Source organism: Triturus cristatus, chromosome 1_1 (assembly GCF_964204655.1).
Source record: "Triturus cristatus chromosome 1_1, aTriCri1.1, whole genome shotgun sequence".
Lineage (NCBI taxonomy): Eukaryota > Metazoa > Chordata > Amphibia > Caudata > Salamandridae > Triturus > Triturus cristatus.
The window spans coordinates 1133790110-1133862198 of record NC_140579.1 but is presented as its reverse complement, the minus strand read 5'-3'; positions in this window follow the sequence as shown (position 1 = coordinate 1133862198).

The window sequence follows — 72089 nt, the reverse complement described above, 5'->3', positions numbered from 1 at the left end:
GCTGAAGAGGGGTGAAACCCCGAAACCGGTCCTAGAATGCTTGTTTCCAGTCCAGGGAGGACCTGGCCTGTTAGTTCAGGCTGGATTGTTCCCATTGGGCACAGGGTCAAGACTGATTTGCATATGGCTGTGTCCACACTGGAATGGCATGGTGAGCAAACAAACGATGGATTTAGGCCCAGATCTCTGTACTGGGGTGAATGTATGACATTGTTCTGCATTCTTTCCATCAATAGTTCTTTTTGCATTTGTCACCCCGAGTGGGACGGGTATGCTCAGACGTGAGGCCCGTGCTCTCCATGCCACTGGAATCAAGCTATTCTGGCTGAAGAGGGGTGAAACAGCGAAACCGGTCCTTGGATGCTTGTTTCCAGTCCAGGGAGGACCTGGCCTAGAAATACGGGCTGGACTGTTTCCATTGGGCACAGGGTCCAGACTGATTTGCATATGGCTGGATCCAAACTGGAATGGCATGGTGAGCAAACAAATTATGGATTTTGGTCCAGATCTCTGTACTGGGGTGAATGTATGACAATGTTCAGCATTCTGTCCATCAATAGTTATTTTTCCATTTGTCACCCCGAGTGGGACGGGCATGCTCAGACGTGAGTCCCGTGCTCTCCTTGTCACTGGAATCAAGCTATCCTGGCTGAAGAGGGGTGAAACCCCAAGTCCGGTCCTAGGATGCTTGTTTGCAGTCCATGGAGGACCTGGCCTGGCAGTTCGGGCTGGACTGTTCCCATTGGGCTCAGGGTGAAGACTGATTTGCATATGGCTGGGTCCAAACTGGAATGGCATGGTGAGCAAACGAACAAAGGATTTAGGCCCAGATCTCTCTACTGTGGTGAATGTATGATATTGTTCTGCATTCTGACCATCAATAGTTCTTTTTCCATTTGTCACCCCGAGTTGGACGGGTGTGCTCAGACGTGAGTCCCGTGCTCTCCATGCCACTTGAATTAAGCTATCCTGGCTGAAGAGGGGTGAAACCCCGAAACCGGTCCTATAATGCTTGTTTCCAGTCCAGGGAGGACCTGGCCTGGCAGTTCGGGGTGGAGTGTTCCCATTGGGCACAGGGTCAAGACTGATTTGCATATGGCTGGGTCTAAACTGGAATGGCATGGTGAGGAAACAAACGATGGATTTAGGCCCAGATCTCTGTACTGGGGTGAATGTATAACATTGTTCTGCATTCTGTCCATCAATAGTTCTTTTTGCATTTGTCACCCAGAGTGGGACAGGTATGCTCAGACGTGAGTCCCATGCTCTCCATGCCACTGGAATCAAGCTATCCTGGTTGAAGAGGGGTGAAACCCCGAAACCGGTCCTAGGATGTTTGTTTCCAGTCCAGGGAGCACCTGGCCTGGGAGTTCGGGCTGGACTGTTCTCATTGGGCACAGGGTCAAGACTCATTTGCATATGGCTGGGTCCAAACTGGAATGGCATGGTGAGCAAACAAATGATGAATTTAGGCCCAGATCTCTGTACTGGGGTGAATGTATGACATTGTTCTGCCTTCTGTCCATCAACAGTTCTTTTTCCATTTGTCACACCGAGTGGGATGGGTATGCTCCGACGTGAGTCTCGTGCTTTCCATGCCACTGGAATCAAGCTATCATGGCTGAAGAGAGGTGAAACCCTGAAACCGGTCCTAGAATGCTTGTTTCCAGTGCAGGGAGGACCTGGCCTGGAAGTTCGGGCTGGACTGTTCCCATTGGGCACAGGGTCAAGACTGATTTGCATATGTCTGGGTCCAAACTGGAATGGCATGGTGATTAAACAAACGATGGATTTAGGCCCAGATCTCTGTACTGGGGTGAATGTATGACATTGTTCTGCATTCTGTCCATCAATAGTTCTTTTTCCATTTGTCGCCCCGAGTTGGACGGGTGTGCTCAGACGTGAGTCCCGTGCTGTCCATGCCACTGGAATCAAGCTATCCTTGCTGAAGAGGGGTGAAACCCCGAAACCGGTCCTATAATGCTTGTTTCCAGTCCAGGGAGGACCTGGCCTGGAAGTTCGGGCTGGATTGTTCCCATTGGGCACAGGGTCAAGACTGATGTGCATATGGCTGGGTCCAAACTGGAATGGCATGGTGAGCAAACAAACAATGGATTTAGGCCCAGATCTCTGTACTGGGGTGAATGTATCACATTGTTCTGCATTCTGTCCATCAATAGTTCTTTTTGCATTTGTCACCCCGAGTAGGACGTGTATACTCCGACTTGAGTCCTGTGCTCTCCATGCCACTGGAATCAAGCTATCCTGTTTGAAGAGGGGTGAAACCCTGAAACCGGACCTAGGATGCTTGTTTCTAGTCCAGGGAGGACCTGGCCTGGCAGTACGGGCTGAACTGTTCCCATTGGGCACAGGGTCAAGACTGATTTGCATATGGCTGGGTCCAAACTGGAATGGCATGGTGAGGAAAAAAACGATGGATTTAGGCCCAGATCTCTGTACTGGGGTGAATGTATGACATTGTTCTGCATTCTGTCCATCAATAGTTCTTTTTGCATTTGTCATCCCGAGTGGGACAGGTATGCTCAGACGTTAGTCCCGTGCTCTCCATGCCACTGGAATCAAGCTATCCTGGCTGAAGAGGGGTGAAACCCTGAAACCGGTCCTTGGATGATTGTTTCCTTTCCAGGGAAGACCTGGCCTGGAAGTTCAGGCTGGATTGTTCCCATTGGGCACAAGGTCAAGACTGATGTGCATATGGCTGGGTCCAAACTGGAATGGCATGGTGAGCAAACAAATCATGGATTTAGGCCCAGATCTCTGTACTGGGGTGCATGTATGACATTGTTCAGCATTCTGTCCATCAATAGTTATTTTTCCATTTGTCACCCCGAGTGGGACGGGTATGCTCAGACGTGAGTCCCATGCTCTCCTTGCCACTGGAATCAAGCTATCCTGGCTGAAGAGGGGTGAAACCCCAAGTCCGGTCCTAGGATGCTTGTTTGCAGTCCATGGAGGACCTGGCCTGGCAGTTCGGGCTGGACTGTACCCATTGGGCACAGGGTGAAGACTGATTTGCATATGGCCGGGTCCAAACTGGAATGGCATGGTGAGCAAACAAACAATGGATTTAGGCCCAGATCTCTGTACTGGGGTGAATGTATCACATTGTTCTGCATTCTGTCCATCAATAGTTCTATTTGCATTTATCACCCCGAGTGGGACGGGTATGGTCAGACGTGAATCCCGTGCTTTCCATGCCACTGGAATCAAGCTATCATGGCTGAAGAGAGGTGAAACCCTGAAACCGGTCCTAGAATGCTTGTTTCCAGTGCAGGGAGGACCTGGCCTGGATGTTCGGGCTGGACTGTTCCCATTGGGCACAGGGTCAAGACTGATTTGCATATGGCTGGGTCCAAACTGGAATGGCATGGTGAGGAAACAAACGATGGATTTAGGCCCAGATCCCTGTACTGGGGTGAATGTATGACATTGTTCTGCATTCTGTCCATCAATAGTTCTTTTTGCATTTGTCACACAGAGTGGGACAGCTATGCTCAGACGTGAGTCCCATGCTCTCCATGCCACTGGAATCAAGCTATCCTGGCTGAAGAGGGTTGAAAACCCGAAACCGGTCCTTGGATGCTTGTTTCCTGTCCAGGGAGGACCTGGCCTGGAAGTTCGGGCTGGATTGTTCCCATTGGGCACAGGGTCAATACTGATGTGCATATGGCTGGGTCCAAACTGGAATGGCATGGTGAGGGAAAAAACGATGGATTTCGGCCCAGATCTCTGTACTGGGGTGAATGTATGACATTCTTCTGCATTCTGTCCATCAATAGTTCTTTTTGCATTTGTCATCCCGAGTGGGACAGGTATGCTCAGACGTTAGTCCCGTGCTCTCCATGCCACTGGAATCAAGCTATCCTGGCTGAAGAGGGGTGAAACCCTGAAACCGGTCCTTGGATGCTTCTTTCCAGTCCAGGGAGGACCTGGCTTGGCAGTTAGGGCAGGACTGTTACTATTGGACACAGGGTCAAGACTGAATTGCATATGGCTGGGTCCAAACTGGAATGGCATGGTGAGCAAACAAACGATGGATTTAGGCCCAGATCTCTGTACTGGGGTGAATGTATGACATTGTTCTGCATTCTTTCCATCAATAGTTCTTTTTGCATTTGTCACCCGAGTGGGACGGGTATGCTCAGACGTGAGTCCAGTGCTCTCCATGCCACTGGAATCAAGCTATCCTGGCTGAAGAGGGGTGAAAACCCGAAACCGGTCCTTGGATGCTTGTTTCCTTTCCAGGGAGGACCTGGCCTGGAAGTTCAGGCTGGAGGTTTCCCATTGGGCACAAGGTCAAGACTGATGTGCATATGGCTGGGTCCAAACTGGAATGGCATGGTGAGCAAACAAATCATGGATTTAGGCCCAGATCTCTGTACTGGGGTGCATGTATGACATTGTTCAGCATTCTGTCCATCAATAGTTATTTTTCCATTTGTCACCCCGAGTGGGACGGGTATGCTCAGACGTGAGTCCCGTGCTCTCCTTGCCACTGGAATCAAGCTATCCTGGCTGAAGAGGGGTGAAACCCCAAGTCCGGTCCTAGGATGCTTGTTTGCAGTCCATGGAGGACCTGGCCTGGCAGTTCGGGCTGGACTGTACCCATTGGGCACAGGGTGAAGACTGATTTGCATATGGCTGGGTCCAAACTGGAATGGCATGGTGAGCAAACAAACAATGGATTTAGGCCCAGATCTCTGTACTGGGGTGAATGTATCACATTGTTCTGCATTCTGTCCATCAATAGTTCTATTTGCATTTATCACCCCGAGTGGGACGGGTATGGTCAGACGTGAATCCCGTGCTTTCCATGCCACTGGAATCAAGCTATCCTGGCTGAAGAGGGGTGAAACCCCGAAACCGGTCCTATAATGCTTGTTTTCAGTCCAGGGAGGACCTGGCCTGGCAGTTCGTGGTGGACTGTTCCCATTGTGCACAGGGTCAAGACTGATTTGCATATGGCTGGGTCTAAACTGGAATGGCATGGTGAGCAAACAAAAGATGGATTTAGGTCCAGATTTCTGTACTGGGGTGAATGTATGACATTGTTCTGCATTCTGTCCATCAATAGTTCTTTTTGCATTTGTCACCCAGAGTGGGACAGGTATGCTCAGACGTGAGTCGAATGCTGTCCATGCCACTGGAATCAAGCTATCCTGGCTGAAGAGGGGTGAAACCCCGAAACCGGTCCTTGGATGCTTCTTTCCAGTCCAGGGAGGACCTGGCCTGGCAGTTAGGGCAGGACTGTTACTATTGGACACGGGGTCAAGACTGAATTGCATATGGCTGGGTCCAAACTGGAATGGCATGGTGAGCAAAAAAACTATGGATTTAGGCCCAGATCTCTGTACTGGGGTGAATGTATGACATTGTTCTGCATTCTGTCCATCAATAGTTCTTTTTGCATTTGTCACCCCGAGTGGGACGGGTATGCTCAGACGTGAGTCCCGTGCTCTCCATGCCACTGGAAACAAGGTATCCTGGCTGAAGAGGGGTGAAACCCCGAAACCGGTCCTAGAATGCTTGTTTCCAGTCCAGGGAGGACCTGGCCTGTTAGTTCAGGCTGGATTGTTCCCATTGGGCACAGGGTCAAGACTGATTTGCATATGGCTGTGTCCACACTGGAATGGCATGGTGAGCAAACAAACGATGGATTTAGGCCCAGATCTCTGTACTGGGGTGAATGTATGACATTGTTCTGCATTCTTTCCATCAATAGTTCTTTTTGCATTTGTCACCCCGAGTGGGACGGGTATGCTCAGACGTGAGGCCCGTGCTCTCCATGCCACTGGAATCAAGCTATTCTGGCTGAAGAGGGGTGAAACAGCGAAACCGGTCCTTGGATGCTTGTTTCCAGTCCAGGGAGGACCTGGCCTAGAAATACGGGCTGGACTGTTTCCATTGGGCACAGGGTCCAGACTGATTTGCATATGGCTGGATCCAAACTGGAATGGCATGGTGAGCAAACAAATTATGGATTTTGGTCCAGATCTCTGTACTGGGGTGAATGTATGACAATGTTCAGCATTCTGTCCATCAATAGTTATTTTTCCATTTGTCACCCCGAGTGGGACGGGCATGCTCAGACGTGAGTCCCGTGCTCTCCTTGTCACTGGAATCAAGCTATCCTGGCTGAAGAGGGGTGAAACCCCAAGTCCGGTCCTAGGATGCTTGTTTGCAGTCCATGGAGGACCTGGCCTGGCAGTTCGGGCTGGACTGTTCCCATTGGGCTCAGGGTGAAGACTGATTTGCATATGGCTGGGTCCAAACTGGAATGGCATGGTGAGCAAACGAACAAAGGATTTAGGCCCAGATCTCTCTACTGTGGTGAATGTATGATATTGTTCTGCATTCTGACCATCAATAGTTCTTTTTCCATTTGTCACCCCGAGTTGGACGGGTGTGCTCAGACGTGAGTCCCGTGCTCTCCATGCCACTTGAATTAAGCTATCCTGGCTGAAGAGGGCGGAAACCCCGAAACCGGTCCTATAATGCTTGTTTCCAGTCCAGGGAGGACCTGGCCTGGCAGTTCGGGGTGGAGTGTTCCCATTGGGCACAGGGTCAAGACTGATTTGCATATGGCTGGGTCTAAACTGGAATGGCATGGTGAGGAAACAAACGATGGATTTAGGCCCAGATCTCTGTACTGGGGTGAATGTATAACATTGTTCTGCATTCTGTCCATCAATAGTTCTTTTTGCATTTGTCACCCAGAGTGGGACAGGTATGCTCAGACGTGAGTCCCATGCTCTCCATGCCACTGGAATCAAGCTATCCTGGTTGAAGAGGGGTGAAACCCCGAAACCGGTCCTAGGATGTTTGTTTCCAGTCCAGGGAGCACCTGGCCTGGGAGTTCGGGCTGGACTGTTCTCATTGGGCACAGGGTCAAGACTCATTTGCATATGGCTGGGTCCAAACTGGAATGGCATGGTGAGCAAACAAATGATGAATTTAGGCCCAGATCTCTGTACTGGGGTGAATGTATGACATTGTTCTGCCTTCTGTCCATCAACAGTTCTTTTTCCATTTGTCACACCGAGTGGGATGGGTATGCTCCGACGTGAGTCTCGTGCTTTCCATGCCACTGGAATCAAGCTATCATGGCTGAAGAGAGGTGAAACCCTGAAACCGGTCCTAGAATGCTTGTTTCCAGTGCAGGGAGGACCTGGCCTGGAAGTTCGGGCTGGACTGTTCCCATTGGGCACAGGGTCAAGACTGATTTGCATATGTCTGGGTCCAAACTGGAATGGCATGGTGATTAAACAAACGATGGATTTAGGCCCAGATCTCTGTACTGGGGTGAATGTATGACATTGTTCTGCATTCTGTCCATCAATAGTTCTTTTTCCATTTGTCGCCCCGAGTTGGACGGGTGTGCTCAGACGTGAGTCCCGTGCTGTCCATGCCACTGGAATCAAGCTATCCTTGCTGAAGAGGGGTGAAACCCCGAAACCGGTCCTATAATGCTTGTTTCCAGTCCAGGGAGGACCTGGCCTGGAAGTTCGGGCTGGATTGTTCCCATTGGGCACAGGGTCAAGACTGATGTGCATATGGCTGGGTCCAAACTGGAATGGCATGGTGAGCAAACAAACAATGGATTTAGGCCCAGATCTCTGTACTGGGGTGAATGTATCACATTGTTCTGCATTCTGTCCATCAATAGTTCTTTTTGCATTTGTCACCCCGAGTAGGACGTGTATACTCCGACTTGAGTCCTGTGCTCTCCATGCCACTGGAATCAAGCTATCCTGTTTGAAGAGGGGTGAAACCCTGAAACCGGACCTAGGATGCTTGTTTCTAGTCCAGGGAGGACCTGGCCTGGCAGTACGGGCTGAACTGTTCCCATTGGGCACAGGGTCAAGACTGATTTGCATATGGCTGGGTCCAAACTGGAATGGCATGGTGAGGAAAAAAACGATGGATTTAGGCCCAGATCTCTGTACTGGGGTGAATTCTTGACATTGTTCTGTATTCTGTCCATCAATAGTTATTTTTGCATTTGTCACCCGAGTGGGACGGGTATGCTCAGACGTGAGTCCAGTGCTCTCCATGCCACTGGAATCAAGCTATTTTGGCTGAAGAGGGGTGAAAACCCGAAACCGGTCCTTGGATGCTTGTTTCCACTCCAGGGAGGACCTGGCCTGGCAGTTCAGGCTGGACTGTTCCCATTGGGCACAGCGTCAAGACTGATTTGCATATGGCTGTGTCCAAACTGGAATGGCATGGTGAGCAAACAAACAATGGATTTAGGCCCAGATCTCCGTACTGGGGTGAATGTATGACATTGTTCTGCATTCTTTCCATCAACAGTTCTTTTTGCATTTGTCACCCCAAGTGGGACGGGTATGCTCAGACGTGAGGCCCGTGTTCTCCTTGCCTCTGGAATCAAGCTATCCTGGCTGAAGAGGGTTGAATCCCCAAATCCGGTACTAGGATGCTTCTTTCCAGTCCAGGGAGGACCGGGTCTGGCAGTTCGGGCTGGACTGTTCCCATTGGACACAGGGTCAAGACTGATTTGCCTATGGCTGTGTTCAAACTGGAATGGCATGGTTACAAAACAAACAATGGATTTAGGCCTAGATCTCTGTACTGGGGTGAATGTATGACATTGTTCTGCATTCTGTCCATCAATAGTTCTTTTTGCATTTGTCACCCCGAGTGGGACGTGTATGCTCCGACTTGAGTCTTGTGCTCTCCATGCCACTGCAATCAAGCTATCCTGTTTGAAGAGGGGTGAAACCCTGAAACCGGTCCTAGGATGCTTGTTTCTAGTCCAGGGAGGACCTGGCCTGGCAGTACGGGCTGAACTGTTCCCATTGGGCACAGGGTCAAGACTGATTTGCATATGTCTGGGTCCAAACTGGAATGGCATGGTGAGGAAACAAACGAGGAATTTAGGCCCAGATCTCTGTACTGGGGTGAATATATGACATTGTTCTGCCTTCTGTCCATCAACAGTTCTTTTTCCATTTGTCACACCGAGTGGGTTGGGTATGCTCAGACGTGAGTCTCGTGCTCTCCATGCCACTGGAATCAAGCTATCCTGGCTGAAGAGGGTTGAAACCCCGAAACCGGTCCTAGAATGCTTGTTTCCAGTCCAGGAAGGACCTGGCCTGGCAGTTCAGGCTGGACTGTTCCCATTGAGCACAGCGTCAAGACTGATTTGCATATGGCTGTGTCCAAACTGGAATGGCATGGTGAGCAAACAAACGATGGATTTTGGTCCAGATCTCTGTACTGGGGTGAATGTATGACATTGTTCTGCATTCTGTCCATCAATACTTATTTTTGCTTTTGTCACCCCGAGTGGGATGGGTATGCTCAGACGTGAGTCCCGTGTTCTCCTTGCCTCTGGAATCAAGCTCTCCTGGCTGAAGAGGGTTGAAACCCCAAATCCGGTCCTTGGATGCTTGTTTCCAGTCCAGGGAGGACCGGGTCTGGCAGTTCGGGCTGGACTGTTCCCATTGGGCACAGGGTCAAGACTGATTTGCCTATGGCTGTGTTCAAACTGGAATGGCATGGTAAGAAAACAAACAATGGATTTAGGCCTAAATCTCTGTACTGGGGTGAATGTATGACATTGTTCTGCATTCTGTCCATCAATAGTTCTTTTTCCATTTGTCTCCCCGAGTTGGACGGGTGTGCTCAGACGTGAGTCCCGTGCTCTCCATGCCACTGGAATCAAGCTATCCTGGCTGAAGAGGGGTGAAACCCCGAAACCGGTCCTATAATGCTTGTTTTCAGTCCAGGGAGGACCTAGCCTGGCAGTTCGGGGTGGACTGTTCCCATTGGGCACAGGGTCAAGACTGATTTGCATGTGGCTGGGTCTAAACTGGAATGGCATGGTGAGCAAACAAAAGATGGATTTAGGTCCAGATCTCTGTACTGGGGTGAATGTATGACATTGTTCTGCATTCTGTCCATCAATAGTTCTTTTTGCATTTGTCACCCAGAGTGGGACAGGTATGCTCAGACGTGAGTCCCATGCTCTCCATGCCACTGGAATCAAGCTATCCTGGCTGAAGAGGGGTGAAACCCCGAAACCGGTCCTTGGATGCTTCTTTCCAGTCCAGGGAGGACCTGGCCTGGCAGTTAGGGCAGGACTAATACTATTGGACACAGGGTCAAGGCTGAATTGCATATGGCTGGGTCCAAACTGGAATGGCATGGTGAGCAAAAAAACTATGGATTTAGGCCCAGATCTCTGTACTGGGGTGAATGTATGACATTGTTCTGCATTCTGTCCATCAATAGTTCTTTTTGCATTTGTCATCCCGAGTGGGACAGGTATGCTCAGACGTTAGTCCCGTGCTCTCCATGCCACTGGAATCAAGCTATCCTGGCTGAAGAGGGGTGAAACCCTGAAACCGGTCCTTGGATGATTGTTTCCTTTCCAGGGAAGACCTGGCCTGGAAGTTCAGGCTGGATTGTTCCCATTGGGCACAAGGTCAAGACTGATGTGCATATGGCTGGGTCCAAACTGGAATGGCATGGTGAGCAAACAAATCATGGATTTAGGCCCAGATCTCTGTACTGGGGTGCATGTATGACATTGTTCAGCATTCTGTCCATCAATAGTTATTTTTCCATTTGTCACCCCGAGTGGGACGGGTATGCTCAGACGTGAGTCCCATGCTCTCCTTGCCACTGGAATCAAGCTATCCTGGCTGAAGAGGGGTGAAACCCCAAGTCCGGTCCTAGGATGCTTGTTTGCAGTCCATGGAGGACCTGGCCTGGCAGTTCGGGCTGGACTGTACCCATTGGGCACAGGGTGAAGACTGATTTGCATATGGCCGGGTCCAAACTGGAATGGCATGGTGAGCAAACAAACAATGGATTTAGGCCCAGATCTCTGTACTGGGGTGAATGTATCACATTGTTCTGCATTCTGTCCATCAATAGTTCTATTTGCATTTATCACCCCGAGTGGGACGGGTATGGTCAGACGTGAATCCCGTGCTTTCCATGCCACTGGAATCAAGCTATCATGGCTGAAGAGAGGTGAAACCCTGAAACCGGTCCTAGAATGCTTGTTTCCAGTGCAGGGAGGACCTGGCCTGGATGTTCGGGCTGGACTGTTCCCATTGGGCACAGGGTCAAGACTGATTTGCATATGGCTGGGTCCAAACTGGAATGGCATGGTGAGGAAACAAACGATGGATTTAGGCCCAGATCCCTGTACTGGGGTGAATGTATGACATTGTTCTGCATTCTGTCCATCAATAGTTCTTTTTGCATTTGTCACACAGAGTGGGACAGCTATGCTCAGACGTGAGTCCCATGCTCTCCATGCCACTGGAATCAAGCTATCCTGGCTGAAGAGGGGTGAAAACCCGAAACCGGTCCTTGGATGCTTGTTTCCTGTCCAGGGAGGACCTGGCCTGGAAGTTCGGGCTGGATTGTTCCCATTGGGCACAGGGTCAATACTGATGTGCATATGGCTGGGTCCAAACTGGAATGGCATGGTGAGGGAAAAAACGATGGATTTCGGCCCAGATCTCTGTACTGGGGTGAATGTATGACATTCTTCTGCATTCTGTCCATCAATAGTTCTTTTTGCATTTGTCATCCCGAGTGGGACAGGTATGCTCAGACGTTAGTCCCGTGCTCTCCATGCCACTGGAATCAAGCTATCCTGGCTGAAGAGGGGTGAAACCCCGAAACCGGTCCTAGAATGCTTGTTTCCAGTCCAGGGAGGACCTGGCCTGTTAGTTCAGGCTGGATTGTTCCCATTGGGCACAGGGTCAAGACTGATTTGCATATGGCTGTGTCCACACTGGAATGGCATGGTGAGCAAACAAACGATGGATTTAGGCCCAGATCTCTGTACTGGGGTGAATGTATGACATTGTTCTGCATTCTTTCCATCAATAGTTCTTTTTGCATTTGTCACCCCGAGTGGGACGGGTATGCTCAGACGTGAGGCCCGTGCTCTCCATGCCACTGGAATCAAGCTATTCTGGCTGAAGAGGGGTGAAACAGCGAAACCGGTCCTTGGATGCTTGTTTCCAGTCCAGGGAGGACCTGGCCTAGAAATACGGGCTGGACTGTTTCCATTGGGCACAGGGTCCAGACTGATTTGCATATGGCTGGATCCAAACTGGAATGGCATGGTGAGCAAACAAATTATGGATTTTGGTCCAGATCTCTGTACTGGGGTGAATGTATGACAATGTTCAGCATTCTGTCCATCAATAGTTATTTTTCCATTTGTCACCCCGAGTGGGACGGGCATACTCAGACATGAGTCCCGTGCTCTCCTTGTCACTGGAATCAAGCTATCCTGGCTGAAGAGGGGTGAAACCCCAAGTCCGGTCCTAGGATGCTTGTTTGCAGTCCATGGAGGACCTGGCCTGGCAGTTCGGGCTGGACTGTTCCCATTGGGCTCAGGGTGAAGACTGATTTGCATATGGCTGGGTCCAAACTGGAATGGCATGGTGAGCAAACGAACAAAGGATTTAGGCCCAGATCTCTCTACTGTGGTGAATGTATGATATTGTTCTGCATTCTGACCATCAATAGTTCTTTTTCCATTTGTCACCCCGAGTTGGACGGGTGTGCTCAGACGTGAGTCCCGTGCTCTCCATGCCACTTGAATTAAGCTATCCTGGCTGAAGAGGGGTGAAACCCCGAAACCGGTCCTATAATGCTTGTTTCCAGTCCAGGGAGGACCTGGCCTGGCAGTTCGGGGTGGAGTGTTCCCATTGGGCACAGGGTCAAGACTGATTTGCATATGGCTGGGTCTAAACTGGAATGGCATGGTGAGGAAACAAACGATGGATTTAGGCCCAGATCTCTGTACTGGGGTGAATGTATAACATTGTTCTGCATTCTGTCCATCAATAGTTCTTTTTGCATTTGTCACCCAGAGTGGGACAGGTATGCTCAGACGTGAGTCCCATGCTCTCCATGCCACTGGAATCAAGCTATCCTGGTTGAAGAGGGGTGAAACCCCGAAACCGGTCCTAGGATGTTTGTTTCCAGTCCAGGGAGCACCTGGCCTGGGAGTTCGGGCTGGACTGTTCTCATTGGGCACAGGGTCAAGACTCATTTGCATATGGCTGGGTCCAAACTGGAATGGCATGGTGAGCAAACAAATGATGAATTTAGGCCCAGATCTCTGTACTGGGGTGAATGTATGACATTGTTCTGCCTTCTGTCCATCAACAGTTCTTTTTCCATTTGTCACACCGAGTGGGATGGGTATGCTCCGACGTGAGTCTCGTGCTTTCCATGCCACTGGAATCAAGCTATCATGGCTGAAGAGAGGTGAAACCCTGAAACCGGTCCTAGAATGCTTGTTTCCAGTGCAGGGAGGACCTGGCCTGGAAGTTCGGGCTGGACTGTTCCCATTGGGCACAGGGTCAAGACTGATTTGCATATGTCTGGGTCCAAACTGGAATGGCATGGTGATTAAACAAACGATGGATTTAGGCCCAGATCTCTGTACTGGGGTGAATGTATGACATTGTTCTGCATTCTGTCCATCAATAGTTCTTTTTCCATTTGTCGCCCCGAGTTGGACGGGTGTGCTCAGACGTGAGTCCCGTGCTGTCCATGCCACTGGAATCAAGCTATCCTTGCTGAAGAGGGGTGAAACCCCGAAACCGGTCCTATAATGCTTGTTTCCAGTCCAGGGAGGACCTGGCCTGGCAGTTCGGGGTGGACTGTTCCCATTGGGCACAGGGTCAAGACTGATTTGCATATGGCTGGGTCTAAACTGGAATGGCATGGTGAGCAAACAAACAATGGATTTAGGTCCAGATCTCTGTACTGGGGTGAATGTATGCAATTGTTCTGCATTCTGACCATCAATAGTTCTTTTTCCATTTGTCACCCCGAGTTGGACAGGTATGCTCAGACGTGAGTCCCGTGCTCTCCATGCCACTTGAATTAAGCTATCCTGGCTGAAGAGGGGTGAAACCCCGAAACCGGTCCTATAATGCTTGTTTCCAGTCCAGGGAGCACCTGGCCTGGGAGTTCGGGCTGGACTGTTCTCATTGGGCACAGGGTCAAGACTCATTTGCATATGGCTGGGTCCAAACTGGAATGGCATGGTGAGCAAACAAATGATGAATTTAGGCCCAGATCTCTGTACTGGGGTGAATGTATGACATTGTTCTGCCTTCTGTCCATCAACAGTTCTTTTTCCATTTGTCACACCGAGTGGGATGGGTATGCTCCGACGTGAGTCTCGTGCTTTCCATGCCACTGGAATCAAGCTATCATGGCTGAAGAGAGGTGAAACCCTGAAACCGGTCCTAGAATGCTTGTTTCCAGTGCAGGGAGGACCTGGCCTGGAAGTTCGGGCTGGACTGTTCCCATTGGGCACAGGGTCAAGACTGATTTGCATATGTCTGGGTCCAAACTGGAATGGCATGGTGATTAAACAAACGATGGATTTAGGCCCAGATCTCTGTACTGGGGTGAATGTATGACATTGTTCTGCATTCTGTCCATCAATAGTTCTTTTTCCATTTGTCGCCCCGAGTTGGACGGGTGTGCTCAGACGTGAGTCCCGTGCTGTCCATGCCACTGGAATCAAGCTATCCTTGCTGAAGAGGGGTGAAACCCCGAAACCGGTCCTATAATGCTTGTTTCCAGTCCAGGGAGGACCTGGCCTGGCAGTTCGGGGTGGACTGTTCCCATTGGGCACAGGGTCAAGACTGATTTGCATATGGCTGGGTCTAAACTGGAATGGCATGGTGAGCAAACAAACAATGGATTTAGGTCCAGATCTCTGTACTGGGGTGAATGTATGACATTGTTCTGCATTCTGTCCATCAATAGTTCTTTTTGCATTTGTCACCCAGAGTGGGACAGGTATGCTCAGACGTTAGTCCCGTGCTCTCCATGCCACAGGAATCAAGATATCCTGGCTGAAGAGGGGTGAAAACCCGAAACCGGTCCTTGGATGCTTGTTTCTTGTCCAGGGAGGACCTGGCCTGGAAGTTCGGGCTGGATTGTTCCCATTGGGCACAGGGTCAAGACTGATGTGCATATGGCTGGGTCCAAACTGGAATGGCATGGTGAGCAAACAAACAATGGATTTAGGCCCAGATCTCTGTACTGGGGTGAATGTATCACATTGTTCTGCATTCTGTCCATCAATAGTTCTTTTTGCATTTGTCACCCCGAGTAGGACGTGTATACTCTGACTTGAGTCCTGTGCTCTCCATGCCACTGGAATCAAGCTATCCTGTATGAAGAGGGGTGAAACCCTGAAACCGGACCTAGGATGCTTGTTTCTAGTCCAGGGAGGACCTGGCCTGGCAGTACGGGCTGAACTGTTCCCATTGGGCACAGGGTCAAGACTGATTTGCATATGGCTGGGTCCAAACTGGAATGGCATGGTGAGGAAAAAAACGATGGATTTAGGCCCAGATCTCTGTACTGGGGTGAATTCTTGACATTGTTCTGTATTCTGTCCATCAATAGTTATTTTTGCATTTGTCACCCGAGTGGGACGGGTATGCTCAGACGTGAGGCCCGTGTTCTCCTTGCCTCTGGAATCAAGCTATCCTGGCTGAAGAGGGTTGAATCCCCAAATCCGGTACTAGGATGCTTCTTTCCAGTCCAGGGAGGACCGGGTCTGGCAGTTCGGGCTGGACTGTTCCCATTGGACACAGGGTCAAGACTGATTTGCCTATGGCTGTGTTCAAACTGGAATGGCATGGTAAGAAAACAAACAATGGATTTAGGCCTAGATCTCTGTACTGGGGTGAATGTATGACATTGTTCTGCATTCTGTCCATCAATAGTTCTTTTTGCATTTGTCACCCCGAGTGGGACGTGTATGCTCCGACTTGAGTCTTGTGCTCTCCATGCCACTGCAATCAAGCTATCCTGTTTGAAGAGGGGTGAAACCCTGAAACCGGTCCTAGGATGCTTGTTTCTAGTCCAGGGAGGACCTGGCCTGGCAGTACGGGCTGAACTGTTCCCATTGGGCACAGGGTCAAGACTGATTTGCATATGTCTGGGTCCAAACTGGAATGGCATGGTGAGGAAACAAACGAGGAATTTAGGCCCAGATCTCTGTACTGGGGTGAATATATGACATTGTTCTGCCTTCTGTCCATCAACAGTTCTTTTTCCATTTGTCACACCGAGTGGGTTGGGTATGCTCAGACGTGAGTCTCGTGCTCTCCATGCCACTGGAATCAAGCTATCCTGGCTGAAGAGGGTTGAAACCCCGAAACCGGTCCTAGAATGCTGGTTTCCAGTCCAGGAAGGACCTGGCCTGGCAGTTCAGGCTGGACTGTTCCCATTGAGCACAGCGTCAAGACTGATTTGCATATGGCTGTGTCCAAACTGGAATGGCATGGTGAGCAAACAAACGATGGATTTTGGTCCAGATCTCTGTACTGGGGTGAATGTATGACATTGTTCTGCATTCTGTCCATCAATACTTATTTTTGCTTTTGTCACCCCGAGTGGGATGGGTATGCTCAGACGTGAGTCCCGTGTTCTCCTTGCCTCTGGAATCAAGCTCTCCTGGCTGAAGAGGGTTGAAACCCCAAATCCGGTCCTTGGATGCTTGTTTCCAGTCCAGGGAGGACCGGGTCTGGCAGTTCGGGCTGGACTGTTCCCATTGGGCACAGGGTCAAGACTGATTTGCCTATGGCTGTGTCCAAACTTGAATGGCATGGTGAGCAAACAAAAGATGGATTTAGGCCCAGATCTCTGTACTGGGGTGAATGTATGATGTTGTTCTGCATTCTCTCCATCAATAGTTCTATTTGCATTTGTCACCCAGAGTGGGACAGGTATGGTCAGACGTGAATCCCGTGCTTTCCATGCCACTGGAATCAAGCTATCATGGCTGAAGAGAGGTGAAATCCTGAAACCGGTCATAGAATGCTTGTTTCCAGTGCAGGGAGGACCTGGCCTGGAAGTTCTGGCTGGACTGTTCCCGTTGGGCACAGGGTCAAGACTGATTTGCATATGGCTGGGTCCAAACTGGAATGGCATGTGAGCCAACAAACAATGGATTTAGGCCCAGATCTCTGTACTGGGGTGAATGTATGACATTGTTCTGCATTCTGTCCACCAATAGTTCTTTTTCCATTTGTCGCCCCGAGTTGGACGGGTGTGCTCAGACGTGAGTCCCGTGCTCTCCATGCCACTGGAATCAAGCTATCCTGGCTGAAGAGGGGTGAAACCCCGAAACCGGTCCTATAATGCTTGTTTTCAGTCCAGGGAGGACCTAGCCTGGCAGTTCGGGGTGGACTGTTCCCATTGGGCACAGGGTCAAGACTGATTTGCATGTGGCTGGGTCTAAACTGGAATGGCATGGTGAGCAAACAAAAGATGGATTTAGGTCCAGATCTCTGTACTGGGGTGAATGTATGACATTGTTCTGCATTCTGTCCATCAATAGTTCTTTTTGCATTTGTCACCCAGAGTGGGACAGGTATGCTCAGACGTGAGTCCCATGCTCTCCATGCCACTGGAATCAAGCTATCCTGGCTGAAGAGGGGTGAAACCCCGAAACCGGTCCTTGGATGCTTCTTTCCAGTCCAGGGAGGACCTGGCCTGGCAGTTAGGGCACGACTAATACTATTGGACACAGGGTCAAGGCTGAATTGCATATGGCTGGGTCCAAACTGGAATGGCATGGTGAGCAAAAAAACTATGGATTTAGGCCCAGATCTCTGTACTGGGGTGAATGTATGACATTGTTCTGCATTCTGTCCATCAATAGTTCTTTTTGCATTTGTCGCCCCGAGTGGGACGGGTATGCTCAGACGTGAGTCCCGTGCTCTCCATGCCACTGGAATCAAGATATCCTGGCTGAAGAGGGGTGAAAACCCTAAACCGGTCCTTGGATGCTTGTTTCTAGTCCAGGGAGGACCTGGCCTGGCAGTACGGGCTGAACTGTTCCCATTGGGCACAGGGTCAAGACTGATTTGCATATGGCTGGGTCCAAACTGGAATGGCATGGTGAGGAAAAAAACGATGGATTTTGGCCCAGATCTCTGTACTGGGGTGAATGTATGACATTGTTCTGCATTCTGTCCATCAATAGTTCTTTTTGCATTTGTCACCCAGAGTGGGACAGGTATGCTCAGACGTTAGTCCCGTGCTCTCCATGCCACTGGAATCAAGCTATCCTGGCTGAAGAGGGGTACAACCCTGAAACCGGTCCTTGGATGCTTCTTTCCAGTCCAGGGAGGACCTGGCTTGGCAGTTAGGGCAGGACTGTTACTATTGGACACAGGGTCAAGACTGAATTGCATATGGCTGGGTCCAAACTGGAATGGCATGGTGAGCAAACAAACGATGGATTTAGGCCCAGATCTCTGTACTGGGGTGAATGTATGACATTGTTCTGCATTCTTTCCATCAATAGTTCTTTTTGCATTTGTCACCCGAGTGGGACGGGTATGCTCTGACGTGAGTCCAGTGCTCTCCATGCCACTGGAATCAAGCTATCCTGGCTGAAGAGGGGTGAAAACCCGAAACCGGTCCTTGGATGCTTGTTTCCTTTCCAGGGAGGACCTGGCCTGGAAGTTCAGGCTGGAGGTTTCCCATTGGGCACAAGGTCAAGACTGATGTGCATATGGCTGGGTCCAAACTGGAATGGCATGGTGAGCAAACAAATCATGGATTTAGGCCCAGATCTCTGTACTGGGGTGCATGTATGACATTGTTCAGCATTCTGTCCATCAATAGTTATTTTTCCATTTGTCACCCCGAGTGGGACGGGTATGCTCAGACGTGAGTCCCGTGCTCTCCTTGCCACTGGAATCAAGCTATCCTGGCTGAAGAGGGGTGAAACCCCAAGTCCGGTCCTAGGATGCTTGTTTGCAGTCCATGGAGGACCTGGCCTGGCAGTTCGGGCTGGACTGTACCCATTGGGCACAGGGTGAAGACTGATTTGCAGATGGCTGGGTCCAAACTGGAATGGCATGGTGAGCAAACAAACAATGGATTTAGGCCCAGATCTCTGTACTGGGGTGAATGTATCACATTGTTCTGCATTCTGTCCATCAATAGTTCTATTTGCATTTATCACCCCGAGTGGGACGGGTATGGTCAGACGTGAATCCCGTGCTTTCCATGCCACTGGAATCAAGCTATCATGGCTGAAGAGAGGTGAAACCCTGAAACCGGTCCTAGAATGCTTGTTTCCAGTGCAGGGAGGACCTGGCCTGGATGTTCGGGCTGGACTGTTCCCATTGGGCACAGGGTGAAGACTGATTTGCATATGGCTGGGTCCAAACTGGAATGGCATGGTGAGCAAACAAACAATGGATTTAGGCCCAGATCTCTGTACTGGGGTGAATGTATCACATTGTTCTGCATTCTGTCCATCAATAGTTCTATTTGCATTTATCAACCCGAGTGGGACGGGTATGGTCAGACGTGAATCCCGTGCTTTCCATGCCACTGGAATCAAGCTATCATGGCTGAAGAGAGGTGAAACCCTGAAACCGGTCCTAGAATGCTTGTTTCCAGTGCAGGGAGGACCTGGCCTGGATGTTTGGGCTGGACTGTTCCCATTGGGCACAGGGTCAAGACTGATTTGCTTATGGCTGGGTCCAAACTGGAATGGCATGGTGAGGAAACAAACGATGGATTTAGGCCCAGATCCCTGTACTGGGGTGAATGTATGACATTGTTCTGCATTCTGTCCATCAATAGTTCTTTTTGCATTTGTCACACAGAGTGGGACAGCTATGCTCAGACGTGAGTCCCATGCTCTCCATGCCACTGGAATCAAGCTATCCTGGCTGAAGAGGGTTGAAAACCCGAAACCGGTCCTTGGATGCTTGTTTCCTGTCCAGGGAGGACATGGCCTGGAAGTTCGGGCTGGATTGTTCCCATTGGGCACAGGGTCAATACTGATGTGCATATGGCTGGGTCCAAACTAGAATGGCATGGTGAGGGAAAAAACGATGGATTTAGGCCCAGATCTCTGTACTGGGGTGAATGTATGACATTCTTCTGCATTCTGTCTATCAATAGTTCTTTTTGCATTTGTCATCCCGAGTGGGACAGGTATGCTCAGACGTTAGTCCCGTGCTCTCCATGCCACTGGAATCAAGCTATCCTGGCTGAAGAGGGGTGAAACCCTGAAACCGGTCCTTGGATGATTGTTTCCTTTCCAGGGAAGACCTGGCCTGGAAGTTCAGGCTGGATTGTTCCCATTGGGCACAAGGTCAAGACTGATGTGCATATGGCTGGGTCCAAACTGGAATGGCATGGTGAGCAAACAAATCATGGATTTAGGCCCAGATCTCTGTACTGGGGTGCATGTATGACATTGTTCAGCATTCTGTCCATCAATAGTTATTTTTCCATTTGTCACCCCGAGTGGGACGGGTATGCTCAGACGTGAGTCCCATGCTCTCCTTGCCACTGGAATCAAGCTATCCTGGCTGAAGAGGGGTGAAACCCCAAGTCCGGTCCTAGGATGCTTGTTTGCAGTCCATGGAGGACCTGGCCTGGCAGTTCGGGCTGGACTGTACCCATTGGGCACAGGGTGAAGACTGATTTGCATATGGCTGGGTCCAAACTGGAATGGCATGGTGAGCAAACAAACAATGGATTTAGGCCCAGATCTCTGTACTGGGGTGAATGTATCACATTGTTCTGCATTCTGTCCATCAATAGTTCTATTTGCATTTATCACCCCGAGTGGGACGGGTATGGTCAGACGTGAATCCCGTGCTTTCCATGCCACTGGAATCAAGCTATCATGGCTGAAGAGAGGTGAAACCCTGAAACCGGTCCTAGAATGCTTGTTTCCAGTGCAGGGAGGACCTGGCCTGGATGTTCGGGCTGGACTGTTCCCATTGGGCACAGGGTCAAGACTGATTTGCATATGGCTGGGTCCAAACTGGAATGGCATGGTGAGGAAACAAACGATGGATTTAGGCCCAGATCCCTGTACTGGGGTGAATGTATGACATTGTTCTGCATTCTGTCCATCAATAGTTCTTTTTGCATTTGTCACACAGAGTGGGACAGCTATGCTCAGACGTGAGTCCCATGCTCTCCATGCCACTGGAATCAAGCTATCCTGGCTGAAGAGGGGTGAAAACCCGAAACCGGTCCTTGGATGCTTGTTTCCTGTCCAGGGAGGACCTGGCCTGGAAGTTCGGGCTGGATTGTTCCCATTGGGCACAGGGTCAATACTGATGTGCATATGGCTGGGTCCAAACTGGAATGGCAGGGTGAGGGAAAAAACGATGGATTTCGGCCCAGATCTCTGTACTGGGGTGAATGTATGACATTCTTCTGCATTCTGTCCATCAATAGTTCTTTTTGCATTTGTCATCCCGAGTGGGACAGGTATGCTCAGACGTTAGTCCCGTGCTCTCCATGCCACTGGAATCAAGCTATCCTGGCTGAAGAGGGGTGAAACCCTGAAACCGGTCCTTGGATGCTTCTTTCCAGTCCAGGGAGGACCTGGCTTGGCAGTTAGGGCAGGACTGTTACTATTGGACACAGGGTCAAGACTGAATTGCATATGGCTGGGTCCAAACTGGAATGGCATGGTGAGCAAACAAACGATGGATTTAGGCCCAGATCTCTGTACTGGGGTGAATGTATGACATTGTTCTGCATTCTTTCCATCAATAGTTCTTTTTGCATTTGTCACCCGAGTGGGACGGGTATGCTCAGACGTGAGTCCAGTGCTCTCCATGCCACTGGAATCAAGCTATCCTGGCTGAAGAGGGGTGAAAACCCGAAACCGGTCCTTGGATGCTTGTTTGCTTTCCAGGGAGGACCTGGCCTGGAAGTTCAGGCTGGAGGTTTCCCATTGGGCACAAGGTCAAGACTGATGTGCATATGGCTGGGTCCAAACTGGAATGGCATGGTGAGCAAACAAATCATGGATTTAGGCCCAGATCTCTGTACTGGGGTGCATGTATGACATTGTTCAGCATTCTGTCCATCAATAGTTATTTTTCCATTTGTCACCCCGAGTGGGACGGGTATGCTCAGACGTGAGTCCCGTGCTCTCCTTGCCACTGGAATCAAGCTATCCTGGCTGAAGAGGGGTGAAACCCCAAGTCCGGTCCTAGGATGCTTGTTTGCAGTCCATGGAGGACCTGGCCTGGCAGTTCGGGCTGGACTGTACCCATTGGGCACAGGGTGAAGACTGATTTGCATATGGCTGGGTCCAAACTGGAATGGCATGGTGAGCAAACAAACAATGGATTTAGGCCCAGATCTCTGTACTGGGGTGAATGTATCACATTGTTCTGTATTCTGTCCATCAATAGTTCTATTTGCATTTATCACCCCGAGTGGGACGGGTATGGTCAGACGTGAATCCCGTGCTTTCCATGCCACTGGAATCAAGCTATCATGGCTGAAGAGAGGTGAAACCCTGAAACCGGTCCTAGAATGCTTGTTTCCAGTGCAGGGAGGACCTGGCCTGGATGTTCGGGCTGGACTGTTCCCATTGGGCACAGGGTCAAGACTGATTTGCATATGGCTGGGTCCAAACTGGAATGGCATGGTGAGGAAACAAACAATGGATTTAGGCCCAGATCCCTATACTGGGGTGAATGTATGACATAGTTCTGCATTCTGTCCATCAATAGTTCTTTTTGCATTTGTCACACAGAGTGGGACAGCTATGCTCAGACGTGAGTCCCATGCTCTCCATGCCACTGGAATCAAGCTATCCTGGCTGAAGAGGGTTGAAAACCCGAAACCGGTCCTTGGATGCTTGTTTCCTGTCCAGGGAGGGCCTGGCCTGGAAGTTCGGGCTGGATTGTTCCCATTGGGCACAGGGTCAATACTGATGTGCATATGGCTGGGTCCAAACTGGAATGGCATGGTGAGGGAAAAAACGATGGATTTAGGCCCAGATCTCTGTACTGGGGTGAATGTATGACATTCTTCTGCATTCTGTCTATCAATAGTTCTTTTTGCATTTGTCATCCCGAGTGGGACAGGTATGCTCAGACGTTAGTCCCGTGCTCTCCATGCCACTGGAATCAAGCTATCCTGGCTGAAGAGGGGTGAAACCCTGAAACCGGTCCTTGGATGCTTCTTTCCAGTCCAGGGAGGACCTGGCTTGGCAGTTAGGGCAGGACTGTTACTATTGGACACAGGGTCAAGACTGAATTGCATATGGCTGGGTCCAAACTGGAATGGCATGGTGAGCAAACAAACGATGGATTTAGGCCCAGATCTCTGTACTGGGGTGAATGTATGACATTGTTCTGCATTCTTTCCATCAATAGTTATTTTTGCATTTGTCACCCGAGTGGGACGGGTATGCTCAGACGTGAGTCCAGTGCTCTCCATGCCACTGGAATCAAGGTATCCTGGCTGAAGAGGGGTGAAACCCCGAAACCGGTCCTAGAATGCTTGTTGCCAGTCCAGGGAGGACCTGGCCTGTTAGTTCAGGCTGGACTGTTCCCATTGGGCACAGCGTCAAGACTGATTTGCATATGGCTGTGTCCAAACTGGAATGGCATGGTGAGCAAACAAACGATGGATTTTGGTCCAGATCTCTGTACTGGGGTGAATGTATGACATTGTTCTGCATTCTGTCCATCAATACTTTTTTTTGCATTTGTCACCCCGAGTGGGACGGGTATGCTCAGACGTGAGTCCCGTGTTCTACTTGCCTCTGGAATCAAGCTATCCTGGCTGAAGAGGGTTGAAACCCCAAATCCGGTCCTAGGATGCTTGTTTCCAGTCCAGGGAGGACCGGGTCTGGCAGTTCGGGCTGGACTGTTCCCATAGGGCACAGGGTCAAGACTGATTTGCATATGGCTGTGTCCAAACTTGAATGGCATGGTGAGCAAACAAAAGATGGATTTAGGCCCAGATCTCTGTACTGGGGTGAATGTATGACATTGTTCTGCATTCTCTCCATCAATAGTTCTATTTGCATTTATCACCCCGAGTGGGACGGGTATGGTCAGACGTGAATCCCGTGCTTTCCATGCCACTGGAATCAAGCTATCATGGCTGAAGAGAGGTGAAACCCTGAAACCGGTCCTAGAATGCTTGTTTCCAGTGCAGGGAGGACCTGGCCTGGAAGTTCGGGCTGGACTGTTCCCATTGGGCACAGGGTCAAGACTGATTTGCATATGGCTGGATCCAAACTGGAATGGCATGTGAGCAAACAAACGATGGATTTAGGCCCAGATCTCTGTACTGGGGTGAATGTATGACATTGTTCTGCATTCTGTCCACCAATAGTTCTCTTTCCATTTGTCGCCCCGAGTTGGACGGGTGTGCTCAGACGTGAGTCACGTGCTCTCCATGCCACTGGAATCAAGCTATCCTGGCTGAAGAGGGGTGAAACCCCGAAACCGGTCCTATAATGCTTGTTTTCAGTCCAGGGAGGACCTGGCCTGGCAGTTCGTGGTGGACTGTTCCCATTGTGCACAGGGTCAAGACTGATTTGCATATGGCTGGGTCTAAACTGGAATGGCATGGTGAGCAAACAAAAGATGGATTTAGGTCCAGATTTCTGTACTGGGGTGAATGTATGACATTGTTCTGCATTCTGTCCATCAATAGTTCTTTTTGCATTTGTCACCCAGAGTGGGACAGGTATGCTCAGACGTGATTCCCATGCTCTCCATGCCACTGGAATCAAGCTATCCTGGCTGAAGAGGGGTGAAACCCCGAAACCGGTCCTTGGATGCTTCTTTCCAGTCCAGGGAGGACCTGGCCTGGCAGTTAGGGCAGGACTGTTACTATGCAGGCATCCCCTCTCAGCGGAGTTCAGCGCTGGAGAGGGTGAACCCTTGGAGTCTCGTCGGCCGCCATTCCCCGCGACGAGCAGAGGGACACGCCCCCTTTTAGGCCACACCCCTTTTTACTCGTACAAAGCGCGCTGATCTGACAAGCGCCCCAGTTAAACTTGGACCCTCCTGAGGCTCAGCCGGGAGTAGGATAACTGTTTCTTTGCTCTGATTTTAACCTGCTGTGTATTACTTTTTAAAAAGCACCTACCCTGCTCTCTGAAGCTGTTCATCGCATGCAGGCATCCCCTCTCAGCGGAGTTCAGCGCTGGAGAGGGTGAACCCTTGGAGTCTCGTCGGCCGCCATTCCCCGCGACGAGCAGAGGGACACGCCCCCTTTTAGGCCACGCCCCTTTGCCCTTTAAACATGTGTATGTGCCGGAAGCGCAGCGGACGAGCGCAGCGGGCGCGCCGATTGCGCGCCGAAGGCGCGCTTAAGGCAAGCTCGTCTGCGCTCGTCCGCGATCACGACGCGGCCGGGGCCGGTCCCCCTGCCCGATCCACCAGTGATATCACCATAACATACACTCGGACTGAGTTGATGTCCCTGAGACCTCCCCCTTGTCTGACCTGCCGCTGGTCCATCCCTGACGCTCGGTGCCCTGCCTTTGTTTGTAAAGTCTGCCACTTTTCCCTTCCTCCCCTCGATGAGACACACAGTACAGCTCGCGCTCTGATTTCCACCCCTACTCGTGGAGCCTGCCCTTCTTTCACTCTCAGAGCTGCGCTGATTAACTGCAGATCATTGAGTAAACATGCCATCGACATCTGGCAGTCCCTTCGAGACAACAATTGGGATCTGCTTTTTTTAACAGAAACTTGGCTGAATGACACTACGAATCCCACCATCACCCTCGCCCTTCCGGAGGGTTACTGCATTGTCTGTGCCAATAGACCTAATGGTAAACAGGGAGGTGGCGTCGCATTAATCCATAAATCCAAATGGACGGCTACCTTCCCTCTATATGACCCTCTCGATTGTATAGAAGGCCTTCCTTTTAGTGTCCAAATCTCTCCGTCCACTTCCAGCTCGGGAATACTTGTCTACCGCCCTCCCCATTCTAATACCTCCCATCTGCCGGCCTTGGCAGACTATATCATTCAGCTTAGCACTCGCTATGCCAATTTCACTGCTCTAGGGGACTTCAATCTCCACGCAAATGAGGATTCCTGCTTGCACAGCCAAAATTTTATCTCTACGCTGGCGGCCTGTAATCTAGTGCAAATAATAGCCTTACCCACGCACAAAGCGGGACATACACTAGATATGATCTGTTCCAACCTTCCAAGTATTCGGGCAGCCTCCCCCATCCCGGTCGTTTGGTCGGATCATTTCCTCATCCCTTTTGAGATAGATATTTTTTGGTTCACTAGACCCACTATCCCCCCTAAAGCATCAGGTAGAAACTGGAGTCGTATCACCTCTGAAACGCTCCAGGAATACTTAAAAAATTCCCAACCTATCCCGTCGTCTGATCCAGACTCTGGTATTGACCATCTAGATGCCTGGATTAGTCAAGCCCTAGAGGCTCTGGTTCCACTTAAATCTATTAAAACCTACAGGGCTACACCTTCTGCACCATGGTACTCCAACGAGCTTCGTCAGAAAAAGGCCGCGTGCAAATCTTTCGAACGCTTATGGAGGCAGAACTATTCCCTGGATAGTAAAACCATCTATAAGACAGCCCTCAAAGAATACCGCAGAATGATCGTGGAGCACAAAAGGGACTACCTGGCTTCCAGAATTAAACACGCTAATAACGGTGCCAGGGAGATCTTCAGCATAGTTAGGTCCTTTACGGACCCCAACGCGCTGACTCGGATTCAGCCTGCCTCCCAGTCTTTGTGCGATAAACTTTCACAATTCTTTGAGGAAAAAATAGAGACCATCTATTCCACTTTCCCAATTTCCACCAGTGAAGACCCGAAAGAGGAATCCACTTCTCACATGCCCCAGTCCCCCTCGCTGATTGACTTTTCAGTCATCTCCGAAGCCGACTCTATGGCAGAACTACTCAAATGTAAGTCTGGCTCGCCCAATGACCCTTGGCCAGCCAAACAATACAAGAAATTGGCTCCCCTGCTTAATTCCTACTTGAACCATATCTGGAATGAATCCCTAAGAATGGGCTGCATTCCCGCCAAATGGAAACATGCCTCCCTGATTCCCATTTTGAAAAAACCAAATTTGGACCCTGACAACCCCAGTAACTACAGGCCGATCTCTCTTCTGCCTGCCCCAGCTAAGATCCTAGAAAAACTGGTACATTCCCAGCTGGCGAATTACATCGAAACCAATGGGCTCCTACATGACTCTCAGCACGGCTTTCGGTCGGGCCACAGCACGGAGTCAGCCCTTGTTGAAATGGCTGACTCGGTGAGATGGTCGCTGGACCGGGGGTCGAGGGCGGTGTTAGTGCTGCTAGATCTTTCAGCGGCATTTGACACCGTCTCTCATAAGATCCTGCTGAGAAGACTGGGAGACCTAGGCATTGGCGGAACGGTTCTTAAGTGGCTCGCTTCTTACCTATGTGACCGCACACAGCAGGTATATACCTCTCCTTACACCTCCTCAGCTAGACCACTCAAATGGGGAGTCCCCCAGGGCTCATCCCTGAGCCCGCTTTTGTTTAATGTCTATTTTACCCCCCTAGCTAAATTGATTGCGCGAACTGGGATTAAATCCACCTTCTATGCTGATGATATTCAGTTACTTTTTACCTTTGAGACTCCCTCCGCTTTTGCCTTTGATCCGCTGAAATCCTGTCTCAGAGACATCTCTAGTTGGATGGACTCTAATTCCCTCCGACTCAATGCTGGAAAGACAGAGATCCTGTTTTTTAACTCACCATCCCCTTTGGATTCCAATCTGTGGTGGCCAGCTGACCTGAGCCAAGCCCCCACGCCCAAAGACTCGGTGAGAAACTTGGGAGTGCGCTGGGACAATCAGCTTAGTTTTAACGCTCAGGTCCAAACAGTAGCAGCATCCTGTTTCGCAAAGATCAAGACGATTAACCGGCTTATCAACTATCTGCCGGCAGGCTGCCGTAAGACTGTGGTACATGCACTTATAACATCTCACCTTGATTACGCCAACGCACTATATCTTGGTATCACAGCAGGCCTTTGCCACAAATTACAGACTGTCCAAAATGCTGCCGCCCGGCTGGTCGAGAGAATCCCAGCCAGACAACACATCTCTCCCCTCCTCCGAAAACTACATTGGCTACCGATAGCCAAGAGATGTGTATTCAAGGCCATGACGCTGGCCTTTCGTGCTTCCAAGGGCAATGGCTCAGCCCACTTGAAAAGCACTCTGAAGCCGTACGTCAAGGCCAGGACATTACGTTCTAACTCCCTTCTTCTCCTGGAAACCCCAAGATTCAAACGTTCTCGTACTGGAGGGAAAACCTTCGAGGTCTGTGCTACTCAGTGCTGGAACAAGCTTCCGATTACTCTACGCGCATGTCAAACTGAAGTGGCATTCCGAAGGTCACTAAAGACCCACCTTTTTTCCTCATAAGGTTATCCTCTTTTTCCTACCCTCACTGTCTCCAAGTTTTACCAGCGCCGGGACGCCCCGTTGGGGCAGCTGTGCGCTTTACAAAACACACAAATAAATAAATAAATAATTGGACACAGGGTCAAGACTGAATTGCATATGGCTGGGTCCAAACTGGAATGGCATGGTGAGCAAAAAAACTATGGATTTAGGCCCAGATCTCTGTACTGGGGTGAATGTATGACATTGTTCTGCATTCTGTCCATCAATAGTTCTTTTTGCATTTGTCACCCCGAGTGGGACGGGTATGCTCAGACGTGAGTCCCGTGCTCTCCATGCCACTGGAAACAAGGTATCCTGGCTGAAGAGGGGTGAAACCCCGAAACCGGTCCTAGAATGCTTGTTTCCAGTCCAGGGAGGACCTGGCCTGTTAGTTCAGGCTGGATTGTTCCCATTGGGCACAGGGTCAAGACTGATTTGCATATGGCTGTGTCCACACTGGAATGGCATGGTGAGCAAACAAACGATGGATTTAGGCCCAGATCTCTGTACTGGGGTGAATGTATGACATTGTTCTGCATTCTTTCCATCAATAGTTCTTTTTGCATTTGTCACCCCGAGTGGGACGGGTATGCTCAGACGTGAGGCCCGTGCTCTCCATGCCACTGGAATCAAGCTATTCTGGCTGAAGAGGGGTGAAACCGCGAAACCGGTCCTTGAATGCTTGTTTCCAGTCCAGGGAGGACCTGGCCTAGAAATACGGGCTGGACTGTTTCCATTGGGCACAGGGTCCAGACTGATTTGCATATGGCTGGATCCAAACTGGAATGGCATGGTGAGCAAACAAATTATGGATTTTGGTCCAGATCTCTGTACTGGGGTGAATGTATGACATTGTTCTGCATTCTGTCCATCAATAGTTATTTTTGCATTTGTCACCCCGAGTGGGACGGGTATGCTCAGACGTGAGTCCCGTGTTCTTCTTGCCTCTGGAATCAAGCTATCCTGGCTGAAGAGGGTTGAAACCCCAAATCCGGTCCTAGGATGCTTGTTTCCAGTCCAGGGAGGACCGGGTCTGGCAGTTCATGCTGGACTGTTCCTATTGGGCACAAGGTCCAGACTGATTTACATATGGCTGGGTCAAAACTGGAATGGCATGGTGAGCAAACAAACGATGGATTTAGGCTCAGATCTCTGCACTGGGGTGATTGTATGACATTGTTCTGCCTTCTGTCCATCAACAGTTCTTTTTGCATTTGTCACACCGCGTGCGACGGGTATGCTCAGATGTGAGTCCCGTGCTCTCCATGCCACTGGAATCAAGCTATCCTGGCTGAAGAGGGGTGAAACCCAGAAACCGGTCCTATAATGCTTATTTCCAGTCCAGGGAGGACCTAGCCTGGCAGTTCGGGCTGGACTGTTCCTATTGGGCACAGGGTCAAGACTGATTTGCATATGGCGGGGTCCAAACTGGAATGGCATGGTGAGCAAACAAACGATGGATTTAGGCCCAGATCTCTGTACTGGGGTGAATGTATGACATTGTTCTGCATTCTGTCCATCAATAGTTCTTTTTGCATTTGTCACACCGCGTGCGACGGGTATGCTCAGATGTGAGTCCCGTGCTCTCCATGCCACTGGAATCAAGCTATCCTGGCTGAAGAGGGGTGAAACCCAGAAACCAGTCCTATAATGCTTGTTTCCAGTCCAGGGAGGACCTAGCCTGGCAGTTCGGGCTGGACTGTTCCTATTGGGCACAGGGTCAAGACTGATTTGCATATGGCGGGGTCCAAACTAGAATGGCATGGTGAGCAAACAAACGATGGATTTAGGCCCAGATCTCTATACTGGGGTGAATGTTTGACATTGTTCTGCCTTCTGTCCATCAACAGTTCTTTTTGCATTTGTCACACTGAGTGGGTTGGGTATGCTCAGACGTGAGTCTCGTGCTCTCCATGCCACTGGAATCAAGCTATCCTGGCTGAAGAGGGGTGAAACCCCGAAACCGGTCCTAGAATGCTTGTTTCCAGTCCAGGGAGGACCTGGCCTAGAAATTCGGGCTGGACTGTTCCCATTGGGCACAGGGTCCCGACTGATTTGCATATGGCTGGATCCAAACTTTTAATGGCATGGTGAGCAAACAAATGATGGATTTTGGTCCAGATCTCTGTACTGGGGTGAATGTATGACATTGTTCTGCATTCTGTCCATCAATACTTATTTTTGCATTTGTCACCCCGAGTGGGACGGGTATGCTCAGACGTGAGTCCCGTGTTCTCCTTGCCTCTGGAATCAAGCTATCCTGGCTGAAGAGGGTTGAAACCCCGAAACCGGTCCTAGGATGCTTGTTTCCAGTCCAGGGAGTACCTGGCCTGGCAGTTCGGGCTGGACGGTTCCCATTGGGCACAGGGTCAAGACTGATTTGCATATGGCTGGGTCCAAACTGGAATGGCATGGTGAGCAAACAAACGATGGATTTAGGCCCAGATCTCTGTACTGGGGTGAATGTATGACATTGTTCTCCATTCTCTCCATCAATAGTTCTATTTGCATTTATCACCCCGAGTGGGACGGGTATGGTCAGACGTGAATCCCGTGCTTTCCATGCCACTGGAATCAAGCTATCATGTCTGAAGAGAGGTGAAACCCTGAAACCAGTCCTAGAATGCTTGTTCCCAGTGCAGGGAGGACCTGGCCTGGAAGTTCGGGCTGGACTGTTCCCATTGGGCACAGGGTCAAGACTGATTTGCATATGGCTGGGTCCAAACTGAAATGGCATGGTAAGCAAACAAACTATGGATTTTGGCCCAGATCTCTGTACTGGGGTGAATGTATGACATTGTTCTGCATTCTGTCCATCAATAGTTCTTTTTCCATTTGTCACCCCGAGTTGGACGGGTGTGCTCAGACGTGAGTCCCGTGCTCTCCATGCCACTGGAATCAAGCTATCCTGGCTATAGAGGGGTGAAACCCCGAAACCGGTCCTATAATGCTTGTTTCCAGTCCAGGGAGGACCTGGCCTGGCATTTCGGGGTGGACTGTTCCCATTGGGCACAGGGTCAAGACTGATTTGCATATGGCTGGGTCCAAACTGGAATGGCATGGTGAGCAAACAAACGATGGATTTAGGCCCAGATCTCTGTACTGGGGTGAATGTATGACATTGTTCTGCATTCTTTCCATCAATAGTTCTTTTTGCATTTGTCACCCCGAGTGGGACGGGTATGCTCAGACGTGAGGCCCGTGCTCTCCATGCCACTGGAATCAAGCTATTCTGGCTGAAGAGGGGTGAAACCGCGAAACCGGTCCTTGGATGCTTGTTTCCAGTCCAGGGAGGACCTGGCCTAGAAATACGGGCTGGACTGTTTCCATTGGGCACAGGGTCCCGACTGATTTGCATATGGCTGGATCCAAACTGGAATGGCATGGTGAGCAAACAAATGATGGATTTTGGTCCAGATCTCTGTACTGGGGTGAATGTATGACATTGTTCTGCATTCTGTCCATCAATAGTTATTTTTGCATTTGTCACCCCGAGTGGCACGGGTATGCTCAGACGTGAGTCCCGTGTTCTCCTTGCCTCTGGAATCAAGCTATCCTGGCTGAAGAGGGTTGAAACCTCAAATCCGGTCCTAGGATGCTTGTTTCCAGTCCAGGGAGGACCGGGTCTGGCAGTTCAGGCTGGACTGTTCCCATTGGGCACAGGGTCAAGACTGATTTGCATATGGCTGGGTCCAAACTGGAATGGCATGGTGAGCAAACAAATGATGGATTTTGGTCCAGATCTCTGTACTGGGGTGAATGTATGACATTGTTCTGCATTCTGTCCATCAATAGTTATTTTTGCATTTGTCACCCCGAGTGGGACGGGTATGCTCAGACGTGAGTCCAGTGCTCTCCATGTCACTGGAATCAAGTTATCTGGCAGAAGAGGGGTGAAACCCCAAAACCGGTCCTAGAATGTTTGTTTCCAGTCCAGGGAGCACCTGGCCTGGGAGTTCGGGCTGGACTGTTCCCATTGGGTACAGGGTCAAGACTGATTTGCATATGGCTGGGTCCAAACTGCAATGGCATGGTGAGCAAACAAACGATGGATTTAGGCCCAGATCTCTGTACTGGGGTGAATGTATGACATTGTTCTGCATTCTGTCCATCAATAGTTCTTTTTGCATTTGTCACCCAGAGTGGCACATGTATGCTCAGACTTGAGTCCCGTGCTCTCCATGCCACTGGAATCAAGCTATTCTGGCTGAAGAGGGGTTAAACCCCGAAACCGGTCCTTGGATGCTTGTTTCCAGTCCAGGGAGGACCTGGCCTAGAAATTCGGGCTGGACTGTTCCCATTGGGCACAGGGTCCAGACTGATTTGCATATGGCTGGATCCAAACTTTTAATGGCATGGTGAGTAAACAAATGATGGATTTTGGTCCAGATCTCTGTACTGGGGTGAATGTATGACATTGTTCTGCATTCTGTCCATCAATAGTTATTTTTGCATTTGTCACCCGAGTGGGACGGGTATGCTCAGACGTGAGTCCAGTGCTCTCCGTGCCACTGGAATCAAGCTATCCTGGCTGAAGAGGGGTGAAAACCCGAAACCGGTCCTTGGATGCTTGTTTCCAGTCCAGGGAGGACCTGGCCTGGAAGTTCGGGCTGGATTGTTCCCATTGGGCACAGGGTCAAGACTGATGTGCATATGGCTGGGTCCAAACTGGAATGGCATGGTGAGCAAACAAATGATGGATTTAGGCCCAGATCTCTGTACTGGGGTGAATGTATGACATTGTTCTCCATTCTCTCCATCAATAGTTCTATTTGCATTTGTCACCCCGAGTGGGACGGGTATGCTCAGACGTGAGTCTCGTGCTCTCCATGCCACTGGAATCAAGCTATTCTGGCTGAAGAGGGGTTAAACCCCGAAACCGGTCCTTGGATGCTTGTTTCCAGTCCAGGGAGGACCTGGCCTAGAAATTCGGGCTGGACTGTTCCCATTGGGCACAGGGTCCAGACTGATTTGCATATGGCTGGATCCAAACTTTTAATGGCATGGTGAGTAAACAAATGATGGATTTTGGTCCAGATCTCTGTACTGGGGTGAATGTATGACATTGTTCTGCATTCTGTCCATCAATAGTTCTTTTTCCATTTGTCACCCCGAGTTGGACGGGTGTGCTCAGACGTGAGTCCCGTGCTCTCCATGCCAGTGGAATCAAGCTGTCCTGGCTGAAGAGGGGTGAAACCCCGAAACCGGTCCTATAATGCTTGTTTCCAGTCCAGGGAGGACCTGGCCTGGCAGTTCGGGGTGGACTGTTCCCATTGGGCACAGGGTCAAGACTGATTTGCATATGGCTGGGTCCAAACTGGAATGGCATGGTGAGCAAACAAACGATGGATTTAGGCCCAGATCTCTGTACTGGGGTGAATGTATGACATTGTTCTCCATTCTCTCCATCAATAGTTCTATTTGCATTTATCACCCCGAGTGGGACGGGTATGGTCAGACGTGAATCCCGTGCTTTCCATGCCACTGGAATCAAGCTATCATGGCCGAAGAGAGGTGAAACCCTGAAACCGGTCCTAGAATGCTTGTTCCCAGTGCAGGGAGGACCTGGCCTGGAAGTTCGGGCTGGACTGTTCCCATTGGGCACAGGGTCAAGACTGATTTGCATATGGCTGGGTCCAAACTGAAATGGCATGGTGAGCAAACAAACAATGGATTTTGGCCCAGATCTCTGTACTGGGGTGAATGTATGACATTGTTCTTCATTCTGTCCATCAATAGTTCTTTTTCCATTTGTCACCCCGAGTTGGACGGGTGTGCTCAGACGTGAGTCCCGTGCTCTCCATGCCACTGGAATCAAGCTATCCTGGCTATAGAGGGGTGAAACCCCGAAACCGGTCCTATAATGCTTGTTTCCAGTCCAGGGAGGACCTGGCCTGGCAGTTCGGGGTAGACTGTTCCCATTGGGCACAGGGTCAAGACTGATTTGCATATGGCTGGGTCTAAACTGGAATGGCATGGTGAGCAAACAACCGATGGATTTAGGCCTAGATCTCTGTACTGGGGTGAATGTATGACATTGTTCTGCATTCTGTCCATCAATAGTTCTTTTTGCATTTGTCATCCCGAGTGGGACAGGTATGCTCAGACGTTAGTCCCGTGCTCTCCATGCCACTGGAATCAAGCTATCCTGGCTGAAGAGGGGTGAAACCCTGAAGCCGGTCCTTGGATGCTTCTTTCCAGTCCAGGGAGGACCTGGCTTGGCAGTTAGGGCAGGACTGTTAGTATTGGACACAGGGTCAAGACTGATTTGCATATGGCTGGGTCCAAACTGGAATGGCATGGTGAGCAAACAAACTATGGATTTAGGCCCAGATCTCTGTACTGGGGTGAATTCTTGACATTGTTTTGCATTCTGTCCATCAATAGTTATTTTTGCATTTGTCACCCGAGTGGAACGGGTATGCTCAGACGTGAGTCCAGTGCTCTCCGTGCCACTGGAATCAAGCTATCCTGGCTGAACAGGGGTGAAAACCCAAAACCGGTCCTTGGGTGCTTGTTTCCTTTCCAGGGAGGACCAGGCCTGGAAGTTCGGGGTGGTTTGTTCCCATTGGGCACAGGGTCAAGACTGATGTGCATATGGCTGGGTCCAAACTGGAATGGCAAGGTGAGCAAACAAATGATGGATTTAGGCCCAGATCTCTGTACTGGGGTGAATGTATGACATTGTTCAGCATTCTGTCCATCAATAGTTATTTTTGCATTTGTCACCCCGAGTGGGACGGGTATGCTCAGACGTGAGTCCCGTGCTCTCCTTGCCACTGGAATCAAGCTATCCAGGCTGAAGAGGGGTGAAACCCCAAGTCCGGTCCTAGGATGCTTGTTTGCAGTCCATGGAGGACCTGGCCTGGAAGTTCGGGCTGGACTGTTCCCATTGGGCACAGGGTCAAGACTGATTTGCATATGGCTGGGTCCAAACTGGAATGGCATGGTGAGGAAAAAAACGATGGATTTAGGCCCAGATCTCTGTACTGGGGTGAATGTATGACATTGTTCTGCATTCTGTCCATCAATAGTTCTTTTTGCATTTGTCATCCCGAGTGGGACAGGTATGCTCAGACGTTAGTCCCGTGCTCTCCATGCCACTGGAATCAAGCTCTCCTGGCTGAAGAGGGGTGAAACCCTGAAACCGGTCCTTGGATGCTTCTTTCTAGTCCAGGGAGGACCTGGCTTGGCAGTTAGGGCAGGACTGTTACTATTGGACACAGGGTCAAGACTGAATTGCATATGTGTCAGGATTGCCGAAGCGCCAATCCAAAGATGGCGCCTTGACAACACGCATGCGCGGAGAAGTCAGGCAGTAACAAAAGCCTGGCTTCCCCCGGAAGTAGCGCTTTGCGTTCGTTTGTTTCTCAAGCCCCAAGTTCCGAAGCTTTCCTGCATCCCGTTTGGAATCTCCGTGTTCTAAGTTCTTTCATCTCCCGTGACAGCCGTCCCGGTCGTCCAGTATCCTGAATATTCTGGAATGGTTAGTTCCGTGGCAATTCTCGTTCACGAGGTAAGGATTCCGTTGTAGTGTTCAGTACCGTGGGAGAGGGTCTTTATCTGCCGCCTGGATCTGCGTTCCCCTGGGTGTGAACTCAGCGTCCCGAGTGGTAGGTCAGGCTGGGGTTCTCCACGTAGTACGGCACGAATGGTTTCCTTGCCTCCCAATGCCTCGTAGTCATCCGGTATTCTGCATAGTAACTCCTCGCCACGACCCCACTGTATATACACCGGAATGAACTCATTCTTCTGATCTCCGGTAACAAGTTAAGGTCACTTTGCCTCGTTCCTTCTGCTGCATCCTGGATTCCCATCAGCCTCCAAATACAGCGTCTTCTCACAGCGACTCCCATCAGCCGCCAAATACAGCGTCTTCTCACAGCGACTCCCATCAGCCGCCAAATACAGCATCTTCTCACAGCGACTCAACTGTGATTACACCGGAATGAACTCACTCTCCTGATCTCCGGTAACAAGTTAAGGTCGCTTTTTTCTTTAATTACTTCCTGCACTGTATAACCCCACTCACCTGTCAGAAGGTTTTGTCTGTGACCCGACACATCCCTGAGTGAACAGTTCCACGCAATAGAGGAGGAAATCTAGGTGAGCTTACACTTACATTAAGTTAGTGGGTAGTAGATTGCTCTTTGCTGGGTTGATATATATATATGTCCTTAGGTCACTCTCCTTGCTTTTACAGCTCCTGGAACATCTCTGTCTCGTTTCACTGCAGTTCAAGACTAGAGGGAGGGAATATAAGGTATAGTACAGGTCTGGGAGAGGGGGATAGGAAGTCTCTTCCTTCTGTGTCAGCTAACCACTCCTTCTTTATTTTAGCCACTCCAACGTGCACAGATCGAAGATAGAGACTGCGTCTGGAGCTCGTCCCCTTGTTTCTTCCCTTGTTTTGTTTCCCCTCTTTCCCCGGTCATCCCCGTAGTATAGAGTCTGATATGCTTGGGTGGTGATTGGGGGAAGTCGAGGAATTATCATCAGTTCCTGGGCGTCTCTGCAGAAACTCCCGGTAAGACTTTCCGAAGTCCTTGAATCCGGACAATATGGCTGGGTCCAAACTGGAATGGCATGGTGAGCAAACAAACAATGGATTTAGGCCCAGATCTCTGTACTGGGGTGAATTTATGACATTGTTCTGCATTCTGTCCATCAATAGTTATTTTTGCATTTGTCACCCGAGTGGGACGGGTATGCTCAGACGTGAGTCCAGTGCTCTCCATGCCACTGGAATCAAGGTATCCTGGCTGAAGAGGGGTGAAACCCCGAAACCGGTCCTAGAATGCTTGTTGCCAGTCCAGGGAGGACCTGGCCTGTTAGTTCAGGCTGGACTGTTCCCATTGGGCACAGCGTCAAGACTGATTTGCATATGGCTGTGTCCAAACTGGAATGGCATGGTGAGCAAACAAACAATGGATTTAGGCCCAGATCTCTGTACTGGGGTGAATGTATGACATTGTTCTGCATTCCTTCCATCAATAGTTCTTTTTGCATTTGTCACCCTGAGTGGGACGGGTATGCTCAGACGTGAGGCCCGTGCTCTCCATGCCACTGGAATCAAGCTATTCTGGCTGAAGAGGGGCGAAACCGCGAAACCGGTCCTTGGATGCTTGTTTCCAGTCCAGGGAGGACCTGGCCTAGAAATTCGGGCTGGACTGTTCCCATAGGGCACAGGGTCAAGACTGATTTGCATATGGCTGTGTCCAAACTTGAATGGCATGGTGAGCAAACAAAAGATGGATTTAGGCCCAGATCTCTGTACTGGGGTGAATGTATGACATTGTTCTGCATTCTCTCCATCAATAGTTCTATTTGCATTTATCACCCCCGAGTGGGACGGGTATGGTCAGACGTGAATCCCGTGCTTTCCATGCCACTGGAATCAAGCTATCATGGCTGAAGAGAGGTGAAACCCTGAAACCGGTCCTAGAATGCTTGTTTCCAGTGCAGGGAGGACCTGGCCTGGAAGTTCGGGCTGGACTGTTCCCATTGGGCACAGGGTCAAGACTGATTTGCATATGGCTGGGTCCAAACTGGAATGGCATGTGAGCAAACAAACGATGGATTTAGGCCCAGATCTCTGTACTGGGGTGAATGTATGACATTGTTCTGCATTCTGTCCACCAATAGTTCTTTTTCCATTTGTCGCCCCGAGTTGGACGGGTGTGCTCAGACGTGAGTCACGTGCTCTCCATGCCACTGGAATCAAGCTATCCTGGCTGAAGAGGGGTGAAACCCCGAAACCGGTCCTATAATGCTTGTTTTCAGTCCAGGGAGGACCTGGCCTGGCAGTTCGTGGTGGACTGTTCCCATTGTGCACAGGGTCAAGACTGATTTGCATATGGCTGGGTCTAAACTGGAATGGCATGGTGAGCAAACAAAAGATGGATTTAGGTCCAGATTTCTGTACTGGGGTGAATGTATGACATTGTTCTGCATTCTGTCCATCAATAGTTCTTTTTGCATTTGTCACCCAGAGTGGGACAGGTATGCTTAGACGTGAGTCGAATGCTGTCCATGCCACTGGAATCAAGCTATCCTGGCTGAAGAGGGGTGAAACCCCGAAACCGGTCCTTGGATGCTTCTTTCCAGTCCAGGGAGGACCTGGCCTGGCAGTTAGGGCAGGACTGTTACTATTGGACACAGGGTCAAGACTGAATTGCATATGGCTGGGTCCAAACTGGAATGGCATGGTGAGCAAAAAAACTATGGATTTAGGCCCAGATCTCTGTACTGGGGTGAATGTATGACATTGTTCTGCATTCTGTCCATCAATAGTTCTTTTTGCATTTGTCACCCCGAGTGGGACGGGTATGCTCAGACGTGAGTCCCGTGCTCTCCATGCCACTGGAAACAAGGTATCCTGGCTGAAGAGGGGTGAAACCCCGAAACCGGTCCTAGAATGCTTGTTTCCAGTCCAGGGAGGACCTGGCCTGTTAGTTCAGGCTGGATTGTTCCCATTGGGCACAGGGTCAAGACTGATTTGCATATGGCTGTGTCCACACTGGAATGGCATGGTGAGCAAACAAACGATGGATTTAGGCCCAGATCTCTGTACTGGGGTGAATGTATGACATTGTTCTGCATTCTTTCCATCAATAGTTCTTTTTGCATTTGTCACCCCGAGTGGGACGGGTATGCTCAGACGTGAGGCCCGTGCTCTCCATGCCACTGGAATCAAGCTATTCTGGCTGAAGAGGGGTGAAACCGCGAAACCGGTCCTTGGATGCTTGTTTCCAGTCCAGGGAGGACCTGGCCTAGAAATACGGGCTGGACTGTTTCCATTGTGCACAGGGTCCAGACTGATTTGCATATGGCTGGATCCAAACTGGAATGGCATGGTGAGCAAACAAATTATGGATTTTGGTCCAGATCTCTGTACTGGGGTGAATGTATGACATTGTTCTGCATTCTGTCCATCAATAGTTATTTTTGCATTTGTCACCCCGAGTGGGACGGGTATGCTCAGACGTGAGTCCCGTGTTCTTCTTGCCTCTGGAATCAAGCTATCCTGGCTGAAGAGGGTTGAAACCCCAAATCCGGTCCTAGGATGCTTGTTTCCAGTCCAGGGAGGACCGGGTCTGGCAGTTCAGGCTGGACTGTTCCCATTGGGCACAGGGTCAAGACTGATTTGCATATGGCTGGGTCCAAACTGGAATGGCATGGTGAGCAAACAAACAATGAATTTAGGCCCAGATCTCTGAATTTGGGTGAATGTATGACATTTTTCTGCCTTCTGTCCATCAACAGTTCTTTTTCCATTTGTCACACCGAGTGGGACGGGAATGCTCAGACGTGAGTCCAGTGCTCTCCATGTCACTGGAATCAAGTTATCTGGCAGAAGATGGGTGAAACCCCAAAACCGGTCCTAGAATGTTTGTTTCCAGTCCAGGGAGCACCTGGCCTGGGAGTTCGTGCTGGACTGTTCCCATTGGGTACAGGGTCAAGACTGATTTGCATATGGCTGGGTCCAAACTGGAATGGCATGGTGAGCAAACAAACCATGAATTTAGGCCCAGATCTGTGTACTGGGGTGAATGTATGACATTGTTCTGCATTCTGTCCATCAATAGTTCTTTTTGCATTTGTTACCCCAAGTGGGATGGGTATACTCAGACGTGAGCCCCGTGCTCTCCATGCCACTGGATTCAAGCTGTCCTGGCTGAAGAGGGGTGAAACCCTGAAACCAGTCCTTGGATGCTTGTTTTCAGTCCAGGAAGGACATGGCCTGGCAGTTCGGGCTGGACTGTTCCCATTGGGCACAGGGTCCAGACTGATTTGCATATGGCTGGGTCAAAACTGGAATGGCATGGTGAGCAAACAAACGATGGATTTAGGCTCAGATCTCTGCACTGGGGTGATTGTATGACATTGTTCTGCCTTCTGTCCATCAACAGTTCTTTTTGCATTTGTCACACCGCGTGCGACGGGTATGCTCAAATGTGAGTCCCGTGCTCTCCATGCCACTGGAATCAAGCTATCCTGGCTGAAGAGGGGTGAAACCCAGAAACCGGTCCTATAATGCTTGTTTCCAGTCCAGGGAGGACCTAGCATGGCAGTTCGGGCTGGACTGTTCCTATTGGGCACAGGGTCAAGACTGATTTGCATATGGCGGGGTCCAAACTGGAATGGCATGGTGAGCAAACAAACGATGGATTTAGGCCCAGATCTCTGTACTGGGGTGAATGTATGACATTGTTCTGCATTCTGTCCATCAATAGTTCTTTTTGCATTTGTCACACCGCGTGCGACGGGTATGCTCAGATGTGAGTCCAGTGCTCTCCATGCCACTGGAATCAAGCTATCCTGGCTGAAGAGGGGTGAAACCCAGAAACCGGTCCTATAATGCTTATTTCCAGTCCAGGGAGGACCTAGCCTGGCAGTTCGGGCTGGACTGTTCCTATTGGGCACAGGGTCAAGACTGATTTGCATATGGCGGGGTCCAAACTGGAATGGCATGGTGAGCAAACAAACGATGGATTTAGGCCCAGATCTCTGTACTGGGGTGAATGTATGACATTGTTCTGCATTCTGTCCATCAATAGTTCTTTTTGCATTTGTCACCCAGAGTGGCACATGTATGCTCAGACTTGAGTCCCGTGCTCTCCATGCCACTGGAATCAAGCTAGCCTGGTTGAAGAGGGGTGAAACCCCAAACCGGTCCTAGGATGTTTGTTTCCGGTCCAGGGAGCACCTGGCCTGGGAGTTCGGGCTGGACTGTTCCCATTGGGCACAGGGTCAAGACTGATTTGCATATGGATGGGTCCAAACTGGAATGGCATGGTGAGCAAACAAACGATGAATTTAGGCCCAGATCTCTGTACTGGGGTGAATATATGACATTGTTCTGCCTTCTGTCCATCAACAGTTCTTTTTCCATTTGTCACACTGAGTGGGTTGGGTATGCTCAGACGTGAGGCCCGTGCTCTCCATGCTACTGGAATCAAGCTATCCTGGCTGAAGAGGGGTGAAACCCCGAAACCGGTCCTAGAATGCTTGTTTCCAGTCCAGGGAGGACCTGGCCTAGAAATTCGGGCTGGACTGTTCCCATTGGGCACAGGGTCCCGACTGATTTGCATATGGCTGGATCCAAACTTTTAATGGCATGGTGAGCAAACAAATGATGGATTTTGGTCCAGATCTCTGTACTGGGGTGAATGTATGACATTGTTCTGCATTCTGTCCATCAATACTTATTTTTGCATTTGTCACCCCGAGTGGGACGGGTATGCTCAGACGTGAGTCCCGTGTCCTCCTTGCCTCTGGAATCAAGCTATCCTGGCTGAAGAGGGTTGAAACCCCAAAACCGGTCCTAGGATGCTTGTTTCCAGTCCAGGGAGTACCTGGCCTGGCAGTTCGGGCTGGACGGTTCCCTTTGGGCACAGGGTCAAGACTGATTTGCATATGGCTGGGTCCAAACTGGAATGGCATGGTGAGCAAACAAACGATGGATTTAGGCCCAGATCTCTGTACTGGGGTGAATGTATGACATTGTTCTCCATTCTCTCCATCAATAGTTCTATTTGCATTTATCACCCCGAGTGGGACGGGTATGGTCAGACGTGAATCCCGTGCTTTCCATGCCACTGGAATCAAGCTATCATGTCTGAAGAGAGGTGAAACCCTGAAACCAGTCTTAGAATGCTTGTTCCCAGTGCAGGGAGGACCTGGCCTGGAAGTTCGGGCTGGACTGTTCCCATTGGGCACAGGGTCAAGACTGATTTGCATATGGCTGGGTCCAAACTGAAATGGCATGGTAAGCAAACAAACTATGGATTTTGGCCCAGATCTCTGTACTGGGGTGAATGTATGACATTGTTCTGCATTCTGTCCATCAATAGTTCTTTTTGCATTTGTCACCCAGAGTGGCACATGTATGCTCAGACTTGAGTCCCGTGATCTCCATGCCACTGGAATCAAGCTATCCTGGTTGAAGAGGGGTGAAACCCCGAAACCGGTCCTAGGATGTTTGTTTCCAGTCCAGGGAGCACCTGGCCTGGGAGTTCGGGCTGGACTGTTCCCATTGGGCTCAGGATCAAGACTGATTTGCATATGGCTGGGTCCAAACTGGAATGGCATGGTGAGCAAACAACCGATGGATTTAGGCCCAGATCTCTGTACTGGGGTGAATGTATGACATTGTTCTGCATTCTTTCCATCAATAGTTCTTTTTGCATTTGTCACCCCGAGTGGGACGGGTATGCTCAGACGTGAGTCTCGTGCTCTCCATGCCACTGGAATCAAGCTATTCTGGCTGAAGAGGGGTGAAACCCCGAAACCGGTCCTTGGATGCTTGTTTCCAGTCCAGGGAGGACCTGGCCTAGAAATTCGGGCTGGACTGTTCCCATTGGGCACAGGGTCCAGACTGATTTGCATATGGCTGGATCCAAACTTTTAATGGCATGGTGAGTAAACAAATGATGGATTTTGGTCCAGATCTCTGTACTGGGGTGAATGTATGACATTGTTCTGCATTCTGTCCATCAATAGTTATTTTTGCATTTGTCACCCGAGTGGGACGGGTATGCTCAGACGTGAGTCCAGTGCTCTCCGTGCCACTGGAATCAAGCTATCCTGGCTGAAGAGGGGTGAAAACCCGAAACCGGTCCTTGGATGCTTGTTTCCAGTCCAGGGAGGACCTGGCCTGGAAGTTCGGGCTGGATTGTTCCCATTGGGCACAGGGTCAAGACTGATGTGCATATGGCTGGGTCCAAACTGGAATGGCATGGTGAGCAAACAAATGATGGATTTAGGCCCAGATCTCTGTACTGGGGTGAATGTATGACATTGTTCTGCATTCTGTCCATCAATAGTTCTTTTTCCATTTGTCACCCCGAGTTGGACGGGTGTGCTCAGACGTGAGTCCCGTGCTCTCCATGCCAGTGGAATCAAGCTGTCCTGGCTGAAGAGGGGTGAAACCCCGAAACCGGTCCTATAATGCTTGTTTCCAGTCCAGGGAGGACCTGGCCTGGCAGTTCGGGGTGGACTGTTCCCATTGGGCACAGGGTCAAGACTGATTTGCATATGGCTGGGTCCAAACTGGAATGGCATGGTGAGCAAACAAACGATGGATTTAGGCCCAGATCTCTGTACTGGGGTGAATGTATGACATTGTTCTCCATTCTCTCCATCAATAGTTCTATTTGCATTTATCACCCCGAGTGGGACGGGTATGGTCAGAGGTGAATCCCGTGCTTTCCATGCCACTGGAATCAAGCTATCATGGCCGAAGAGAGGTGAAACCCTGAAACCGGTCCTAGAATGCTTGTTCCCAGTGCAGGGAGGACCTGGCCTGGAAGTTCGGGCTGGACTGTTCCCATTGGGCACAGGGTCAAGACTGATTTGCATATGGATGGGTCCAAACTGAAATGGCATGGTGAGCAAACAAACAATGGATTTTGGCCCAGATCTCTGTACTGGGGTGAATGTATGACATTGTTCTTCATTCTGTCCATCAATAGTTCTTTTTCCATTTGTCACCCCGAGTTGGACGGGTGTGCTCAGACGTGAGTCCCGTGCTCTCCATGCCACTGGAATCAAGCTATCCTGGCTATAGAGGGGTGAAACCCCGAAACCGGTCCTATAATGCTTGTTTCCAGTCCAGGGAGGACCTGGCCTGGCAGTTCGGGGTGGACTGTTCCCATTGGGCACAGGGTCAAGACTGATTTGCATATGGCTGGGTCTAAACTGGAATGGCATGGTGAGCAAACAACCGATGGATTTAGGCCTAGATCTCTGTACTGGGGTGAATGTATGACATTGTTCTGCATTCTGTCCATCAATAGTTCTTTTTACATTTGTCATCCCGAGTGGGACAGGTATGCTCAGACGTTAGTCCCGTGCTCTCCATGCCACTGGAATCAAGCTATCCTGGCTGAAGAGGGGTGAAACCCTGAAGCCGGTCCTTGGATGCTTCTTTCCAGTCCAGGGAGGACCAGGCTTGGCAGTTAGGGCAGGACTGTTACTATTGGACACAGGGTCAAGACTGAATTGCATATGGCTGGGTCCAAACTGGAATGGCATGGTGAGCAAACAAACTATGGATTTAGGCCCAGATCTCTGTACTGGGGTGAATTCTTGACATTGTTTTGCATTCTGTCCATCAATAGTTATTTTTGCATTTGTCACCCGAGTGGAACGGGTATGCTCAGACGTGAGTCCAGTGCTCTCCGAGCCACTGGAATCAAGCTCTCCTGGCTGAACAGGGGTGAAAACCCGAAACCGGTCCTTGGGTGCTTGTTTCCTTTCCAGGGAGGACCAGGCCTGGAAGTTCGGGGTGGTTTGTTCCCATTGGGCACAGGGTCAAGAGTGATGTGCATATGGCTGGGTCCAAACTGGAATGGCATGGTGAGCAAACAAATGATGGATTTAGGCCCAGATCTCTGTACTGGGGTGAATGTATGACATTGTTCAGCATTCTGTCCATCAATAGTTATTTTTGCATTTGTCACCCCGAGTGGGACGGGTATGCTCAGACGTGAGTCCCGTGCTCTCCTTGCCACTGGAATCAAGCTATCCAGGCTGAAGAGGGGTGAAACCCCAAGTCCGGTCCTAGGATGCTTGTTTGCAGTCCATGGAGGACCTGGCCTGGAAGTTCGGGCTGGACTGTTCCCATTGGGCACAGGGTCAAGACTGATTTGCATATGGCTGGGTCCAAACTGGAATGGCATGGTGAGCAAACAAACGATGGATTTAGGCCCAGATCTCTGTACTGGGGTGAATGTATGACATTGTTCTGCATTCTCTCCATCAATAGTTCTTTTTCCATTTGTCAACCCGAGTTGGACGGGTGTGCTCAGACGTGAGTCTCGTGCTCTCCATGCCACTGGAATCAAGCTGTCCTGGCTGAAGAGGGGTGAAACCGCGAAACCGGTCCTATAATGCTTGTTTCCAGTCCAGGGAGGACCTGGCCTGGCAGTTCGGGGTGGACTGTTCCCATTGGGCACAGGGTCAAGACTGATTTGCATATGGCTGGGTCTAAACTGGAATGGCATGGTGAGCAAACAAACGATGGATTTAGGCCCAGATCTCTGTACTGGGGTGAATGTATGACATTGTTCTGCATTCTGTCCATCAATAGTTCTTTTTTGCATTTGTCACCCAGAGTGGGACAGGTACGCTCAGACGTTAGTTCCGTGCTCTCCATGCCACTGGAATCAAGCTATTCTGGCTGAAGAGGGGTGAAACCGGGAAACCGGTCCTTGGATGCTTGTTTCCAGTCCAGGGAGGACCTGGACTGGCAGTTAGGGCAGGACTGTTACTATTGGACACAGGGTCAAGACTGAATTGCATATGGCTGGGTCCAAACTGGAATGGCATGGTGAGGAAAAAAACGATGAATTTAGGCCCAGATCTCTGTACTGGGGTGAATGTATGACATTGTTCTGCATTCTGTCCATCAATAGTTCTTTTTGCATTTCTCATCCCGAGTGGGACAGGTACGCTCAGACGTTAGTTCCGTGCTCTCCATGCCACTGGAATCAAGCTATTCTGGCTGAAGAGGGGTGAAACCGGGAAACCGGTCCTTGGATGCTTGTTTCCAGTCCAGGGAGGACCTGGCCTAGAAATTCGGGCTGGACTGTTTCCATTGGGCACAGGGTCCAGACTGATTTGCATATGGCTGGATCCAAACTGGAATGGCATGGTGAGCAAACAAATGATGGATTTTGGTCCAGATCTCAGTACTAGGGTGAATGTATGACATTGTTCTGCATTCTGTCCATCAATAGTTATTTTTGCATTTGTCACCCGAGTGGGACGGGTATGCTCAGACGTGAGTCCCGTGTTCTCCTTGCCTCTGGAATCAAGCTATCCTGGCTGAAGAGGGTTGAAACCCCAAATCCGGTCCTAGGATGCTTGTTTCCAGTCCAGGGAGGACCGGGTCTGGCAGTTCGGGCTGGACTGTTCCCATTGGGCACAGGGTCAAGACTGATTTGCATATGGCTGGGTCCAAACTGGAATGGCATGGTGAGCAAACAAACAATGAATTTAGGCCCAGATCTCTGAACTGGGGTGAATGTATGACATTGTTCTGCCTTCTGTCCATCAACAGTTCTTTTTCCATTTGTCACACCGAGTGGAATGGGTATGCTCAGACGTGAGTCCAGTGCTCTCCATGCCACTGGAATCAAGCTATCCTGGCTGAAGAGGGGTGAAACCCCAAAACCGGTCCTAGGATGTTTGTTTCCAGTCCAGGGAGCACCTGGCCTGGGAGTTCGGGCTGGACTGTTCCCATTGGGTACAGGGTCAAGACTGATTTGCATATGGCTGGGTCCAAACTGGAATGGCATGGTGAGCAAAAAAATGATGGATTTAGTTCCAGATCTCTGTACTGGGGTGAATGTATGACATTGTTCTCCATTCTCTCCATCAATAGTTCTATTTGCATTTATCACCCCGAGTGGGACGGGTATGGTCAGACGTGAATCCCGTGCTTTCCATGCCACTGGAATCAAGCTATCATGTCTGAAGAGAGGTGAAACCCTGAAACCGGTCCTTGGATGCTTGTTTCCAGTCCAGGGAGGACCTGGCCTAGAAATACGGGCTGGACTGTTTCCATTGGGCACAGGGTCCCGACTGATTTGCATATGGGTGGATCCAAACTGGAATGGCATGGTGAGCAAACAAATGATGGATTTTGGTCCAGATCTCTCTACTGGGGTGAATGTATGACATTGTTCTGCATTCTGTCCATCAATAGTTATTTTTGCATTTGTCACCCCGAGTGGCACGGGTATGCTCAGACGTGAGTCCCGTGTTCTCCTTGCCTCTGGAATCAAGCTATCCTGGCTGAAGAGGGTTGAAACCTCAAATCCGGTCCTAGGATGCTTGTTTCCAGTCCAGGGAGGACCGGGTCTGGCAGTTCAGGCTGGACTGTTCCCATTGGGCACAGGGTCAAGACTGATTTGCATATGGCTGGGTCCAAACTGGAATGGCATGGTGAGCAAACAAATGATGGATTTTGGTCCAGATCTCTGTACTCGGGTGAATGTATGACATTGTTCTGCATTCTGTCCATCAATAGTTATTTTTGCATTTGTCACCCCGAGTGGGACGGGTATGCTCAGACGTGAGTCCAGTGCTCTCCATGTCACTGGAATCAAGTTATCTGGCAGAAGAGGGGTGAAACCCCAAAACCGGTCCTAGAATGTTTGTTTCCAGTCCAGGGAGCACCTGGCCTGGGAGTTCGGGCTGTACTGTTCCCATTGGGTACAGGGTCAAGACTGATTTGCATATGGCTGGGTCCAAACTGCAATGGCATGGTGAGCAAACAAACGATGGATTTAGGCCCAGATCTCTGTACTGGGGTGAATGTATGACATTGTTCTGCATTCTGTCCATCAATAGTTCTTTTTGCATTTGTCACCCAGAGTGGCACATGTATGCTCAGACTTGAGTCCCGTGATCTCCATGCCACTGGAATCAAGCTATCCTGGTTGAAGAGGGGTGAAACCCCGAAACCGGTCCTAGGATGTTTGTTTCCAGTCCAGGGAGCACCTGGCCTGGGAGTTCGGGCTGGACTGTTCCCATTGGGTACAGGGTCAAGACTGATTTGCATATGGCTGGGTCCAAACTGCAATGGCATGGTGAGCAAACAAACGATGGATTTAGGCCCAGATCTCTGTACTGGGGTGAATGTATGACATTGTTCTGCATTCTGTCCATCAATAGTTATTTTTGCATTTGTCACCCGAGTGGGACGGGTATGCTCAGACGTGAGTCCAGTGCTCTCCGTGCCACTGGAATCAAGCTATCCTGGCTGAAGAGGGGTGAAAACCCGAAACCGGTCCTTGGATGCTTGTTTCCAGTCCAGGGAGGACCTGGCCTGGAAGTTCGGGCTGGATTGTTCCCATTGGGCACAGGGTCAAGACTGATGTGCATATGGCTGGGTCCAAACTGGAATGGCATGGTGAGCAAACAAATGATGGATTTAGGCCCAGATCTCTGTACTGGGGTGAATGTATGACATTGTTCTGCATTCTGTCCATCAATAGTTCTTTTTCCATTTGTCACCCCGAGTTGGACGGGTGTGCTCAGACGTGAGTCCCGTGCTCTCCATGCCAGTGGAATCAAGCTGTCCTGGTTGAAGAGGGGTGAAACCCCGAAACCGGTCCTATAATGCTTGTTTCCAGTCCAGGGAGGACCTGGCCTGGCAGTTCGGGGTGGACTGTTCCCATTGGGCACAGGGTCAAGACTGATTTGCATATGGCTGGGTCCAAACTGGAATGGCATGGTGAGCAAACAAACCATGGATTTAGGCCCAGATCTCTGTACTGGGGTGAATGTATGACATTGTTCTCCATTCTCTCCATCAATAGTTCTATTTGCATTTATCACCCCGAGTGGGACGGGTATGGTCAGACGTGAATCCCGTGCTTTCCATGCCACTGGAATCAAGCTATCATGGCCGAAGAGAGGTGAAACCCTGAAACCGGTCCTAGAATGCTTGTTCCCAGTGCAGGGAGGACCTGGCCTGGAAGTTCGGGCTGGACTGTTCCCATTGGGCACAGGGTCAAGACTGATTTGCATATGGCTGGGTCCAAACTGAAATGGCATGGTGAGCAAACAAACAATGGATTTTGGCCCAGATCTCTGTACTGGGGTGAATGTATGACATTGTTCTTCATTCTGTCCATCAATAGTTCTTTTTCCATTTGTCACCCCGAGTTGGACGGGTGTGCTCAGACGTGAGTCCCGTGCTCTCCATGCCACTGGAATCAAGCTATCCTGGCTATAGAGGGGTGAAACCCCGAAACCGGTCCTATAATGCTTGTTTCCAGTCCAGGGAGGACCTGGCCTGGCAGTTCGGGGTGGACTGTTCCCATTGGGCACAGGGTCAAGACTGATTTGCATATGGCTGGGTCTAAACTGGAATGGCATGGTGAGCAAACAACCGATGGATTTAGGCCTAGATCTCTGTACTGGGGTGAATGTATGACATTGTTCTGCATTCTGTCCATCAATAGTTCTTTTTGCATTTGTCATCCCGAGTGGGACAGGTATGCTCAGACGTTAGTCCCGTGCTCTCCATGCCACTGGAATCAAGCTATCCTGGCTGAAGAGGGGTGAAACCCTGAAGCCGGTCCTTGGATGCTTCTTTCCAGTCCAGGGAGGACCTGGCTTGGCAGTTAGGGCAGGACTGTTACTATTGGACACAGGGTCAAGACTGAATTGCATATGGCTGGGTCCAAACTGGAATGGCATGGTGAGCAAACAAACTATGGATTTAGGCCCAGATCTCTGTACTGGGGTGAATTCTTGACATTGTTTTGCATTCTGTCCATCAATAGTTATTTTTGCATTTGTCACCCGAGTGGAACGGGTATGCTCAGACGTGAGTCCAGTGCTCTCCGAGCCACTGGAATCAAGCTATCCTGGCTGAACAGGGGTGAAAACCCGAAACCGGTCCTTGGGTGCTTGTTTCCTTTCCAGGGAGGACCAGGCCTGGAAGTTCGGGGTGGTTTGTTTCCATTGGGCACAGGGTCAAGACTGATGTGCATATGGCTGGGTCCAAACTGGAATGGCATGGTGAGCAAACAAATGATGGATTTAGGCCCAGATCTCTGTACTGGGGTGAATGTATGACATTGTTCTGCATTCTGTCCATCAATAGTTCTTTTTCCATTTGTCACCCCGAGTTGGACGGGTGTGCTCAGACGTGAGTCCCGTGCTCTCCATGCCAGTGGAATCAAGCTGTCCTGGTTGAAGAGGGGTGAAACCCCGAAACCGGTCCTATAATGCTTGTTTCCAGTCCAGGGAGGACCTGGCCTGGAAGTTCGGGCTGGACTGTTCCCATTGGGCACAGGGTCAAGACTGATTTGCATATGGCTGGGTCCAAACTGGAATGGCATGGTGAGCAAACAAACGATGGATTTAGGCCCAGATCTCTGTACTGGGGTGAATGTATGACATTGTTCTGCATTCTCTCCATCAATAGTTCTTTTTCCATTTGTCAACCCGAGTTGGACGGGTGTGCTCAGACGTGAGTCTCGTGCTCTCCATGCCACTGGAATCAAGCTGTCCTGGCTGAAGAGGGGTGAAACCCCGAAACCGGTCCTATAATGCTTGTTTCCAGTCCAGGGAGGACCTGGCCTGGCAGTTAGGGCAGGACTGTTACTATTGGACACAGGGTCAAGACTGAATTGCATATGGCTGGGTCCAAACTGGAATGGCATGGTGAGGGAAAAAACGATGGATTTAGGTCCAGATCTCTGTACTGGGGTGAATGTATGACATTGTTCTGCATTCTGTCCATCAATAGTTCTTTTTGCATTTCTCATCCCGAGTGGGACAGGTACGCTCAGACGTTAGTTCCGTGCTCTCCATGCCACTGGAATCAAGCTATTCTGGCTGAAGAGGGGTGAAACCGGGAAACCGGTCCTTGGATGCTTGTTTCCAGTCAGGGAGGACCTGGCCTAGAAATTCGGGCTGGACTGTTTCCATTGGGCACAGGGTCCAGACTGATTTGCATATGGCTGGATCCAAACTGGAATGGCATGGTGAGCAAACAAATGATGGATTTTGGTCCAGATCTCAGTACTAGGGTGAATGTATGACATTGTTCTGCATTCTGTCCATCAATAGTTATTTTTGCATTTGTCACCCGAGTGGGACGGGTATGCTCAGACGTGAGTCCCGTGTTCTCCTTGCCTCTGGAATCAAGCTATCCTGGCTGAAGAGGGTTGAAACCCCAAATCCGGTCTTAGGATGCTTGTTTCCAGTCCAGGGAGGACCGGGTCTGGCAGTTCGGGCTGGACTGTTCCCATTGGGCACAGGGTCAAGACTGATTTGCATATGGCTGGGTCCAAACTGGAATGGCATGGTGAGCAAACAAACAATGAATTTAGGCCCAGATCTCTGAACTGGGGTGAATGTATGACATTGTTCTGCCTTCTGTCCATCAACAGTTCTTTTTCCATTCGTCACACCGAGTGGGATGGGTATGCTCAGACGTGAGTCCAGTGCTCTCCATGCCACTGGAATCAAGCTATCCTGGCTGAAGAGGGGTGAAACCCCAAAACCGGTCCTAGGATGTTTGTTTCCAGTCCAGGGAGCACCTGGCCTGGGAGTTCGGGCTGGACTGTTCCCATTGGGTACAGGGTCAAGACTGATTTGCATATGGCTGGGTCCAAACTGGAATGGCATGGTGAGCAAAAAAATGATGGATTTAGTTCCAGATCTCTGTACTGGGGTGAATGTATGACATTGTTTTGCATTCTGTCCATCAATAGTTATTTTTGCATTTGTCACCCCGAGTGGGACGGGTATGCTCAGACGTGAGTCCCGTGTTCTCGTTGCCTCTGGAATCAAGCTATCCTGGCTGAAGAGGGCTGAAACCCCAAATCCGGTCCTAGGATGCTTGTTTCCAGTCCAGGGAGGACCGGGTCTGGTAGTTCGGGCTGGAATGTTCCCATTGGGCACAGGGTCAAGACTGATTTGCATATGGATGGGTCCAAACTGGAATGGCATGGTGAGGGAAAAAACGATGGATTTAGGCCCAGATCTCTGTACTGGGGTGAATGTATGACATTGTTCTGCATTCTGTCCATCAATAGTTCTTTTTGCATTTGTCATCCCGAGTGGGACAGGTATGCTCAGACGTTAGTCCCGTGCTCTCCATGCCACTGGAAGCAAGCTATCCTGGCTGAAGAGGGGTGAAACCCCAAAACCGGTCCTTGGATGCTTCTTTCCAGTCCAGGGAGGACCTGGCTTGGCAGTTAGGGCAGGACTGTTACTATTGGACATAGGGTCAAGACTGAATTGCATATGGCTGGGTCCAAACTGGATTGGCATGGTGAGCAAACAAACTATGGATTTAGGCCCAGATCTCTGTACTGGGTTGAACTTATGACATTGTTCTGCATTCTGTCCATCAATAGTTATTTTTGCATTTGTCACCCGAGTGGGACGGTTATGCTCAGAGGTGAGTCCAGTGCTCTCCATGCCACCGGAATCAAGGTATCCTGGGTGAAGAGGGGTGAAACCGCGAAACCGGTCCTTGGATGCTTGTTTCCAGTCCAGGGAGGACCTGGCCTAGAAATTCGGGCTGGACTGTTTCCATTGGGCACAGGGTCCAGACTGATTTGCATATGGCTGGATCCAAACTGGAATGGCATGGTGAGCAAACAAATGATGGATTTTGGTCCAGATCTCTGTACTGGGGTGAATGTATGACATTGTTCTGCATTCTTTCCATCAATAGTTCTTTTTGCATTTGTCACCCCAAGTGGGACGGGTATGCTCAGATGTGAGTTCCGTGCTCTCCATGCCACTGGAATCAAGCTATTCTGGCTGAAGAGGGGTAAAACCCCATAACCGGTCCTTGGATTCTTGTTTCCAGTCCAGGGAGGACCTGGCCTGCAAGTTCGGCCTGGACTGTTCCCATTGGGCACAGGGTCCAGACTGATTTGCATATGGCTGGATCCAAATTGGAATGGCATGGTGAGCAAAAAAATGATGGATTTAGTTCCAGATCTCTGTACTGGGGTGAATGTATGACATTGTTCTGCATTCTGTCCATCAATAGTTATTTTTGCATTTGTCACCCCCAGTGGGACGGGTATGCTCAGACATGAGTCCCGTGTTCTCGTTGCCTCTGGAATCAAGCTATCCTGGCTGAAAAGGGTTGAAACCTCAAATCCGGTCCTAGGATGCTTGTTTCCAGTCCAGGGAGGACCGGGTCTGGCAGTTCGGGCTGGACTGTTCCCATTGGGCACAGGGTCAAGACTGATTTGCATATGGCTGTGTACAAACTGAAATGGCATGGTAAGCAAACAAACGATGGATTTAGGCCCAGATCTCTGTACTGGGGTGAATGCATGACATTGTTCTGCATTCTGTCCATCAATAGTTCTTTTTGCATTTCTGTCCCCGAGTGGGACGGGTATGCTCAGACGTGAGTCCAGTGCTCTCCATGCCACTGGAATCAAGTTATCTGGCTGAAGAGGGGTGAAACCCCAAAACCGGTCCTAGGATGTTTGTTTCCAGTCCAGGGAGCACCTGGCCTGGGAGTTCGGGCTGGACTGTTCCCATTGGGTACAGGGTCAAGACTGATTTGCATATGGCTGGGTCCAAACTGGAATGGCATGGTGAGCTAACAAACGATGAATTTAGGCCCAGATCTCTGTACTGGGGTGAATGTATGACATTGTTCATCCTTCTGTCCATCAACAGTTCTTTTTCCATTTGTCACACCGAGTGGGTCGGGTATGCTCAGACGTGAGTCCCGTGCTCTCCATGCCACTGGAATCAAGCTATTCTGGCTGAAGAGGGGTGAAACCCCGAAACCCGTCCTTTGATGCTTGTTTCCAGTCCAGGGAGGACCGGGTCTGGCAGTTCGGGCTGGACTGTTCCCATTGGGTACAGGGTCAAGACTGATTTGCATATGGCTGGGTCCAAACTGGAATGGCATGGTGAGCTAACAAACAATAAATTTAGGCCCAGATCTCTGTACTGGGGTGAATGTATGACATTGTTCTGCCTTCTGTCCATCAACATTTCTTTTTCCATTTGTCACATCGAGTGGGTCGGGTATGCTCAGACGTGAGTCCCCTGCTCTCCATGCCACTGGAATCAAGCTATCCTGGCTGAAGAGGTGTGAAACCCCGACACCGGTCCTAGAATGCTTGTTTCCAGTCCAGGGAGGACCTGGCCTGGCAGTTCAGGCTGGACTGTTCCCATTGGGCACAGCGTCAAGACTGATGTGCATATGGCTGGGTCCAAACTGGAATGGCATGGTGAGCAAACAAATGATGGATTTAGGCCCAGATCTCTGTACTGGGGTGAATGTATGACATTGTTCAGCATTCTGTCCATCAATAGTTATTTTTGCATTTGTCACCCCAAGTGGGACGGGTATGCTCAGACGTGAGTCCCGTGCTCTCCTTGCCACTGGAATCAAGCTATCCTGGCTGAAGAGGGGTGAAACCCCAAGTCCGGTCCTAGGATGCTTGTTTGCAGTCCATGGAGGGCCTGGACTGGCAGTTGGGGCTGGACTGTTCCCATTGGGCACAGGGTCAAGACTGATTTGCATATGGCTGGGTCCAAACTGGAATGGCATTGAGAGCAAACAAACAATGGATTTATGCCCAGATCTCTGTACTGGGGTGAATGTATCACATTGTTCTGCATTCTGTCCATCAATAGTTCTTTTTGCATTTGTCACCCCAAGTGGGACGTGTATGCTCCGACTTGAGTCCCGTGCTCTCCATGCCACTGGAATCAAGCTATCCTGTTTGAAGAGGGGTGAAACCCTGAAACCGGTCCTAGGATGCTTGTTTCTAGTCCTGGGAGGACCTGGCTTGGCAGTTAGGGCAGGACTGTTACTATTGGACACAGGGTCAAGACTGAATTGCATATGGCTGGGTCCAAACTGGAATGGCATGGTGAGGAAAAAAACGATGGATTTAGGCCCAGATCTCTGTACTGGGGTGAATGTATGACATTGTTCTGCATTCTGTCCATCAATAGTTCTTTTTGCATTTGTCATCCCGAGTGGGACAGGTATGCTCAGACGTTAGTCCCGTGCTCTCCATGCCACTGGAATCAAGCTATCCTGGCTGAAGAGGGGTGAAACCCTGAAACCGGTCCTTGGATGCTTCTTTCCAGTCCAGGGAGGACCTGGCTTGGCAGTTAGGGCAGGACTGTTACTATTGGACACAGGGTCAAGACTGAATTGCATATGGCTGGGTCCAAACTGGATTGGCATGGTGAGCAAACAAACTATGGATTTAGGCCCAGATCTCTGTACTGGTGTGAATTTATGACATTGTTCTGCATTCTGTCCATCAATAGTTATTTTTGCATTTGTCACCCGAGTGGGACGGTTATGCACAGACGTGAGTCCAGTGCTCTCCATGCCACTGGAATCAAGGTATCCTGGCTGAAGAGGGGTGAAACCCCGAAACCGGTCCTAGAATGCTTGTTTCCAGTCCAGGGAGGACCTGGCCTGTCAGTTGAGGCTGGGCTGTTCCCATTGGGCACAGGGTCAAGACTGATTTGCATATGGCTGGGTCCAAACTGGAATGGCATGGTGAGCAAAAACATGATGGATTTAGGCCCAGATCTCTGTACTGGGGTGAATGTATGACATTGTTCTGCATTCTTTCCATCAATAGTTCTTTTTGCATTTGTCACCCCGAGTGGGACGGGTATGCTCAGATGTGAGTTCCGTGCTCTCCATGCCACAGGAATCAAGCTATTCTGGCTGAAGAGAGGTAAAACCCCATAACCGGTCCTTGGATGCTTGTTTCCAGTCCAGGGAGGACCTGGCCTGCAAGTTCGGGCTGGACTGTTCCCATTGGGCACAGGGTCCAGACTGATTTGCATATGGCTGGATCCAAATTGGAATGGCATGGTGAGCAAAAACATGATGGATTTAGTTCCAGATCTCTGTACTGGGGTGAATGTATGACATTGTTCTGCATTCTGTCCATCAATAGTTATTTTTGCATTTGTCACCCCGAGTGGGACGGGTATGCTCAGACGTGAGTCCCGTGTTCTCGTTGCCTCTGGAATCAAGCTATCCTGGCTGAAGAGGGTTGAAACCCCAAATCCGGTCCTAGGATGCTTGTTTCCAGTCCAGGGAGGACCGGGTCTGGCAGTTCGGGCTGGACCGTTCCCATTGGGCACAGGGTCAACACTGATTTGCATATGGCTGGGTCCAAACTGGAATGGCATGGTGAGCAAACAAACAATGAATTTAGGTCCAGATCTCTGAACTGGGGTGAATGTATGACATTGTTCTGCCTTCTGTCCATCAATAGTTATTTTTGCATTTGTCACCCCGAGTGGGACGGGTATGCTCAGACGTGAGTCCCGTGCTCTCCTTGCCACTGGAATCAAGCTATCCTGGCTGAAGAGGGGTGAAACCCCAAGTCCGGTCCTAGGATGCTTGTTTGCAGTCCATGGAGGGCCTGGACTGGCAGTTGGGGCTGGACTGTTCCCATTGGGCACAGGGTCAAGACTGATTTGCATATGGCTGGGTCCAAACTGGAATGGCATTGAGAGCAAACAAACAATGGATTTATGCCCAGATCTCTGTACTGGGGTGAATGTATCACATTGTTCTGCATTCTGTCCATCAATAGTTCTTTTTGCATTTGTCACCCCAAGTGGGACGTGTATGCTCCGACTTGAGTCCCGTGCTCTCCATGCCACTGGAATCAAGCTATCCTGTTTGAAGAGGGGTGAAACCCTGAAACCGGTCCTAGGATGCTTGTTTCTAGTCCTGGGAGGACCTGGCCTGGCAGTACGGGCTGAACTGTTCCCATTGGGCACAGGGTCAAGACTGATTAGCATATGGCTGGGTCCAAACTGGAATGGCATGGTGAGGAAAAAAACGATGGATTTAGGCCCAGATCTCTGTACTGGGGTGAATGTATGACATTGTTCTGCATTCTGTCCATCAATAGTTCTTTTTGCATTTGTCATCCCGAGTGGGACAGGTATGCTCAGACGTTAGTCCCGTGCTCTCCATGCCACTGGAATCAAGCTATCCTGGCTGAAGAGGGGTGAAACCCTGAAACCGGTCCTTGGATGCTTCTTTCCAGTCCAGGGAGGACCTGGCTTGGCAGTTAGGGCAGGACTGTTACTATTGGACACAGGGTCAAGACTGAATTGCATATGGCTGGGTCCAAACTGGATTGGCATGGTGAGCAAACAAACTATGGATTTAGGCCCAGATCTCTGTACTGGTGTGAATTTATGACATTGTTCTGCATTCTGTCCATCAATAGTTATTTTTGCATTTGTCACCCGAGTGGGACGGTTATGCACAGACGTGAGTCCAGTGCTCTCCATGCCACTGGAATCAAGGTATCCTGGCTGAAGAGGGGTGAAACCCCGAAACCGGTCCTAGAATGCTTGTTTCCAGTCCAGGGAGGACCTGGCCTGTCAGTTGAGGCTGGGCTGTTCCCATTGGGCACAGGGTCAAGACTGATTTGCATATGGCTGGGTCCAAACTGGAATGGCATGGTGAGCAAAAACATGATGGATTTAGGCCCAGATCTCTGTACTGGGGTGAATGTATGACATTGTTCTGCATTCTTTCCATCAATAGTTCTTTTTGCATTTGTCACCCCGAGTGGGACGGGTATGCTCAGATGTGAGTTCCGTGCTCTCCATGCCACAGGAATCAAGCTATTCTGGCTGAAGAGAGGTAAAACCCCATAACCGGTCCTTGGATGCTTGTTTCCAGTCCAGGGAGGACCTGGCCTGCAAGTTCGGGCTGGACTGTTCCCATTGGGCACAGGGTCCAGACTGATTTGCATATGGCTGGATCCAAATTGGAATGGCATGGTGAGCAAAAACATGATGGATTTAGTTCCAGATCTCTGTACTGGGGTGAATGTATGACATTGTTCTGCATTCTGTCCATCAATAGTTATTTTTGCATTTGTCACCCCGAGTGGGACGGGTATGCTCAGACGTGAGTCCCGTGTTCTCGTTGCCTCTGGAATCAAGCTATCCTGGCTGAAGAGGGTTGAAACCCCAAATCCGGTCCTAGGATGCTTGTTTCCAGTCCAGGGAGGACCGGGTCTGGCAGTTCGGGCTGGACCGTTCCCATTGGGCACAGGGTCAACACTGATTTGCATATGGCTGGGTCCAAACTGGAATGGCATGGTGAGCAAACAAACAATGAATTTAGGTCCAGATCTCTGAACTGGGGTGAATGTATGACATTGTTCTGCCTTCTGTCCATCAACAGTTCTTTTTCCATTTGTCACACCGAGTGGGACGGGTATGCTCAGACGTGAGTCCAGTGCTCTTCATGCCACTGGAATCAAGTTATCTGGCAGAAGAGGGGTGAAACCCCAAAACCGGTCCTAGGATGTTTGTTTCCAGTCCAGGGATCACCTGGACTGGGAGTTCGGGCTGGACTGTTCCCATTGGGTACAGGGTCAAGACTGATTTGCATATGGCTGTGTTCAAACTGGAATGGCATGGTGAGCAAACAAACGATGAATTTAGGCCCAGATCTCTGTACTGGGGTGAATGTATGACATTGTTCTGCCTTCTGTCCATCAAAAGTTCTTTTTCAGTTGTCACACCGAGTGGGTCGGGTATGCTCAGACGTGAGTCCCGTGCTCTCCATGCCACTGGAATCAAGCTATCCTGGCTGAAGCGGGGTGAAACCCCGAAACCGGTCCTAGAATGCTTGTTTCCAGTCCAGGGAGGACCTGGCCTGTCAGTTGAGGCTGGGCTGTTCCCATTGGGCACAGGGTCAAGACCGATTTGCATATGGCTGGGTCCAAACTGGAATGGCATGGTGAGCAAACAATCGATGGATTTAGGCCTAGATCTCTGTACTGGGGTGAATGTATGACATTGTTCTGCATTCTTTCCATCAATAGTTCTTTTTGCATTTGTCACCCCGAGGTGGAAGGGTATGCTCAGATGTGAGTTCCGTGCTCTCCATGCCACTGGAATCAAGCTATTCTGGCTGAAGAGAGGTAAAACCCCATAACCGGTCCTTGGATGCTTGTTTCCAGTCCAGGGAGGACCTGGCCAGCAAGTTCGGGCTGGACTGTTCCCATTGGGCACAGGGTCAAGACTGATTTGCATATGGCTGGGTCCAAACTGGAATGGCATGGTGAGCAAACAAATGATGGATTTTGGTCCAGATCTCTGTACTGGGGTGAATGTATGACATTGTTCTGCATTCTGTCCATCAATAGTTATTTTTGCATTTGTCACCCCGAGTGGGACGGGTATGCTCAGACGTGAGTCCAGTGCTCTCCATGTCACTGGAATCAAGTTATCTGGCAGAAGAGGGGTGAAACCCCAAAACCGGTCCTAGAATGTTTGTTTCCAGTCCAGGGAGCACCTGGCCTGGGAGTTCGGGCTGGACTGTTCCCATTGGGTACAGGGTCAAGACTGATTTGCATATGGCTGGGTCCAAACTGCAATGGCATGGTGAGCAAACAAACGATGAATTTAGGCTCAGATCTCTGCACTGGGGTGATTGTATGACATTGTTCTGCCTTATGTCCATCAACAGTTCTTTTTGCATTTGTCACACCGAGTGCGACAGGTATGCTCAGACGTGAGTCCCGTGCTCTCCATGCCACTGGATTCCAGCTGTCCTGGCTGAAGAGGGGTGAAACCCTGAAACCGGTCCTTGGATGCTTGTTTTCAGTTCAGGAAGGACATGGCCTGGCAGTTCAGGCTGGACTGTTCCCATTGGGCACAGGGTCCAGACTGATTTGCATATGGCTGGGTCCAAACTGGAATGGCATGGTGAGCAAACAAACAATGGATTTAGGCTCAGATCTCTGCACTGGGGTGATTGTATGACATTGTTCTGCCTTCTGTCCATCAACAGTTCTTTTTGCATTTGTCACACCGAGTGCGACGGGTATGCTCAGATGTGAGTCCCGTGCTCTCCATGCCACTGGAATCAAGCTATCCTGGCTGAAGAGGGGTGAAACCCAGAAACCGGTCCTATAATGCTTGTTTCCAGTCCAGGGAGGACCTAGCCTGGCAGTTCGGGCTGGACTGTTCCTATTGGGCACAGGGTCAAGACTGATTTGCATATGGCGGGGTCCAAACTGGAATGGCATGGTGAGCAAACAAACGATGGATTTAGGCCCAGATCTCTGTACTGGGGTGAATGTATGACATTGTTCTGCATTCTGTCCATCAATAGTTCTTTTTGCATTTGTCACCCAGAGTGGCACATGTATGCTCAGACTTGAGTCCCGTGCTCTCCATGCCACTGGAATCAAGCTATCCTGGTTGAAGAGGGGTAAAACCCCGAAACCGGTCCTAGGATGTTTGTTTCCAGTCCAGGGAGCACCTGGCCTGGGAGTTCGGGCTGGACTGTTCCCATTGGGCTCAGGATCAAGACTGATTTGCATATGGCTGGGTCCAAACTGGAATGGCATGGTGAGAAAACAACCGATGGATTTAGGCCCAGATCTCTGTACTGGGGTGAATGTATGACATTGTTCTGCATTCTTTCCATCAATAGTTCTTTTTGCATTTGTCACCCTGAGTGGGACGGGTATGCTCAGACATGAGTCTCGTGCTCTCCATGCCACTGGAATCAAGCTATTCTGGCTGAAGAGGGGTGAAACCCCGAAACCGGTCCTTGGATGCTTGTTTCCAGTCCAGGGAGGACCTGGCCTAGAAATTCGGGCTGGACTGTTCCCATTGGGCACAGGGTCCAGACTGATTTGCATATGGCTGGATCCAAACTTTTAATGGCATGGTGAGTAAACAAATGATGGATTTTGGTCCAGATCTCTGTACTGGGGTGAATGTATGACATTGTTCTGCATTCTGTCCATCAATAGTTATTTTTGCATTTGTCACCCGAGTGGGACGGGTATGCTCAGACGTGAGTCCAGTGCTCTCCGTGCCACTGGAATCAAGCTATCCAGGCTGAAGAGGGGTGAAAACCCGAAACCGGTCCTTGGATGCTTGTTTCCTTTCCAGGGAGGACCTGGCCTGGAAGTTCGGGCTGGATTGTTCCCATTGGGCACAGGGTCAAGACTGATGTGCATATGGCTGGGTCCAAACTGGAATGGCATGGTGAGCAAACAAATGATGGATTTAGGCCCAGATCTCTGTACTGGGGTGAATGTATGACATTGTTCTGCATTCTGTCCATCAATAGTTCTTTTTCCATTTGTCACCCCGAGTTGGACGGGTGTGCTCAGACGTGAGCCCCGTGCTCTCCATGCCAGTGGAATCAAGCTGTCCTGGCTGAAGAGGGGTGAAACCCCGAAACCGGTCCTATAATGCTTGTTTCCAGTCCAGGGAGGACCTGGCCTGGCAGTTCGGGGTGGACTGTTCCCATTGGGCACAGGGTCAAGACTGATTTGCATATGGCTGGGTCCAAACTGGAATGGCATGGTGAGCAAACAAACAATGGATTTAGGCCCAGATCTCTGTACTGGGGTGAATGTATGACATTGTTCTCCATTCTCTCCATCAATAGTTCTATTTGCATTTATCACCCCGAGTGGGACGGGTATGGTCAGACGTGAATCCCGTGGTTTCCATGCCACTGGAATCAAGCTATCATGGCCGAAGAGAGGTGAAACCCTGAAACCGGTCCTAGAATGCTTGTTCACAGTGCAGGGAGGACCTGGCCTGGAAGTTCGGGCTGGACTGTTCCCATTGGGCACAGGGTCAAGACTGATTTGCATATGGCTGGGTCCAAACTGAAATGGCATGGTGAGCAAACAAACAATGGATTTTGGCCCAGATCTCTGTACTGGGGTGAATGTATGACATTGTTCTTCATTCTGTCCATCAATAGTTCTTTTTCCATTTGTCACCCCGAGTTGGACGGGTGTGCTCAGACGTGAGTCCCGTGCTCTCCATGCCACTGGAATCAAGCTATCCTGGCTATAGAGGGGTGAAACCCCGAAACCGGTCCTATAATGCTTATTTCCAGTCCAGGGAGGACCTGGCCTGGCAGTTCGGGGTGGACTGTTCCCATTGGGCACAGGGTCAAGACTGATTTGCATATGGCTGGGTCTAAACTGGAATGGCATGGTGAGCAAACAACCGATGGATTAGGCCCAGATCTCTGTACTGGGGTGAATGTATGACATTGTTCTACATTCTGTCCATCAATAGTTCTTTTTGCTTTTGTCACCCCGAGTGGGTCGGGTATGCTCAGACGTGAGTCCCGTGCTCTCCATGCCACTGGAATCAAGATATCCTGGCTGAAGAGGGGTGAAAACCCGAAACCGGTCCATGGATGCTTGTTTCCTGTCCAGGGAGGACCTGGCCTGGAAGTTCGGGCTGGATTGTTCCCATTGGGCACAGGGTCAAGACTGATGCGCATATGGCTGGGTCCAAACTGGAATGGCATGGTGAGCAAACAAACGATGGATTTAGGCCCAGATCTCTGTACTGGGGTGAATGTATCACATTGTTGTGCATTCTGTCCATCAGTAGTTCTTTTTGCATTTGTCACCCCGAGTGGGACGTGTATGCTCCGACTTGAGTCCCGTGCTCTCCATGCCACTGGAATCAAGCTATCCTGTTTTAAGAGGGGTGAAACCCTGAAACCGGTCCTAGGATGCTTGTTTCTAGTCCAGGGAGGACCTGGCCTGGCAGTACGGGCTGAACTGTTCCCATTGGGCACAGGGTCAAGACTGATTTGCATATGGCTGGGTCCAAACTGTAATGGCATGGTGATTAAAAAAATGATGGATTTAGGCCTAGATCTCTGTACTGGGGTGAATGTATGACATTGTTCTGCATTCTGTCCATCAATAGTTCTTTTTGCATTTGTCATCCCGAGTGGGACAGGTATGCTCAGACGTTAGTCCCGTGCTCTCCATGCCACTGGAATCAAGCTATCCTGGCTGAAGAGGGGTGAAACCCTGAAGCCGGTCCTTGGATGCTTCTTTCCAGTCCAGGGAGGACCTGGCTTGGCAGTTAGGGCAGGACTGTTACTATTGGACACAGGGTCAAGACTGAATTGCATATGGCTGGGTCCAAACTGGAATGGCATGGTGAGCAAACAAACTATGGATTTAGGCCCAGATCTCTGTACTGGGGTGAATTCTTGACATTGTTTTGCATTCTGTCCATCAATAGTTATTTTTGCATTTGTCACCCGAGTGGAACGGGTATGCTCAGACGTGAGTCCAGTGCTCTCCGTGCCACTGGAATCAAGCTATCCTGGCTGAAGAGGGGTGAAACCGGGAAACCGGTCCTTGGATGCTTGTTTCCAGTCCAGGGAGGACCTGGCCTAGAAATTCGGGCTGGACTGTTTCCATTGGGCACAGGGTCCAGACTGATTTGCATATGGCTGGATCCAAACTGGAATGGCATGGTGAGCAAACAAATGATGGATTTTGGTCCAGATCTCAGTACTAGGGTGAATGTATGACATTGTTCTGCATTCTGTCCATCAATAGTTATTTTTGCATTTGTCACCCGAGTGGGACGGGTATGCTCAGACGTGAGTCCCGTGTTCTCCTTGCCTCTGGAATCAAGCTATCCTGGCTGAAGAGGGTTGAAACCCCAAATCCGGTCCTAGGATGCTTGTTTCCAGTCCAGGGAGGACCGGGTCTGGCAGTTCGGGCTGGACTGTTCCCATTGGGCACAGGGTCAAGACTGATTTGCATATGGCTGGGTCCAAACTGGAATGGCATGGTGAGCAAACAAACAATGAATTTAGGCCCAGATCTCTGAACTGGGGTGAATGTATGACATTGTTCTGCCTTCTGTCCATCAACAGTTCTTTTTCCATTTGTCACACCGAGTGGAATGGGTATGCTCAGACGTGAGTCCAGTGCTCTCCATGCCACTGGAATCAAGCTATCCTGGCTGAAGAGGGGTGAAACCCCAAAACCGGTCCTAGGATGTTTGTTTCCAGTCCAGGGAGCACCTGGCCTGGGAGTTCGGGCTGGACTGTTCCCATTGGGTACAGGGTCAAGACTGATTTGCATATGGCTGGGTCCAAACTGGAATGGCATGGTGAGCAAAAAAATGATGGATTTAGTTCCAGATCTCTGTACTGGGGTGAATGTATGACATTGTTCTCCATTCTCTTTATCAATAGTTCTATTTGCATTTATCACCCCGAGTGGGACGGGTATGGTCAGACGTGAATCCCGTGCTTTCCATGCCACTGGAATCAAGCTATCATGTCTGAAGAGAGGTGAAACCCTGAAACCAGTCCTAGAATGCTTGTTCCCAGTGCAGGGAGGACCTGGCCTGGAAGTTCAGGCTGGACTGTTCCCATTGGGCACAGGGTCAAGACTGATTTGCATATGGCTGGGTCCAAACTGAAATGGCATGGTAAGCAAACAAACTATGGATTTTGGCCCAGATCTCTGTACTGGGGTGAATGTATGACATTGTTCTGCATTCTGTCCATCAATAGTTCTTTTTCCATTTGTCACCCCGAGTTGGACGGGTGTGCTCAGACGTGAGTCCCGTGCTCTCCATGCCACTGGAATCAAGCTATCCTGGCTATAGAGGGGTGAAACCCCGAAACCGGTCCTATAATGCTTGTTTCCAGTCCAGGGAGGACCTGGCCTGGCATTTCGGGGTGGACTGTTCCCATTGGGCACAGGGTCAAGACTGATTTGCATATGGCTGGGTCCAAACTGGAATGGCATGGTGAGCAAACAAACGATGGATTTAGGCCCAGATCTCTGTACTGGGGTGAATGTATGACATTGTTCTGCATTCTTTCCATCAATAGTTCTTTTTGCATTTGTCACCCCGAGTGGGACGGGTATGCTCAGACGTGAGGCCCGTGCTCTCCATGCCACTGGAATCAAGCTATTCTGGCTGAAGAGGGGTGAAACCGCGAAACCGGTCCTTGGATGCTTGTTTCCAGTCCAGGGAGGACCTGGCCTAGAAATACAGGCTGGACTGTTTCCATTGGGCACAGGGTCCCGACTGATTTGCATATGGGTGGATCCAAACTGGAATGGCATGGTGAGCAAACAAATGATGGATTTTGGTCCAGATCTCTCTACTGGGGTGAATGTATGACATTGTTCTGCATTCTGTCCATCAATAGTTATTTTTGCATTTGTCACCCCGAGTGGCACGGGTATTCTCAGACGTGAGTCCCGTGTTCTCCTTGCCTCTGGAATCAAGCTATCCTGGCTGAAGAGGGTTGAAACCTCAAATCCGGTCCTAGGATGCTTGTTTCCAGTCCAGGGAGGACCGGGTCTGACAGTTCAGGCTGGACTGTTCCCATTGGGCACAGGGTCAAGACTGATTTGCATATGGCTGGGTTCAAACTGGAATGGCATGGTGAGCAAACAAATGATGGATTTTGGTCCAGATCTCTGTACTGGGGTGAATGTATGACATTGTTCTGCATTCTGTCCATCAATAGTTATTTTTGCATTTGTCACCCCGAGTGGGACGGGTATGCTCAGACGTGAGTCCAGTGCTCTCCATGTCACTGAAATCAAGTTATCTGGCAGAAGAGGGGTGTCACCCCAAAACCGGTCCTAGAATGTTTGTTTCCAGTCCAGGGAGCACCTGGCCTGTGAGTTCGGGCTGTACTGTTCCCATTGGGTACAGGGTCAAGACTGATTTGCATATGGCTGGGTCCAAACTGCAATGGCATGGTGAGCAAACAAACGATGGATTTAGGCCCAGATCTCTGTACTGGGGTGAATGTATGACATTGTTCTGCATTCTGTCCATCAATAGTTCTTTTTGCATTTGTCACCCAGAGTGGCACATGTATGCTCAGACTTGAGTCCCGTGATCTCCATGCCACTGGAATCAAGCTATCCTGGTTGAAGAGGGGTGAAACCCCGAAACCGGTCCTAGGATGTTTGTTTCCAGTCCAGGGAGCACCTGGCCTGGGAGTTCGGGCTGGACTGTTCCCATTGGGCTCAGGATCAAGACTGATTTGCATATGGCTGGGTCCAAACTGGAATGGCATGGTGAGCAAACAACCGATGGATTTAGGCCCAGATCTCTGTACTGGGGTGAATGTATGACATTGTTCTGCATTCTTTCCATCAATAGTTCTTTTTGCATTTGTCACTCCGAGTGGGATGGGTATGCTCAGACGTGAGTCTCGTGCTCTCCATGCCACTGGAATCAAGCTATTCTGGCTGAAGAGGGGTGAAACCCCGAAACCGGTCCTTGGATGCTTGTTTCCAGTCCAGGGAGGACCTGGCCTAGAAATTCGGGCTGGACTGTTCCCATTGGGCACAGGGTCCAGACTGATTTGCATATGGCTGGATCCAAACTTTTAATGGCATGGTGAGTAAACAAATGATGGATTTTGGTCCAGATCTCTGTACTGGGGTGAATGTATGACATTGTTCTGCATTCTGTCCATCAATAGTTATTTTTGCATTTGTCACCCGAGTGGGACGGGTATGCTCAGACGTGAGTCCAGTGCTCTCCGTGCCACTGGAATCAAGCTATCCTGGCTGAAGTGGGGTGAAAACCCGAAACCGGTCCTTGGATGCTTGTTTCCAGTCCAGGGAGGACCTGGCCTGGAAGTTCGGGCTGGATTGTTCCCATTGGGCACAGGGTCAAGACTGATGTGCATATGGCTGGGTCCAAACTGGAATGGCATGGTGAGCAAACAAATGATGGATTTAGGCCCAGATCTCTGTACTGGGGTGAATGTATGACATTGTTCTGCATTCTGTCCATCAATAGTTCTTTTTCCATTTGTCACCCCGAGTTGGACGGGTGTGCTCAGACGTGAGTCCCGTGCTCTCCATGCCAGTGGAATCAAGCTGTCCTGGCTGAAGAGGGGTGAAACCCCGAAACCGGTCCTATAATGCTTGTTTCCAGTCCAGGGAGGACCTGGCCTGGCAGTTCGGGGTGGACTGTTCCCATTGGGCACAGGGTCAAGACTGATTTGCATATGGCTGGGTCCAAACTGGAATGGCATGGTGAGCAAACAAACGATGGATTTAGGCCCAGATCTCTGTACTGGGGTGAATGTATGACATTGTTCTCCATTCTCTCCATCAATAGTTCTATTTGCATTTATCACCCCGAGTGGGACGGGTATGGTCAGACGTGAATCCCGTGCTTTCCATGCCACTGGAATCAAGCTATCATGGCCGAAGAGAGGTGAAACCCTGAAACCGGTCCTAGAATGCTTGTTCCCAGTGCAGGGAGGACCTGGCCTGGAAGTTCGGGCTGGACTGTTCCCATTGGGCACAGGGTCAAGACTGATTTGCATATGTCTGGGTCCAAACTGAAATGGCATGGTGAGCAAACAAACAATGGATTTTGGCCCAGATCTCTGTACTGGGGTGAATGTATGACATTGTTCTTCATTCTGTCCATCAATAGTTCTTTTTCCATTTGTCACCCCGAGTTGGACGGGTGTGCTCAGACGTGAGTCCCGTGCTCTCCATGCCACTGGAATCAAGCTATCCTGGCTATAGAGGGGTGAAACCCCGAAACCGGTCCTATAATGCTTGTTTCCAGTCCAGGGAGGACCTGGCCTGGCAGTTCGGGGTGGACTGTTCCCATTGGGCACAGGGTCAAGACTGATTTGCATATGGCTGGGTCTAAACTGGAATGGCATGGTGAGCAAACAACCGATGGATTTAGGCCTAGATCTCTGTACTGGGGTGAATGTATGACATTGTTCTCCATTCTCTCCATCAATAGTTCTATTTGCATTTATCACCCCGAGTGGGACAGGTATGCTCAGACGTTAGTCCCGTGCTCTCCATGCCACTGGAATCAAGCTATCCTGGCTGAAGAGGGGTGAAACCCTGAAGCCGGTCCTTGGATGCTTCTTTCCAGTCCAGGGAGGACCTGGCTTGGCAGTTAGGGCAGGACTGTTACTATTGGACACAGGGTCAAGACTGAATTGCATATGGCTGGGTCCAAACTGGAATGGCATGGTGAGCAAACAAACTATGGATTTAGGCCCAGATCTCTGTACTGGGGTGAATTCTTGACATTGTTTTGCATTCTGTCCATCAATAGTTATTTTTGCATTTGTCACCCGAGTGGAACGGGTATGCTCAGACGTGAGTCCAGTGCTCTCCGAGCCACCGGAATCAAGCTATCCTGGCTGAACAGGGGTGAAAACCCGAAACCGGTCCTTGGGTGCTTGTTTCCTTTCCAGGGAGGACCAGGCCTGGAAGTTCGGGGTGGTTTGTTCCCATTGGGCACAGGGCCAAGACTGATGTGCATATGGCTGGGTCCAAACTGGAATGGCATGGTGAGCAAACAAATGATGGATTTAGGCCCAGATCTCTGTACTGGGGTGAATGTATGACATTGTTCAGCATTCTGTCCATCAATAGTTATTTTTGCATTTGTCACCCCGAGTGGGACGGGTATGCTCAGACGTGAGTCCCGTGCTCTCCTTGCCACTGGAATCAAGCTATCCAGGCTGAAGAGGGGTGAAACCCCAAGTCCGGTCCTAGGATGCTTGTTTGCAGTCCATGGAGGACCTGGCCTGGAAGTTCGGGCTGGACTGTTCCCATTGGGCACAGGGTCAAGACTGATTTGCATATGGCGGGGTCCAAACTGGGATGACATGGTGAGCAAACAAACGATGGATTTAGGCCCAGATCTCTGTACTGGGGTGAATGTATGACATTGTTCTGCATTCTCTCCATTAATAGTTCTTTTTCCATTTGTCAACCCGAGTTGGATGGGTGTGCTCAGACGTGAGTCTTGTGCTCTCCATGCCACTGGAATCAAGCTGTCCTGGCTGAAGAGGGGTGAAACCCCGAAACCGGTCCTATAATGCTTGTTTCCAGTCCAGGGAGGACCTGGCCTGGCAGTTCGGGGTGGACTGTTCCCATTGGGCACAGGGTCAAGACTGATTTGCATATGGCTGGGTCTAAACTGGAATGGCATGGTGAGCAAACAAACGATGGATTTAGGCCCAGATCTCTGTACTGGGGTGAATGTATGACATTGTTCTGCATTCTGTCCATCAATAGTTCTTTTTTGCATTTGTCACCCAGAGTGGGACAGGTATGCTCAGACGTGAGTCCCATGCTCTCCATGCCACTGGAATCAAGCTATCCTGGCTGAAGAGGGGTGAAACCCCGAAACCGGTCCTTGGATGCTTCTTTCCAGTCCAGGGAGGACCTGGACTGGCAGTTAGGGCAGGACTGTTACTATTGGACACAGGGTCAAGACTGAATTGCATATGGCTGGGTCCAAACTGGAATGGCATGGTGAGGAAAAAAACAATGGATTTAGGCCCAGATCTCTGTACTGGGGTGAATGTATGACATTGTTCTGCATTCTGTCCATCAATAGTTCTTTTTGCATTTCTCATCCCGAGTGGGACAGGTACGCTCAGACGTTAGTTCCGTGCTCTCCATGCCACTGGAATCAAGCTATTCTGGCTGAAGAGGGGTGAAACCGGGAAACCGGTCCTTGGATGCTTGTTTCCAGTCCAGGGAGGACCTGGCCTAGAAATTCGGGCTGGACTGTTTCTATTGGGCACAGGGTCCAGACTGATTTGCATATGGCTGGATCCAAACTGGAATGGCATGGTGAGCAAACAAATGATGGATTTTGGTCCAGATCTCAGTACTAGGGTGAATGTATGACATTGTTCTGCATTCTGTCCATCAATAGTTATTTTTGCATTTGTCACCCGAGTGGGACGGGTATGCTCAGACGTGAGTCCCGTGTTCTCCTTGCCTCTGGAATCAAGCTATCCTGGCTGAAGAGGGTTGAAACCCCAAATCCGGTCCTAGGATGCTTGTTTCCAGCCCAGGGAGGACCGGGTCTGGCAGTTCGGGCTGGACTGTTCCCATTGGGCACAGGGTCAAGACTGATTTGCATATGGCTGGGTCCAAACTGGAATGGCATGGTGAGCAAACAAACAATGAATTTAGGCCCAGATCTCTGAACTGGGGTGAATGTATGACATTGTTCTGCCTTCTGTCCATCAACAGTTCTTTTTCCATTTGTCACACCGAGTGGGATGGGTATGCTCAGACGTGAGTCCAGTGCTCTCCATGCCACTGGAATCAAGCTATCCTGGCTGAAGAGGGGTGAAACCCCAAAACCGGTCCTAGGATGTTTGTTTCCAGTCCAGGGAGCACCTGGCCTGGGAGTTCGGGCTGGACTGTTCCCATTGGGTACAGGGTCAAGACTGATTTGCATATGGCTGGGTCCAAACTGGAATGGCATGGTGAGCAAAAAAATGATGGATTTAGTTCCAGATCTCTGTACTGGGGTGAATGTATGACATTGTTTTGCATTCTGTCCATCAATAGTTATTTTTGCATTTGTCACCCCGAGTGGGACGGGTATGCTCAGACGTGAGTCCCGTGTTCTCGTTGCCTCTGGAATCAAGCTATCCTGGCTGAAGAGGGCTGAAACCCCAAATCCGGTCCTAGGATGCTTGTTTCCAGTCCAGGGAGGACCGGGTCTGGCAGTTCGGGCTGGAATGTTCCCATTGGGCACAGGGTCAAGACTGATTTGCATATGGATGGGTCCAAACTGGAATGGCATGGTGAGGAAAAAAACGATGGATTTAGGCCCAGATCTCTGTACTGGGGTGAATGTATGACATTGTTCTGCATTCTGTCCATCAATAGTTCTTTTTGCATTTGTCATCCCGAGTGGAACGGTTATGCTCAGAGGTGAGTCCAGTGCTCTCCATGCCACTGGAATCAAGGTATCCTGGCTGAAGAGGGGTGAAACCGCGAAACCGGTCCTTGGATGCTTGTTTCCAGTCCAGGGAGGACCTGGCCTAGAAATTCGGGCTGGACTGTTTCCATTGGGCACAGGGTCCAGACTGATTTGCATATGGCTGGATCCAAACTGGAATGGCATGGTGAGCAAACAAATGATGGATTTTGGTCCAGATCTCTGTACTGGGGTGAATGTATGACATTGTTCTGCATTCTTTCCATCAATAGTTCTTTTTGCATTTGTCACCCCAAGTGGGACGGGTATGCTCAGATGTGAGTTCCGTGCTCTCCATGCCACTGGAATCAAGCTATTCTGGCTGAAGAGGGGTAAAACCCCATAACCGGTCCTTGGATTCTTGTTTCCAGTCCTGGGAGGACCTGGCCTGCAAGTTCGGCCTGGACTGTTCCCATTGGGCACAGGGTCCAGACTGATTTGCATATGGCTGGATCCAAATTGGAATGGCATGGTGAGCAAAAAAATGATGGATTTAGTTCCAGATCTCTGTACTGGGGTGAATGTATGACATTGTTCTGCATTCTGTCCATCAATAGTTATTTTTGCATTTGTCACCCCCAGTGGGACGGGTATGCTCAGACATGAGTCCCGTGTTCTCGTTGCCTCTGGAATCAAGCTATCCTGGCTGAAAAGGGTTGAAACCTCAAATCCGGTCCTAGGATGCTTGTTTCCAGTCCAGGGAGGACCGGGTCTGGCAGTTCGGGCTGGACTGTTCCCATTGGGCACAGGGTCAAGACTGATTTGCATATGGCTGTGTTCAAACTGAAATGGCATGGTAAGCAAACAAACGATGGATTTAGGCCCAGATCTCTGTACTGGGGTGAATGCATGACATTGTTCTGCATTCTGTCCATCAATAGTTCTTTTTGCATTTCTGTCCCCGAGTGGGACGGGTATGCTCAGACGTGAGTCCAGTGCTCTCCATGCCACTGGAATCAAGTTATCTGGCTGAAGAGGGGTGAAACCCCAAAACCGGTCCTAGGATGTTTGTTTCCAGTCCAGGGAGCACCTGGCCTGGGAGTTCGGGCTGGACTGTTCCCATTGGGTACAGGGTCAAGACTGATTTGCATATGGCTGGGTCCAAACTGGAATGGCATGGTGAGCTAACAAACAATGAATTTAGGCCCAGATCTCTGTACTGGGGTGAATGTATGACATTGTTCTGCCTTCTGTCCATCAACAGTTCTTTTTCCATTTGTCACACCGAGTGGGTCGGGTATGCTCAGACGTGAGTCCCGTGCTCTCCATGCCACTGGAATCAAGCTATTCTGGCTGAAGAGGGGTGAAACCCCGAAACCCGTCCTTTGATGCTTGTTTCCAGTCCAGGGAGGACCGGGTCTGGCAGTTCGGGCTGGACTGTTCCCATTGGGTACAGGGTCAAGACTGATTTGCATATGGCTGGGTCCAAACTGGAATGGCATGGTGAGCTAACAAACAATAAATTTAGGCCCAGATCTCTGTACTGGGGTGAATGTATGACATTGTTCTGCCTTCTGTCCATCAACATTTCTTTTTCCATTTGTCACATCGAGTGGGTCGGGTATGCTCAGACGTGAGTCCCCTGCTCTCCATGCCACTGGAATCAAGCTATCCTGGCTGAAGAGGTGTGAAACCCCGACACCGGTCCTAGAATGCTTGTTTCCAGTCCAGGG